Source organism: Protomyctophum bolini, assembly GCF_963924005.1.
Source record: "Protomyctophum bolini genome assembly, chromosome: 3".
NCBI classification, from domain to species: domain Eukaryota; kingdom Metazoa; phylum Chordata; class Actinopteri; order Myctophiformes; family Myctophidae; genus Protomyctophum; species Protomyctophum bolini.
In genome coordinates this window covers 9042956-9105720 of record NC_137864.1, presented here as the reverse complement: position 1 = coordinate 9105720, position 62765 = coordinate 9042956, and the positions used below count along the sequence as shown (strand labels likewise).

Genomic DNA, 62765 nt, shown 5'->3' with positions numbered 1-62765 from the left:
AGCTCACAACTTCAACCGCTGTGAGCTTGTAGATCGGCTATTTTCAATTAGCCAAAGTATGGCTAAAGTGGTTAATGCATGTCTTGAAATAATAATCAAATAAATAACGGTAGTGGGTCGCACACACCAAGACATTTTTGAACAGACAAACGTTTCGGCTATCGAGCCTTCTTCAGTGTTAAACAAGTGTTTTGAACTGAAGTCTTGGTGTGTGCGACCCACTACCGTCATTTATTATTTTATTGTAATAATAATAAAGATGTACAAATAACTAGTAAGTAAAGTTTAAAAAATAATAGTAAAAAGTACAATATTTGCCTCTGGGATAGTAGTCGAGTAGAAATAAATGTACAGAAAATTCGAGTAAAAAAAAAAAAAAAAACAATCCTCAAATTTGTACTTAGTTACTTTCCACCACTGACAAGCCCTCCCATAAGGTAGGCGCCATCCTGATAACATGGATTCACTCACATGTTGCTCCACAGTATCAGACTGGATTTATAGGCAGAGAGAAATAAGCTTTTCAATGTTGTACGGACAGCAGTTTGAAACGCAGTCACTGATTGGCCGCGATCATTTTCTGATTTATCATACTCTCTGCTTATAGGCCGAAGTCCAGACTGATACCGTGGAGCAACATGTGAGTGAATCCACCTTATCAGTCTAGCTAATGCCAGGCTACCCATAAGGAGGTAGCAAGAAAGGCAACGACAGATTCATTCTTCCCCGGCAGAATAACGATAGACTTGGGCCGGGCGATCTGTGAAAAATGTGGGTATTTTAAATCGGTCTGTTTTTTTATTTCTATTTTTATTTTATGTGACAATATTAAAGAACAGTACCTCAAATTGCCATGTATTGCTGTACTTTAATATATTTTGATGAGAAATATTTTTGATGGAATACATTACATCTGGTAAAATATACCCAGGTTTAGTGACGGTGTGACAAAAATTGGGTTTAGTATGTTCTGGGGTTAATGTACTACCACTGTATGAGAGAGAGAGAGAGAGAGAGAGAGAGAGAGAGAGAGAGAGAGAGAGAGAGAGAGAGAGAGAGAGAGAGAGAGAGAGAATGTGAGAGTGAGAATGTGTGTTTGAGTGTATACATTGGTGCATATGTCAAAAGCAGAATAAAAAGAGGAATTTGCATTGTGCACAGTGTCCCAGGTTCCAGGATTGTGATTCCATTCTCCGCTCTATGGTTTTCGCCTATAGAGACATAGACACGACGAGCATCTCCACAGAGATGGAATATGCATGAAAATATACTCTCTCATTCATTGTGTGTGTGCGTGCGTGCATGCACACGTGCGTGCACACGTGCGTGTGCGTGTTTGTACTTGGTGCAGTACCATTATCATGGTACTTGGAGGCTAGTCCAGACATCAGTACTAGAGTGTGAGCACATTATCTCCATAGCCACTCAACCAACCAATCAGCCAATTGCAGACACATGTGACGTGTGGATTGCTGGTGCTCCATTGCAGTGCAGTGTCGAGTGTGAAGTTTTTATTATTATTATTATTGCACCTGTAGGTCGCAGATTACTATGAATACCTGCAAAACGTCAGCCCGTTACGCCTCGTGACACGTACGTCACGCCACCATATGGTTGACGCTCCATATATGGCTGTCTACTCTCCATGTATGAAGATCACGACACTGACCTCATGGTCCAGTGAGGTAGCCTGGAATCCCTGGATAGCCATATATGGAGAAGATTGGATCATCACCTAGATCTGCATATATGGAGCCGGCCAGCAACTCTACATCTGACCTAAAAAAAACCCTTAGATCTCCATATATGGAGCTGACCAGTTCTGACATTCCATATGTTGATCTTCCCCATCCGTCCTTCGTCTTCGATGTCTCCCTTTTGACTGATACATGTCCATTCAAGAGGCCCGGAAATTAAGGCCTGGTCCTACCTGGGCCCTCATCAAACTCCCCTGTTTGTTCAGTTCCCTTGCTAGTTTGTCACTTTATGTCAGTAGTGTTCAGCTCCTCGTGTATCCATGATTTAACTCCTAGTGTATTCCTGATATATGTACTTCAACCCTTGCATTGAAGCTCATCTGCCTGTGCCTATCTGTCTGCAATTGGGTCCTAAAAGCTCCTGCCTTTGCACTGTCACACTGACACTCTTATGATTATAGTTGTAGTAAACCCTACCACAAGATGGCAGAATATACCGTGACACATCAGCAACAGGAAATTAAGCTTCCACAAACTGTAGCCTACATTGGTTAACAGTCTGGTCAAAGTGCCATTAAGTATAGGATTGATTGGTTAACAGGGCAGAAGCAGGGCTTGTCCTGTGTGTGTTTGCGTGCGTGCGCGTGTGCGTGTGTGTTTCCAAGTGGCCACACACATCTAAACTCATAGAAGTACATTTTCCAGTCAGACACGTTTGAGGGTCTGGTCTGTCTTTTGGAATTACATCATATGACAGACAAGTAGGCTATACAGTATGGGTTTGTTTGGCTTTCGCAATAACGCATGTGGCATCCAAGTCTAAACAAACATTAAAAGGGGCCCTCACACAAATGTGATTTTGCCGGGCAGTTTTCTGTGAATCTAATGCTGTTTGCGAGCGCGCGTGGCAGAGGAATCCATGTGGGCCGGTTAAAAAAAAAAGCCCCCAACCTTGGTGGGCATAGAAACGTCTCTGCTTTTGCATGTGATGTGACAAGACAATGCACTTTTCATTTCATTTTATTCCTCCTACAAAGATGCCATTCCCTGGCCTTGATCTCAAATGGTCAAATTAATATTTGATTAAGGAATATAATATGCCTTTTGTATAGGAGGGCATAGTGACGCGTTCGGTAGGATTTTGGCTTATTTGGGAGCCATCTTCATGCCTATACATGTAGGCTAGTAGGATGCTATGGTACTTGGCTGCCAGTCTGTAGTTCTCAAGTTTGCTTGTCAGTGACGCTGGTGTGTACACTGTCAGTACACCATCTTCCATCTCTCCTATCTTTGACTTGTCACAACTCTTCTACTCTACGGCTCTGGATTGACGGCGGTATTATTATTATAATTCGCTGTATAAAATGTTCCGGTGTTCTGATCCCCTCCCCTCACGTCAAAACACTTCTCAATGTTTACATCTTATACTTGATGAGAAGACATGTGGACAAATCCTTATGTGAGAGGGACGAGTGATGTGATCAGTCAAGTCATGTGTAAATAAATAATCTGTCTCTGTATGCGATCTGACCATTATTATTTTGATTACACTGTCATGCAGACAGACAGATGGCATACAGACAGATTATTTATTTATATATAGAGATGCACATACTGTATGGAATCAAATGGTCGGATCGGCAGTGTGAGGGCCGCAAATATACAACATATAAGAGATAATTTAAAAAAAAGTGAGTTGATCTTTATTCTCCTACTGGAAGGCAAGCTTATGGAAAGGAATTGTTGTTAGCATTGCCCTCAGCAGAGATCTGGAGATAACGGATTGTTCTGCTCGTATAAAAGAGACACAATCAATCATCAGATGGATTTTCCTGCAGCAAGTAAAGTACACATCACAACTCTGATATGAAATGGCAATAACAGTAGGAGAATGTGTTTGTAATCAATCATTAAATGAACCAACTCAAGTGCTCAAATAATGAACAACAACTGTGATAAAGCTGAAATGCAATTCCTGGTAGTGCTGTCTAATTACCTGAGCGTGGCATTTTAAGCAGCCCTAGGTAAACCATGCCATTTCCCAGCCAATTTCATTTGCACATTGCATAGGCCAAGGAAATGGAAATGAAGCATTGTGCACAATAAGCTATTGTTAACACTGGTGGACTAAACACAATAAAAGGGCATTGTGAGTCTTACAATGATAAAACAAAGGTCATCTTCTGAATATGAAGAAAGCAATGTCAACATGTGCCTGTTGCTCAGCCTCTTACCAGTTTGCACTTTCACATTCTAACAAGCAATTTCCACATGATATGATATGATATGATATGATATGATATGATATGATATGATATGATATGATATGATGTGATATGATATGATATGATATGATATGATATGATACTTTATTGTCAGTTCACACTGAAATGTGTCTTGCGACGCAGCAGCCAAGTATGCAGAACACATACATACATACATACACTGTATACACACATTTGACATAGCCTATAGCACAAAGGAAAAAAACAATATTACATACATAAAGACATGAAGACAAGAGCATGTCCACCGCCTATAGATTACCCCATGGCTATACTATATACAACTCCTGATTAAGCCACAATAATAATAATATACATTTATAATATACATTAATAGCAAGTGTGTGGTGAAAATACACGTTTCTGTACTCAATATTCTTTATGATCATTATGTATACATGTACAAGTATACTTTCCATCTTTTAGGTGAATGAGTAAATGTAACTACTATATGTCTATATATATATATCGTGGAGAGAGAGAGAGAGAGAGAGAGAGAGAGAGAGAGAGAGAGAGAGAGAGAGAGAGAGAGAAGCATGTCAGATAGGGCATAACTGACGGGCGGATGGACGGACGAACAGAACAGACAGACGGAGATAAAAGAGATAGACTGAATGATCAAATGCAAGCGGAGGAGTAAACAGAATAGAGTACAAGGCTGCTGCAGCAGCAGAGAGATCTCTCTGTCCCAAGGTGACTGATGTAATCGGTGAATAATCTGTAAAGGTTCGGTTTTGAACCAACTCTTTTTCTTTTATCTGCCTCACAATAGCGGACTTACAAAAGGAAGTTGATACTGCTGGACCTTCAATGTTTTGACGAAGACTCTCCCCAATTATGTTATAGCGCACACACACACACACACACACACGCACTCGCAGTTGCTACATAGTGGGGACGTATGACTAGAACCTCCCATGTGGGAACACCCCTTTCTAGACATGGTACGCCTGTGAAAAAAATCAGGCTTGATCAGAAAAAAATCAGGAACAAGAATCTGACATTAAATTAGTAATATTCAATACTTTTTCCCCCAGACATGACTGGGTCCTCCCATTTGGGGACTTGTCAGATATTGTTATTTTTGTGGGGACACCATAACACACTTTCAGAATTTAACATCTTGGTGGGGACACCATAACACACTTTCAGATCTTAACATCTTTGTGGGTACACCATAACACACTTTCAGATCTTAATTTTTGTGGGGACACCATAACACACTTTCGGATCTTAACATCTTTGTGGGTACACCATAGTGGGGACACCTTAACACACTATCAGATCTTAACATCTTTGTGGGTACACCATAACACACTTTCAGATCTTAACATCTTTGTGGGTACACCATAACAGTTTCAGATGTTACCAACGTTATGGATATTCAACTGTCATAGACCTCCCTCTATGGTTTGCGATATCTGGGGTCCCCTTGCCAACCAAGAACTTGAAAAATGGAACAAACACCAAACCGAAACTGCACACATAACTCTGCAAATCCATTCTCTGCACCCAAAGAAAAACAACAAACAGTTCTCTCTGCCTACAAAGCAACAAGGGTGCCAATATTTGGTTCTATTGTGAATCAGCAACCTTTCATAGGCGGAAATCCCTACCTTCCCAAGTTAATCCAGCTCCACTGTCTACCTACATTTTGGATTTCAATCATATTTGCACATATCAGGTCCTTGTGCTAAACCCCTTACTCCTTTTTTTTACTATTTTGAAAAACATGAAGATCAAGACACTGACCTCGGATAGCCATACATGGAGAAGACTAGATCTGCATATATGCCGGCCAGCAACTCTACATCTGACCTCAAACCCTTAGATCTCCATATATGGAGCTGACCTGTTCTGACATGTTTATTCATCCCCACTCATACTTCCTCTTCGATGTCTCCCTGTCCATTCAAACTCTAGATGGGAAGTTATTATACTCGATGCTTCGCTTTTGCTATTTTAGTCCTCTGGCTGTCATACACACGTGTGATGTGAGCAGCTGATTGAATGCTCAATGGCATCTTTATGTAATTACTAAGGTAATAAGTGATTGGTACTTACTTACGTGCCTTTGACACTTGACACTTATTCTGATTCTTATTCTGAATATGAAGTGGCTGGGTAAATAGTAAATACATGGTACTAAATTGTATTCCCTTATAGTCTCCACCAGGCCGGAATGCATGACCGAGACTGTTTTGCACCCTGTCCGCCCATCCAGGTTATATTCACTAAACAAAACGGGTCTTTCAGATTTGTCATATTCCATCCTCATTGGCTAAGATTGGCTTCCAGCCCACTATAACCTGTCATTGATCTGGCCTGTACTCAAGGATTCAAACCTGGGTCTCAAATCCAAATGGATTTCCCTGTGATTCAAGGGAGATAGTTACATTTTAAGGTATTAGGCTGAGGTTGTGAGACAACAGCTACACTTGGAGCATGCCTACTGGAAGAAATACAACAATGTGGGAACACAGCACCAAGATGTGTGTACTGTTGTGATAGAAGGCTAGAGAATGGATTACAACCACCCTATGGACCACTAGCACTGCGTATGTAAACAGATCTGCTACCTTTAAACACATTTCAAATCTACTTAAATCATTGAGGAAAGATGCAGCTTTGTCAAAAAGATTGCGGATGAGGACCCAAATGCAGGCGACAGTAGGCAGAGCAATAAACTTAGAAGGATTTATTAATCAAACTGAGGTTCTTCCATAAACAGGGCAAAGAAGGCATGACAAAACACAGAAACCATACAGGAACTCACACCACAGGGAACTACGAAACAACAAGAACAATATGCAAACACAGGACTTAAATACACACAGGATAACAGGTCACAGGTGGAACCAAAATACAATAAACATTAGGATAGGCTGGGGGACTAAAATGACACAGGTGGAAACACTGACAAATTACAAGGCAGGAACACTAGGCACAAATACTACAAAAAGAAACAAACCAACAGTCAGGAACACATGAGCAAATACATACAAAACATACTGAAATCAGTGAAATGACAGAAATACATCCAGAAGTCCAATATCAAATAAGGACAGTCAAAGTTCACAGTCCGAGGAGCGGACTGCGACATAAACTTAACGCAGGCACATAGGCAACAATTAAACTGAGGCTAAAGCGTAGCAGCATAGATATAGGGGTTCCAATTTAATGGAGCTAGATACTGAGAAGATACTACTAGACATGATACTGAGAAGATACTAGACAAGATACTACTGACATGATTCTGCTGACAAGATACTGACATGTTACTAGACATGATATATACAATGAATGTCAATGATACTGACATTATACTGACCATGATATTGACATGATACGAGACAACTGACAACCTGTTACAGCACAGTAGTGTTCCTCCCAACCTCTCCGTCAGTGGCTTCTCCTCTCCTCACGAGGTCAAGCACAGGTATCATGTTTTTTAACACTAGAAGGTCTGAAATAAAATCAGCTAAAGTTGCATGTGCTTAAATTCACATTTAGATTTTTTTTCAGATGTCAAGATTTTCTGAGATGATAGAATGGTGATGGATGATGATGCTCTTCTGAAAGCTTCATGGGCAAAGATAATCAACTTAAAAATAATTTAAAAAACGGTCAAAATTACCTCTCAGACCTTCTAGTGTTAAGGAATCTATACAGACTTGTAATGTCCCAGGCAAACGTGACTGTGACAGGTGTCTGGAATCAGAGCCAGCCCTTACAAAGAGAGATTGGAAAGCTATAAAATTTTATGTCCATAACAAAATTACATCCCTAAAGAAGAAGATGTAGAAAACTTTACGGCTGCATTCACACTGTTAAAGTGCCTCTCCACGGCTTCTTTCTCTTCTGGTTCCCATTTCCGAGCTAAAAGAGAAATGAATAACAGATTAGTGTATTATAAGGTAATCGTTTTAGCCTAAAAGCTACAATTATTTCTACCACTGACTATAGATCCGGATTTGGCCATTTTAGTCATGTTACTGTGTTTAACAACTGATTTTGTAATTAATCACCATGTTCCGATTAATAGCTGCCAAAATTAGTACAGTAGGAAAACTGAGCACCCAGTGCTAAGGAAGCTACCAGAGGACACGCACCTGTTGTACCTCTCAAATTGATAAATATGACAGCTGTAAAGTGGATAGTTTAACACGAGCACGAAAAGAACCTCCAGGATATAACATTAAACAAACTGACAAAATGTTAGCCTTTAAGAAACAAAGTAATGTTGAACAGGGATAACGAGCCCCCGCCAGTTAATCACAAAAAAACCCCAACCAAACGCTATTTTGTACTTTGACAGACAGACCCAGCCAGGGACCCAGGGACACAAAGCTGTTGCACCACTCAAAATATCCTTACCTCTTTTTGGCTCCTTCTGTCCGGCTCCTGCTGGTGCCGACCCACTCCGTTTAGCAACTGTGGAATGACAAGTAGAACATTCTGTTAAGTGCCACAGGTAGGCTAGGTAAAGCTACAGGCGTTGATTCTCCTAAGGTACTCTGGTGCAAAATGACACATGCCACAGACTGACCGACAAAGCCACTTGTACGCTAGGACCTGGCTGAGGGAAAATAAAAGTAAAACCCTGTCCAATATCCTTACCTCCTGTTGGCTCCGTCTCCCCATCTTGCGCGGATCCACTCAGGTCAGCAACTATAGAATGACAAGTCAAATATTATGTAACTAGATGTGCTAGAGATGATCGTGTCTGCTGTCTCTCCCTGTAATATCTGTGTGTCAATTACAAATGGCGACAGTTGTTAAAGGTTTGGCTGCCTCCAAGCTAATGACTGTGAGAACCAGACAACTGGCAGGAACAGTTTATAGTTTAAACAGTTTAGGATAGGCAGATAGAGTTGGGGTGCTGTAAAGGTGCAACAAGATGTGGAGATGTAATGATTAAAGCACATACCTTCCGTAATCTCCTCAAATGTGTCCTGACTGGCCTCAAGAGCGGCGTCCCCCTCAAGCGCGTCCTCCTCAGCATAGGCCTCTTCATTTTCGGATTTGGATGACAGAACGTACTCCCCCTCTGCCGATAAAAGTTAATGTGACGGTGATAGTGATTGGTTTGAGGATGTGGCCACAGAGTGTGACACCATAGAGAGACCTGTCCAACTTTCGAGAGACAGGGAAGTGGTAGTAACACCCAAAACGCTTGCGTGTAGTAACACCCAAAACGCTGTCCTTAAAGCCTCTGTGATTATTCCTGCTGTCGGAAAAAAAGCCGATGGATCTCGGAAATACAGTAAACGTCACTTCTGTGTCTTTTGTGAGATGCCAATGTTGAAATTGTCAAGGCATTTGGAGACTGTTCACCGCAAGGAGTTTGAGGTTGTAAAGGCATTCAGCTTTCCGAAGAATTCAAAAGAAAGGCGACTACATATAGATCTACTCCGAAACAGAGGCAACTTCGCACACAATATCGAAGTCTTAAAAACAGGCACAGCGACACTGGTCGCAAGCAAGCAGCCAAAACAAGATTTGACTGCCCAAGAGTACATGCATTGTGTCTACTGCCAAGGGTTGATGACCAGATCTGCACTGTGGAGACACATGAAGAACTGCAAATTTATCAAACCAGACGTAAAGCGACAACCTGGAAAAAAGAGAGTTCAAATGTTGTGTGCGTTTGCTGAACCCATCCCCGATGGGGTGTCCACTGATGTCTGGGATGTCTTGAGTAGAATGAAACAGGATCAAATCGCAGATGCAGCCAAAAAAGACTGGTGTATTCTCGAGTTGGCTAAGTCCCTCTACAAGAAGCACGGATCCGACCCCGCAAAATATGACTACATCCGGCAAAAGTTGAGGGAGCTGGGGAGACTTGTTGTTCATGGAAGTGACATCACACCACTGAAGAGTATCAAAGAGTACATCCTTCCAAAGAACTTTGAGCTCACAGTGAAGGCAGTGAAACACACTGCACAAAAAGAGACGAGAAAAGAGAAATCTATCAGTCTTCCAGTGAAACTTGGATTCAGCCTCAAGAAAATCGCTATGCTTCTGGAGAGTCGTGCTCTCATTCAAGGTGACAAAAAGGCAGCGGAAGAAGCACAAAACTTCCAAAGGATCTACCACGCAAAATGGAATGAGGAGATTTCCAATAAATGTCAGGAGACCCTGTTGGAGGGAAAGTTGAATAACCCTCTGGTCCTGCCTCTGACAGAAGATGTCAAAAAGTTACACGACTTCCTGCAGGAGAAGCAGCACCAGTACATTGAGGACCTCAAGTCTACGTCGTCGATGGAGAACTGGAAGAAACTGTCCAAGGTCACTCAAGCTCTGGTTCTGCTTTTCAACCGTCGCAGACAAGGGAAGACGAACAAAGTTCAGCTCACATCATTCTTGTCAAGAGACAAATCATCCACTCATGAGGACATCAACTACGCTCTCTCTGAGTTTGAGATAAAGCTGTGCAGTCACTTCTCCAGAATTGAAACTAGAGGAAAGAATGGCAGGATGGTGCCCATTCTCCTAAGTCCGTCAATGTTGGAATCACTTGTCTGTCTCTGTGAATGCAGAAAGGAATGTGGCGTCCTCGACGATAACCGCTATCTATTCGCCGTACCAGGCGCCATGTCTTTCTATCGCTCGAGTGCTCTTCTCCGAGAGTACAGCAATCTGTGTGGCCTCAAGAATCCACAGGCAATTACATCTACCAAACTGCGGAAACATTTGGCAACTCTGTCCACAGTTCTGAACCTTAGGGAAACTGAGATGGGGCAGCTAGCTGATTTCATGGGACACAGCATCAGAGTACATAGCAAGTTTTATAGGTTACCAGAGAAGACCCTTCAGCTCGCGAGGATCAGCAAGGTGCTGATTGCCATGGAGCAGGGACGAGTTGGTGATCTCCAAGGGAAGAACCTGGACGAAATCCACATTGATCCAAATGGTATGGAGTTTCTGCTGTATTAACCCCTTTTGGTGTTGTATCCATTATGCTATACTTTAGCTGTTGAAAAATAGCAGATGTACAAGCTCATAGTGCTGCTGTGAAAAGCTATGAGCTTGTGTGTGTGTGTATATATATATATATGCCATTTTATAAAATTCTTGAAAATGTGGCTCAAATCTTTGAATATATATTCTTTCAGAGCAAACGTTTAACCCTAGCGCTGTATTTTATACCCTCTTGTTTCCGACAGCAGGAATAATCACAGAGGCTCTAAGGACAGCGTTTTGGGTGTTACTACACCCAAGCGTTTTGGGTGTTACTACCACTTCCCTGTCTCTCGAAAGTTGGACGTTCTGTCATCCAAAGAAGACTGATCGGTGTCCAAATCTTCATCTGATAAATCTTGGGGCAGGCTGGGGGGAAGACTATTGTGCTGTAACAGGTTGTCAGTTGTCTCGTTGTCAAGGGAGACGGGCACAGGACTGGGCGGGCGCAGAGGAGGTGGAGGCCAGAGAGAAGAGGCTACTGGAGGGCATGGGGGCAGCGTCATCCAGCCAGTTGAGCGGCGACTTGCTGGTCGAATGATCTACAGGGAAGAGAGGACAAGAGCAAAGATTAGTATAGGAATAATGATATAATAATAATAATAATGATATCATAACACTATGAACACAATCCCTGTTACCTTCGTGAGGAGAGGAGAAGCCACTGACGGAGAGGTTGGGAGAACACTACTGTGCTGTAACAGGTTGTCAGTTGTCTCGTTGTCAAGGGAGACGGGCACAGGACTGGGCGGGCGCAGAGGAGGTGGAGGCCAGAGAGAAGAGGCTACTGGAGGGCATGGGGGCAGCGTCATCCAGCCAGTTGAGCGGCGACTTGCTGGTCGAATGATCTACAGGGAAGAGAGGACAAGAGCAAAGATTAGTATAGGAATAATGATATAATAATAATAATAATGATATCATAACACTATGAACACAATCCCTGTTACCTTCGTGAGGAGAGGAGAAGCCACTGACGGAGAGGTTGGGAGAACACTACTGTGCTGTAACAGGTTGTCAGTTGTCTCGTTGTCAAGGGAGACGGGCACAGGACTGGGCGGGCGCAGAGGAGGTGGAGGCCAGAGCCGCAGACATGGGTTTCACCTTCTGCAAGAGAGGACAAGAGATCCAGTATAAGTCATTTTACACTTGGTCGCATGCTGAAAATAGCAGATCTACAATCTCACAATACGTCACAGCGCGACACGTGAACTTGTAGATCTGCCATTTTCAGCAAGTATAAAATCAGCCATTATGACGCCACCAAGGCCTGCCAAAAAACATTTAGTCGACTAAATAAACTGTTGATATAGTAGACTAGAAATCGCATGACATTTAGTCGACTGCAATTAGACTAAACATTCCAGGTAACTAAAATGTGACTAAAACTAAATGAAAACTACTCAAGAGACTTTTCACATCCTACCCGGTTTGCATTTAACCACCTCCGCAACAGTCCGTCCATCTTGCTAGTACTTCTACTCCAACATTAAACTGAAAAACAAAACACACACAGTCACCCCCACATACTCCTACTCCACTTTATAAGACTTCTCCACTTCGTATAAACTTTATAAGAACAGGATTATTTGTTGGGCAGTAAACACTCCAAGGAGCTGTGTGTGACATCACCTTCATGCGGAAGCTAATTTAGCTAAGATAGGTATACGTCAGGGGTGGGCAATTATTTTTCCCAAGGGGCCAAATGAGAAACAGAAAATATTTTGGAGGGCCGGGCCAAAAGGCTGAACTTAATTATGCATAATATCAAATTTATTTCTATATAAATAGCAGTAAATGGCATTGTTTGGCAAAGCAATGGTAAACTAAATGTGAAACATTTGACCCAAATTATAGGCAGAGTGACTATTTTACATCATGATGATGTACAATAAGATCACCCCTCACTTCACATGGGTGTGATTTTTTTACTTTCTACTTTCTACGTTTCCTTTCCCAGTTGAAAACTATGTTTTTGTTTAAGTTACAAGTCCTGTAAATACTAGCATTTTCTTTTAACAATGAGAACATTAGAGGTAGCTCTCTTAATAGTTCCATTCAGAGGACACTGGAGGTGCCACTTTCACAACCCATGGTGCGCTGCTTACTATCGAGAGATGAGTGTTAAGTCACAACCATTAAACAATAACGTTCTGAAAACAATAATAAGCCAACCAGTAATGGTATTGTTGAGACTTGGCAGCCTGGCAGGCGCTGTATGTTGATGTGTGCACGTTCGTTCTGCCAGATTTACTTTGTGGTACAACGGTGTCGATCGACTCGTGTGCCGAAAACAGACGATCCACAAGCTCACGGCGCACCGCCCAAGCTTTCTGAACTTCAGAAGCATGCAACATTCTGGGCGCAACAACGCCATACGGCAGCATCTTAACTTTATTGGCGAGGCGGGTTAAATAAAGCAATGAAGCATAATGGGATTTAACTTGTCCTCCTGCAAGGGAGTTTGGTAATCAAAGCATGCGCCTAAATAAAAGCGATGCTTTTACCCATAAGGTAATTAGAAAGTATGTTTTATTTTCGGATTATCAAGTAATCTTTCACGGGCCGTACAATGCCCAGGCGTTCATATCCATTAGCACTGGTTAGCTGTAGGGATGTTGCACACATGCCTAAAATTGCTCTTATTTGCGCCGCCCAGCTTGTCACACTTCAGGCTGCATGAACAGCGCTCTGGCTCTGTTTTCTGCCCCCTCAATGTCCCCGTTCTCTGTTGTATTTCAATGGCTAGTTGGCGACAAGCCTACAACGGTAGCGTTGCAGTAGTCAAAACGTAAGCGAGTGACAGGCTGACAGCGAGACGAGATTAACACATGTCGATCGTATCAATGCAGAGACCTACATTATTAAATCCATTATTGGCCATTTGGCCTGGAGGGAGAACGTTTACAGCCGCTGTCGCTTCCTCCTCAACCTCCTCCTCGAGTCCCCACACTGGCACGGTAGTTACGGCTATCAAGTTAGCCATGTGCTATCGATGTTTGAGGGTTTTCTCGTCAGCGAAATGTCAACAAACAGAACACGTACGGTGACATGCATGCTGATCTTCCTTAATAATAAAAAAAGGCTTAGCCCATGCGTCCAGTGGCTTTATAGGTATAACTTGCTCAGATCTGGACTGGATTTATTTATGTTTTGGACTAGGTACTGTAGACGCGCAGATGCGATGCGTTGTTTATTGATGATTAAGCCTACAACAATTTATTTATATTGTTAAATGTTGCTTTTTAGTTTGTCTTTTAAAAAGGAGCATATATAAATGTATACCATTCGTCTACCAACTTTAATTATAAACAAGAAGGTGGCCGCACATTCTATAATGCGTTTTACAACATCTTACAAACAATTCAAAGCTATTGTGAAGCTGAATAAAAATCACTTTTACCTGGAAGCGGTTGTCACTGGCAGCATTCTCCAGGGCCATGACGGAGAATGAGCCTATGAAAAAAATAAAGGAAGTCAGTCACTGGAATAACAATTTTCTTCTCGTGCACCAAAGATGAAAGTTTGTCCTTTACTCCAAACGAAACGACGGCAACACAATTTGGGTGAGCGAGGCAGTATAGCTACTTACAACCAAGTGCAGTAAATTCACCCCCTCCCCCCACCTATCTGCTGGAGAGGTTTCCAATCGAGGTGCTCATTAGACGCAATTCAACACAGCTGCGCGAAATTGTCTAGCTCACACTAGTATTACTAGGCAAGAAAAGCCAAGAGTGCACTATGGACAGACCTGCACAACATCAAATTAAAAAAAATACAGTCAGTCCAAGAAAAAAAAAAACCCAGTCCACAGTGATTTAGGCTTGATGCCTGTATATATAAAATATAATACATTTAATAATATAATAAAATACTTATTTTATTTGGAACTTTATTGGTATTGTTTCTACTGTTTTACCACAGGCGAGTTGTGGACTAAAGCATTGTAATAGTTAGTTGAACTGTACAAAAACAATCCGATTCTTATGATAATTACAAAATAGTTCGAAAAGTTACCTTCTCTCTTCTCCTGCCTCCTGCCTCCTTCTTCCTGCTTCCTTGACGGTGACACCGTACGAGCCTTCAGGCTGGCGGGGGTGACGTGTGACTGGGGGGTGTCACCTTTTACCGGTACTGTAACCTGCTAAACTCGCGCTGATTGGCTAAAGTGACACGTGATAGGCAGACTGGGGGGTGTCACCTTTTACCGGTACGGTAACCTGCTAAACTCGCGCTGATTGGCTAAAGTGACACGTGATAGGCAGCACGGCATATTATTGGCTATAGGTGTGTGAAAATGCCTGAATTCACACACTTCTGCAGTTGCATAGTTTTGGTCAGTAGGGGGAGCATATTAACACACTTTTAACACACTTTTCATGATTTTCTATCTCTGTGGGCACTTTTTTAAAAACCAAATAAATTTGCCCTAGGAATACTAGAAACTGTTTTTCTATCAATTTAAATGATAATCCTTCTGGGGACCAGGATTTTGGTGCCCACAAGGATGCAGGTCCCCACGTCGTTGGTGTGTAGTCATAGTTCGATCCCCACAAGCTAGCAAAAGCGCACACACACACACACACACACACACACACACACACACACACACACACACACACACAGCTTTATTGCTTTATTTGAATCCACAAGTTAACTCACAGGGAAACACAACAGGGTTAAACAATTCATGAAGATCTAGGCGGGTGTGTGTCGTTGTCGATGTGTCCAGAGCTAATCTTGCAAAATCTGTCATACTTATATGGCTGGGATGAGGATCAGCATCTCCAAATCTGAGACCATGGTTCTCGGCAGGAAACCGATGGATTGTGCAATCCAAGTAGGGACATTACCCCAGGTGAGAAGTACCTTCTGGGTCTTGTTCACGAGTGAGGGGAGGACAGAGAAGGAGATCAGCAGGAGAATCGGAGTGGCAGGGGTGGTATTTCAGTCGCTGTACCGAACTGTTGTGACGAAAAGAGAGTTGAGCCAGAAGGCAAAGCTGTCTACCGAGCAATCTTCATTCCTACTCTCACCTATGGTGATTATTAAGTGTGGATCGTGACCAAAATAATAAGGTTGCGTATACAAGCGGCCGAAATGAGTATTCTCAGACAGGCTGGCGTCTCCCTTACAGGTGAGAAGTTCAGTCACCCGGGCACATTGATGTCATACCGTATGACATCAAATCATACGTCATAAGAAGTCCCTGCACTGTCCTCCTTGACAATTACATCTGATGTAATAATTAATGCATGTAAACACATTGCAGCCATATTAAATTGTTTGAACATGGACGGCTAAACATATATAGCTTAGGTTAGCGTGTGTGAGTGCATGCGTGCGTGCGTGCGTCCGTTTAGATGTTAAAAGCGTTCATGCCTTTAGTTGCGGTCGGCCATCTTGCCCAAGTGACAAATGCACACACACTCAAATGGCAAGCCACATTATGTCTGTTTAACACTCAGTAAACAGACAATGAGCGACCCTGCCAAGTAGAGCCATTATCACTGTGTGCATATTAAACATGGAATCATTAACATTCTTCAACCTCATGGTCCTTCGTTTGGCTTGGCCTATAACAGTTCCATCATAAAGCACTCACGTGTCAACTCAAACTCTGTCAGCGAGGCGCTGCTCGCCGTCTTGAAGGTGCTCTCGGCTGCAGGAGAGAGAGAGACACACAGGTGGAGGGAGAGAGAATCAATAGATTATGTTTAGCCCATTTAGACCTTTAGAGGCTGATTCTAAAAATGCCTTCTAAATCCTGAAAACTTCAAATATTTATTCAATAATGACAAAAACAAATATGTTGCTATACTGTACAATACAAAGCAACAACAACCCCAAAAGGGTTTCCCGGATTGAAAGCTATATTACGTATCTGGGTTCCCGGTGTAAAGTGGATTTCATCGCACGCACACACGCACGCACGCACGCACGCACGCACGCACACACGCACGCACACACACACACACACACACACACACACACACACACACACACACACACACACACACACACACACACACACACACACACACACACACACACACACACACACACACACACACACACACACACACACACACTGTTCCAGCAGCTCGCTGTCTGCCAGGATCTCCTGCTGTGTCCATTACCATTGTCTGTGTGTTGCTGTGGTGACTGACAGTCCATTTGGACAACCTGGCAGAACAGTCTTACATCACTGTAGCGCACACATGCACGCTGCACGCATGCATGTGCACAGACAAACACAACACCACAGTCACACAAAGGAAAGACGTGTTATTCCCATTCCTTCACTAGCCATCGATGTTCAGATCACTGTCATCAATGTGACACTCTTGGGGTGTAACTTGATACTTGATCTCACTGTATTGCACAGTGTAACTTCTGTCCTCTCCACAGCCTGCTGCTGCCTTCAGTTAGCCTGGCTAATATTAAGCCAGACTAATATCACCGGCGGCAGGCAATTCGGCTGATTCGGTCTGGCTTATTAGCCAGGCTAGCCTTCAGTGGCTTTGGCCGAGTGGAGGCTTGGCATAACAATTTCATGTGCAACGTTCATAATTGCGCTGACATTGATTTCATGTATACTCTGCATTTTTGCATTCACCCCAGTGACAGTTTTTAAGTTGCTTGATTCAATATTTCATGTTAATTTAACCAGACATGCTCCACTCTCCTATAGCCAACTTAACTTCAATCTTTTAACCACATTATGTTAGACTCATTGAAAACACGCGTCCCTGGTTCTGGCGGTCCTTCCAGCGCATAAAGGGATGTATGGCCAGTCATTTTTCAGTTATTTCATCATGTTACTATTTTGGTACTGTAATGTTACATCAAATCCATGCATAAAATCCATCAAATTCATGCATGAAATAAGAAATTGAAATGTGACGGTCCCCTCATGCATTAGAAGGCCAATACCAGTTAGCAGAATCAGAATGTGTTTTCAGTGAGTTTAACATGCATGGTTAGCCTGGAGTTGTATGGGCCTGTAGTAGGAGGGGGGCGTGTTTGAACACTCACTCCCTCATTGTGTTGTACAGTGGTTCCCAAACATTTTAGCCTGTGACCCAAAAGAGAAATTTGATGTCTCCCCGGGGACCCAAACTGGTGAACATACAGTAGTGTGCTTGACAGACACAGTCAGTAATCCTGGTCTCTAAACTGCCTCCCCCTGGCCAGCCGGGGCGCCCGATGGAGGGGAAAGGAACGGTTTGGAATAACGTGTTCCTTCCACACGCTACATCCAACCAGGGAAACTCCCCCCTGTCAGGTGTAAAGGAGCAACTTGGACACTCAGGCATGAAGGAAGCATGAGTTCAAGTCGGCGGCATTTGATGATGAAAGAAAGAAGGCATTTATAACTCTGATGGTGATGCGGGTGTAGAACAGATGATAGATGAAAAGGAATCCATGTAATGGTTTAAGGGAGACAAACAAGGAGCTTTTTCGCTTTACCTCTATTTTCCCCCCAGTTTTGTCGTTATGCCGATTGTTTCCTCTCCACATACATTTCTGCGTCACTGCTGTTATACCCTATAGGGCTAGAATGATGGGAGTCTTGCCAGAAGAGAAGTGGAGAAAGGATCTCATGTTTTGTGCGTGCGTGCATGCGTGGGTGGGTGATGGGCGTGCATGTGCGAGTGCGTGTGTGCATGCGTGCGTGCGTATGTGTGCATATGTGTATCGTGACAGGTTGCTCTCTTGTGCACGGACACACAAAAGGAAAGGTTTAAATAAATGATATAGTCGGGGAAAAGGCAATTTTCTCTTTACGGAGGATTGCGATTGATTCCTGGGTATCATCACAGAGTAATCTCTATTAGAGCCATTGGGTGAGGATGGACCATTACACTACTGAGGTGGAACAGAAAACCACAAACGGAACATTCCGATAACGATGATAACATAATGGGACATCCTATTTGGTTATACAGTGCAGGGTCGTAAGACTGTCAATTACACTATCACATTTGTATTTGTCCATTTTCTAACAATACATTATTACCCTCTTTTTATAAAGTAATATCCAGTGGAGATTGACAGGAACATGGTGAGAGACAGGGCAATATAACAAATGCCTGAATAATTGGAGACATTGAGAGGCTACTGAGAGACTGCATAATTCGTAACGCTACCTGACTCGCTGGGTCTGTGGCAATTTGCATATAGTCAAAACAGTTCCACCAGATGTCCTGTCGAGCAATGGATGACAAGAAGCTGAAGGACAATGCACGTTGTTTGTGGACTATACAGCTTGGCTTTAGACACCACATGCATTCCAGCAAGGCTTGACATATAATTCTCAGACACCTCGGAAATAAATCCAAAACCCACTATACCTAAATAAAATAAATAACTAACCCCTGCTCAGTATGCTATAGGGTGGAATGGCTCAGGGTTGAGGACAGAGTAAACAGCAACTTGCAATGGGCCTGGTTTGGTTTTCAAGATACTCAAGGGACCAGTGGCCATCAGGCCATGTACCTGTCTAACTACTTTAAAAGACTGAGAAACACCCACCAGTCATACAGTAACACCAGAGGGAGTTCCACTCATCTCATTCCCCCAGGTTCAGCACAAGCATGGGGATGACTTCATGCTGCTGTTATGCCTCCAAAATGTGGAATGCCCGACCACCACCAGCCATAGAAAAGTGTCCCTACCCTCCTTTGACCATTTTGACCTGGGAACGATTCTATAAATGTCTTCTAAATCCTGACAGTTGCTTGCAGAGCTTGTAGAGAGCTTGTAGATAGTATACTATAGTTTTGAAGGCCATTTGAAGGCCAATTACAGGCAAACACTCAGTTTATGTATAATGTATAATATTATAGTGTATAATAATATTATACATGCTGCATGCTGCTTAAAGAAGCAATGAGGGCATTCAAACAATTATCTAATACCAATATATGCTGAATCATCATAACAAAACATTGTCTTATGCAAGTTTAATGAAGAGTAATGCAACATGAAGCCGCTCGCGCAGGCACACGCACATGCGCACACACACACACACACACACACACACACACACACACACACACACACACACACACACACACACACACACACACACACACACACACACACACACACACACACACACACACACACACACACACACACACACCCAAATTAGTTTAAAGGCAGTGATTAAAACAAAAACACACCGCAGCAGTTACTGGAAATTACATCATATAGAGTATAGACCTTATGGTAGCTTCCTGTGCCTGTTTGTGCATGTTTACATTGTGAGCAATTCCGGATTGAAAGGTTTGGTGATGGAAGAGGAGAGGAGATAATGGGTTGAGGAGGTCAGACTGGAGGGAAGAGGAACATGTCAATGCCAGAGTGGTCTTTGTACAGACTGAGCCTTGTTATCACCAGGAGCCAATCACCTGCATCAAGGTGCAACAGTTCTCTGAGGGGAGTTTAGTTATGGAAGATGCACCTCCTACACAGCATTGGGCCTATTTGGCCCAAAGATCATTCAACTAGCGTACTTCGACACGCTCTGAGCTTGTAGATCAGTTATTTGAACTATTTAAAATAAAAATCTAAATATATAGGGCCCCCTATGTCTTCTGTCTTTAAAGAGAATATTATGCTGACATGCTGAGACTTACAAACAAACGAAAAGGAGAAAATGTATGAGACACAAGGCATGCACGCACATGCAAGTGCATGTGCATAGACACGACACAATTATGCCATACACCTGTGAGCGAGTGCACACACACACACACACACACACACACACACACACACACACACACACACACACACACACACAGTCACGGCAGACTTGTCCCTGATGATCTTCATCATGGGGGGACAGGATGTGGGTCAGATCCACACACACGAATACCCAGTCTCCTCGACACACACGCGCACGCACGCACGCACACATGCACGCATGCACGCACGCACACATGCACTATTTGCATTTCACAGAAATACTGTGTATTTATGTAATGTGTCAAACTCTGAAGCACCTCTTGAAACCGTACTGCTTCATCTGCTTTTGACATTCCGCTTCTCCCCTTTTCTTACACTCCCTCCTTCCCTTCCACACTGTATGGGTCCAATTGGTTCCATTTGTATATACACTCTTTTACTGTGAATGCATTCATTCTGCACTCCCATGCCCCCTTAAAAAAAGAAGCACACTTTAGTTGTAGCAGGTAAATAATCTCACTGCATGGGCTTTTGTTTTTTAACCAACGCTGTATGTGAATGTTCTGTACCAGCCAATCACAGCTGCTTTGAATGTTCCAATCATTGGGCCTCATTTAGCATCAGGGAGCCAGAATATACATACATTACACATTAGTCTTATTACACTTAATGTACAGCTTAGAATAATAGCCTTACCTAAAACCATTGTGATGGTTTCATTACTAAGAAAAAGAAAGAAAAAAAAGCCTGGGCGCTAACAGGCAGTTTTAAATAAGAAAAAAAAAATCCCATTAGCATGCAGCGCAGGTATAGCACACAGCGCCTCAGTCTCTGTGTCTGATTTGACAGGCTCTTTCTCATTCCAACTCGTAAATGGAAAATACTCTGTTTTCCATTTATGTTATAATAGAGGGAAGGGAAGGGATATGAGAGAGAGAGAGAGAGAGAGAGAGAGAGAGAGAGAGAGAGAGAGAGAGAGAGAGAGAGAGAGAGAGAGAGAGAGAGAGAGAGAGAGAATCGAGGAGAAAATGTACATTGCAGTTTGTGTTATCAGCACTGTGTTGTGAATGGGAAATGTGACAGATTAGCTTTAGCACTGCACTGCCAACAATTAAATACAATGATTATGGGCTTTCACCATACGTGAAACACATATAGAAACTTCATTGTCTGTGTGGCTAACAGCAATATCAGACTGGTGGGGTCTGGGGTGTGTTTCAGGGTCAGCCTGCAGGTCTGGATGAGTCTGAAACAACCAGCTCTGTGTCCAGTTAGCCAGTTATAGGCTCTGAAACTGTGGTAACTACGTGAGGCCAGATCATCCACATCATGTGTGTAATGTTGTGTCTTCATCTGTAATGTATTTTTGTTGTCATTGATGTTTTATGTGTGGCTGTAGCTGGGGTGAAAGCCCAAGACAAATTTCCCATGTGGACAATAAAGTTTACCTTGACCTAGAGACGTATACACTTTATGCTGGACTGAGCATCTGACACTAAACAGAGAGCATGCATGTGGTCTTGTAATTGAGGAGGACTTAGAAGTTTAAGAAGTGCATTACTTCATATTTGGTCCCCACGGCAGCGCCATGTAATAGGTTTGACCATGTAATATGGTTTGACGCGTGCACATCAATCAACACATGTATGTGTACACACACACACACACACACACACACACACACACACACACACACACACACACACACACACACACACAGTAACAATGCCGTTAAACATAAAGAGGAAGTGGAGAGTGTCAGAGAGAGAAAGAGGGAGGGAGAGTTGCTGTTCTGACTACCAATAGATCAAAGTCAGGAAACAGCGGGATGCCTGAGGCCCTATAGCAGCCTCTACATTCTCAACTCATCTGTTATCCTCTCCTCTCTCTTCTCTTCTCCTCTCCTCGTTGCAGAAGGGTAATAATTGACAAACAGAAACTCTCAGATGATCTCTGTACAGCGGTGCGATTTATCTCACTTCACCATGCAGTCTCACCACCACCACCACCACCACCACCGGACAGTGTGTGTGTGTGTGTGTGTGTGTGTGTGTGTGTGTGTGTGTGTGTGTGTGTGACTGTGTGTGTGTGTGTGTGTGTGTGTGTGTGTGTGTGTGTGTGTGTGTGCGCGCGCGCAAACTTGGAAACATCCCATCATACATTGCTATCTCCATGCAGTTTGCCTCCCAGTGTGACAAAACATTTTTAGTCATTCCACAAGAAGAGAATTATTTTTACCTTTTGATTATTTTACCTTAATTTTACCTTTATTTTACCTTTAAAAACAAGGTAATAAACAACCTGTGATTTTGTTATGACTCTATAGTCCTGGGTAAATGTTGTCCCTCTGTAGGGGTTCCATTTGTAATATTGCTGTCAGTCCATTTGTGTACCATTCAACCCCAAATGAGAGAAGATTGATACCATCTGGGCCAAAGTAGCACTAATTCCAGAGACCTTCCCTGATTGGCTACAGACAACAGGTGACAGGGTATAAAATGGTTTGGAAGAATGCAGATTGCTTTTGTCTGTTTTATCTCTCCGTGGAAACAAAGAACCAGTGTTTCCCAGAGGGTTAAATTTGGTCTCCTGCTATGCCACCAAAATCATAAGAGTGTGGACCAATACTCTCCTTCAAAACTGCTCTAAAAGAGCACTTACAGCCTTAAAGGTGGCTGCAATTCGGAACTGGCCCCTTAATAAGGGAAAATTAGCTAAATGTGTGGCGAATCTGCAAAGAAAAAGCTTACCACTAGCTTTCTTCACAGATGTGGTCATAAAGGTGTCTACAATCACATATAAATTTGTTCCAGCCCAACTCCCTCGGAAACTTTGTGACAGCTGCTGAAAGTTGGGGTACCATTATCAACCAATATAAGGCAAAAAAATCAAAATGTCATTGTTACGGGGCAGCCCGTGCCCTACACACACACACACACACACACACACACACACACACACACACACACACACACACACACACACACACACACACACACACTGATTAAGGACATTGCACGCACGCACGCACACACCACACAGACTGTGGGTAGTGGGGCAGACAGGTCCATATAATCATATCATATAATGTCAATACTGTTGATGTATGCATTTACAGGATGTACAAATGAAATGATACACAAAGGGAAAACATTCCGTTTATTAACCTGTGTTTATTGCAACCTCAGTGTTTGTATGGCCTTTCCAGTGCTGGCACTTTAAGAAGGGGGGGAGGTGCCAAGTACGGTTGAGGAGTAGGGGTGTTCCACAATGTCAAGTGTAAAGTATGTCTATTATCGGGGGAAATGAATGTAACCCCATATGATGTATAATCTAAAATAGAACATCTAGGTGTGGGGTTACCTATTCAGGTTCAGCTGATAGCTGTGAGCTTGTAGATCTACTGTTTATATTTAATTGCTTCGCTGTGGGTGGTAGGATCCTCTCCTATAAAGAGGAGACTGCAGGCAGAGCTAGTCAGTTATGCTCGGGCAGGCATCATGCTGACAGCCCTGTGAGAGAGCTGCTGGGGCCCATGTCATGGGCATAGCCTAGTGTAGTTTGTTATTTTTCCTTTTTCCTACGTTGTACATTAAGTATTTTTGAGTTATTTGTTTTGTATTTTGGCCAGTATTATTTTTGCTGTTTGATTTTTCTTTTGTGAATATCTACACTGGAGCTGGAGGTTTGGAGCAATAAAAGCCACCAAAAAGCATCGCTGACTGTTTTTGGAGCCTTGGCCCTCGGGCAACTTCACAGTCATTATACTTTAAGTAGCATGTGCCATGTCAAACTAGGGGGTTTTCATGATTCTGAATTATTATATACCTTTATTGAAAGGATAAGGCCCTTGAGATGTCACATCTCATTTTAGAGGGGGTCCTCAACACAGATACATTGTACAATACAGTTCACAAAACAATACAACAGTACAACCATACACACACACACACACACACACACACACACACACACACACACACACACACACACACACACACACACACACACACAGACAGGACAAAACAAAACAAAACAGAACAGAACAAAAGCTCTCCCAAAGATAGCTCCCACCCCACTGTTTCAACCCTAAATAGCAGCGTAACGGTAAATGGTAAACAATGGTAAAATGGTAAACGATAAATGGTAAATGGTAAAATGGTAAACAATGGTAAAATGGAAACGATAAATGGTAAAATGGTCAAATGGTAAATGGTAAAATGGTAAACAATGGTAAAATGGTAAACAATGGTAAACGGTAAAATGGTAAACGGAAAAACGGTAAAACGGTAAACTGGTAAACAGGTAAAATGGTAAACAATGGTAAACGGTTAAACGGTAAAATGGCAAACAATGGTAAACAGGTAAACAGGTAAAATGGTAAACAGTAAACGGTAAAATGGTAAAATGGTAAATTGGTCAAACGGTAAATGGTAAAATGGTAAAATGGTAAAATGGTAAAAATGGTAAACCAGTTCCTTTCCCCTCCATGGCTGGCCAGGGGGAGGTAGTTTAGAGACCAGGATTACTGCATGTTTTTTGTGGGGGCCTAGGGGACTCGGGGAGAACATGTAAACTTGTAAACGGTATAAGGTTAAATGGTAAAATGGTAAACGTAAAATGGTAAACTGTGGGGCACGGTGGCACAGTTGGTAGTGCTGTCGCCTCACAGCTAGAAGGTCCTGGGTTTGATTCCCGCTCGGGGCACTGTGGGTGCTGGCGGCGTGTTTCCTCCTCCGCGGTATCAGTGCCCATACCCGAATGCGGGGGTTGGCGAAAGGGCCTTTCTGTGTGGAGTTTGCATGTTCTCCCCATGTCCCCTAGGGTAGGTACCCTCACAAAAACATGCAGTAATCCTGGTTTCTAAACTGCCTCCCCCTGGACAGCCGGGGCGCCTGATGGAGGGGAAAGGAACTGGTTGGAATAACGTGTTCCTTTCACGCGCTACGTCCAACCAGGGAAACTCCCCCCTGTCAGGTGTAAAGGAGCAACTTGGACACTCAAGCATGAAGGAAGCATGAGTTAAGTCCGTTGCTCTCCCCAGGTTGGCGGAGGGTGTGTAGAGCCCAGGATCACAGTAGATGATTGACACAGGGGTGATAAATGGGTTACAAAATCGTGGGATAAAAAATATATATATTAAAAAAAAATGTAAACTGTAAAATGGTAAATGGTAAAATGGTAAAATGGTAAACGGTAAAACGGTAAAACGGTAAACGGTAAAATGGTAAACTGTAAAACGGTAAAATGGTAAATGGGATAAAAGGTAAAATGGTAAAATGGTAAACGGTAAAACGGTAGAACGGTAAACGGTAAACGGTAGAATGGTAAACGGTAGAACGGTAAACGGTAGAATGGTAAACTGTAAACGGTAGAACGGTAGAATGGTAAACTGTAAACGGTAGAATGGTAAACGGTAGAACGGTAGAACGGTAAACGGTAGAATGGTAAACTGTAAACGGTAGAACGGTAGAATGGTAAACTGTAAACGGTAAACGGTAGAATGGTAAACGGTAGAACGGTAGAATGGTAAACGGTAGAACGGTAGAACGGTAAACGGTAGAATGGTAAACGGTAAACGGTAGAATGGTAAACGGTAGAATGGTAAACGGTAGAATGGTAAACGGTAGAATGGTAAACGGTAAACGGTAGAACGGTAAACGGTAGAATGGTAAACGGTAGAATGGTAAACGGTAAACGGTAGAACGGTAAACGGTAGAATGGTAAACGGTAGAATGGTAAACGGTAAACGGTAGAATGGTAAACGGTAGAATGGTAAACTGTAAACGGTAGAACGGTAGAATGGTAAACTGTAAACGGTAGAATGGTAAACGGTAGACAGTAGAACGGTAAACGGTAGAATGGTAAACGGTAGACAGTAGAACGGTAAACGGTAGAATGCTAAACGGTAGAACGGTAAACGGTAAACGGTAGAATGGTAAACGGTAAACGGTAAACGGTAGAACGGTAAACGGTAGAATGATAAACGGTAAACGGTAGAATGGTAAACGGTAGAACGGTAAACGGTAGAACGGTAAACGGTAAACGGTAGAACGGTAAACGGTAGAATGGTAAACGGTAAACGGTAGAATGGTAAACGGTAGAACGGTAAACGGTAGAATGCTAAACGGTAAACGGTAGAACGGTAAACGGTAAACGGTAGAATGGTAAACGGTAAACGGTAAACGGTAGAACGGTAAACGGTAGAATGATAAACGGTAAACGGTAGAATGGTAAACGGTAGAACGGTAAACGGTAGAACGGTAAACGGTAAACGGTAGAACGGTAAACGGTAGAATGGTAAACGGTAAACGGTAGAATGGTAAACGGTAGAACGGTAAACGGTAGAATGCTAAACGGTAAACGGTAGAACGGTAAACGGTAAACGGTAGAATGGTAAACGGTAAACAGTAGAACTGTAAACGGTAGAATGGTAAACGGTAAATGGTAGAATGGTAAACGGTAGAATGGTAAACGGTAGAACGGTAAACGGTAGAACGGTAAACGGTAAACGGTAGAACGGTAAACGGTAGAATGGTAAACGGTAAACGGTAGAATGGTAAACGGTAGAACGGTAGAACGGTAAACGGTATAATGGTAAACGGTAGACAGTAGAACGGTAAACGGTAGAATGCTAAACGGTAAACGGTAGAACGGTAAACGGTAGAATGGTAAACGGTAGAATGGTAAACTGTAAACGGTAGAACGGTAGAATGGTAAACGTTAGAACGGTAGAATGGTAAACGGTAGAACGGTAGAACGGTAAACGGTAGAATGATAAACGGTAGACAGTAGAACGGTAAACGGTAGAATTCTAAACGGTAAACGGTAGAACGGTAAACGGTAAACGGTAGAATGGTAAACGGTAAACGGTAGAACGGTAAACGGTAGAATGGTAAACTGTAAACGGTAGAATGGTAAACGGTAGAATGGTAAACTGTAAACGGTAGAACGGTAGAATGGTAAACTGTAGAACGGTAGAATGGTAAACGGTAGAACGGTAGAACGGTAAACGGTAGAATGGTAAACGGTAGAACGGTAGAATGGTAAACGGTAAACGGTAGAACGGTAAACGGTAGAATGGTAAACGGTAGAATGGTAAACGGTAAACGGTAGAATGGTAAACGGTAGAATGGTAAACTGTAAACGGTAGAACGGTAGAATGGTAAACTGTAAACGGTAGAATGGTAAACGGTAGACAGTAGAACGGTAAACGGTAGAATGGTAAACGGTAGACAGTAGAACGGTAAACGGTAGAATGCTAAACGGTAGAACGGTAAACGGTAAACGGTAGAATGGTAAACGGTAAACGGTAAACGGTAGAACGGTAAACGGTAGAATGATAAACGGTAAACGGTAGAATGGTAAACGGTAGAACGGTAAACGGTAGAACGGTAAACGGTAAACGGTAGAACGGTAAACGGTAGAATGGTAAACGGTAAACGGTAGAATGGTAAACGGTAGAACGGTAAACGGTAGAATGCTAAACGGTAAACGGTAGAACGGTAAACGGTAAACGGTAGAATGGTAAACGGTAAACGGTAAACGGTAGAACGGTAAACGGTAGAATGATAAACGGTAAACGGTAGAATGGTAAACGGTAGAACGGTAAACGGTAGAACGGTAAACGGTAAACGGTAGAACGGTAAACGGTAGAATGGTAAACGGTAAACGGTAGAATGGTAAACGGTAGAACGGTAAACGGTAGAATGCTAAACGGTAAACGGTAGAACGGTAAACGGTAAACGGTAGAATGGTAAACGGTAAACAGTAGAACTGTAAACGGTAGAATGGTAAACGGTAAATGGTAGAATGGTAAACGGTAGAATGGTAAACGGTAGAACGGTAAACGGTAGAACGGTAAACGGTAAACGGTAGAACGGTAAACGGTAGAATGGTAAACGGTAAACGGTAGAATGGTAAACGGTAGAACGGTAGAACGGTAAACGGTATAATGGTAAACGGTAGACAGTAGAACGGTAAACGGTAGAATGCTAAACGGTAAACGGTAGAACGGTAAACGGTAGAATGGTAAACGGTAGAATGGTAAACTGTAAACGGTAGAACGGTAGAATGGTAAACGTTAGAACGGTAGAATGGTAAACGGTAGAACGGTAGAACGGTAAACGGTAGAATGATAAACGGTAGACAGTAGAACGGTAAACGGTAGAATTCTAAACGGTAAACGGTAGAACGGTAAACGGTAAACGGTAGAATGGTAAACGGTAAACGGTAGAACGGTAAACGGTAGAATGGTAAACTGTAAACGGTAGAATGGTAAACGGTAGAATGGTAAACTGTAAACGGTAGAACGGTAGAATGGTAAACTGTAGAACGGTAGAATGGTAAACGGTAGAACGGTAGAACGGTAAACGGTAGAATGGTAAACGGTAGAACGGTAGAATGGTAAACGGTAGAACGGTAGAACGGTAAACGGTAGAATGGTAAACGGTAGACAGTAGAACGGTAAACGGTAGAATGCTAAACGGTAAACGGTAGAACGGTAAACGGTAAACGGTATAATGGTAAACGGTAAACGGTAGAACGGTAAACGGTAGAATGGTAAACGGTAGAACGGTAAACGGTAAACGGTAGAACGGTAAACGGTAGAATGGTAAACGGTAAACGGTAGAATGGTAAACGGTAGAACGGTAGAACGGTAAACGGTAGAATGCTAAACGGTAAACGGTAGAACGGTAAACGGTAAACGGTAGAATGGTAAACGGTAAACGGTAGAATGCTAAACGGTAAACGGTAGAACGGTAGAACGGTAAACGGTAGAATGGTAAACGGTAAACGGTAGAATGGTAAACGGTAGAACGGTAAACGGTAGAACGGTAAACGGTAAACGGTAGAATGGTAAACGGTAGAACGGTAGAACGGTAAACGGTAGAATGGTAAACGGTAAAATGGTAAACAATGGTAAACAGTAAACGGTAAAATGGTAAACAATGGTAGAATGGTAAACGGTAGACAGTAGAACGGTAAACGGTAGAATGCTAAACGGTAAACGGTAGAACGGTAAACGGTAAACGGTAGAATGGTAAACGGTAAACGGTAGAACGGTAAACGGTAAACGGTAGAATGGTAAACGGTAAACGGTAGAATGGTAAACGGTAGAACGGTAAACGGTAGAATGGTAAACGGTAGAACGGTAAACAGTAGAACGGTAAACGGTAGAATGGTAAACGGTAGAATGGTAAACGGTAGAACGGTAGAACGGTAAACGGTAGAATGGTAAACAGTAGAACGGTAAACGGTAGAATGGTAAACGGTAGAACGGTAGAACGGTAAACGGTAGAATGGTAAACGGTAGAATGGTAAACGGTAGAATGGTAAACGGTAAACGGTAAACGGTAGAATGGTAAACGGTAGAATGGTAAACGGTAAACGGTAAACGGTAGAATGGTAAACGGTAGAATGGTAAACGGTAAACGGTAGAATGGTAAACGGTAAACGGTAGAATGGTAAACGGTAGAACGGTAGAACGGTAAACGGTAGAATGGTAAACGGTAGAACGGTAGAATGGTAAACGGTAAACGGTAGAACGGTAAACGGTAGAATGGTAAACGGTAGAATGGTAAACGGTAAACGGTAGAATGGTAAACGGTAGAATGGTAAACTGTAAACGGTAGAACGGTAGAATGGTAAACTGTAAACGGTAGAATGGTAAACGGTAGACAGTAGAACGGTAAACGGTAGAATGGTAAACGGTAGACAGTAGAACGGTAAACGGTAGAATGCTAAACGGTAGAACGGTAAACGGTAAACGGTAGAATGGTAAACGGTAAACGGTAAACGGTAGAACGGTAAACGGTAGAATGATAAACGGTAAACGGTAGAATGGTAAACGGTAGAACGGTAAACGGTAGAACGGTAAACGGTAAACGGTAGAACGGTAAACGGTAGAATGGTAAACGGTAAACGGTAGAATGGTAAACGGTAGAACGGTAAACGGTAGAATGCTAAACGGTAAACGGTAGAACGGTAAACGGTAAACGGTAGAATGGTAAACGGTAAACGGTAAACGGTAGAACGGTAAACGGTAGAATGATAAACGGTAAACGGTAGAATGGTAAACGGTAGAACGGTAAACGGTAGAACGGTAAACGGTAAACGGTAGAACGGTAAACGGTAGAATGGTAAACGGTAAACGGTAGAATGGTAAACGGTAGAACGGTAAACGGTAGAATGCTAAACGGTAAACGGTAGAACGGTAAACGGTAAACGGTAGAATGGTAAACGGTAAACAGTAGAACTGTAAACGGTAGAATGGTAAACGGTAAATGGTAGAATGGTAAACGGTAGAATGGTAAACGGTAGAACGGTAAACGGTAGAACGGTAAACGGTAAACGGTAGAACGGTAAACGGTAGAATGGTAAACGGTAAACGGTAGAATGGTAAACGGTAGAACGGTAGAACGGTAAACGGTATAATGGTAAACGGTAGACAGTAGAACGGTAAACGGTAGAATGCTAAACGGTAAACGGTAGAACGGTAAACGGTAGAATGGTAAACGGTAGAATGGTAAACTGTAAACGGTAGAACGGTAGAATGGTAAACGTTAGAACGGTAGAATGGTAAACGGTAGAACGGTAGAACGGTAAACGGTAGAATGATAAACGGTAGACAGTAGAACGGTAAACGGTAGAATTCTAAACGGTAAACGGTAGAACGGTAAACGGTAAACGGTAGAATGGTAAACGGTAAACGGTAGAACGGTAAACGGTAGAATGGTAAACTGTAAACGGTAGAATGGTAAACGGTAGAATGGTAAACTGTAAACGGTAGAACGGTAGAATGGTAAACTGTAGAACGGTAGAATGGTAAACGGTAGAACGGTAGAACGGTAAACGGTAGAATGGTAAACGGTAGAACGGTAGAATGGTAAACGGTAGAACGGTAGAACGGTAAACGGTAGAATGGTAAACGGTAGACAGTAGAACGGTAAACGGTAGAATGCTAAACGGTAAACGGTAGAACGGTAAACGGTAAACGGTATAATGGTAAACGGTAAACGGTAGAACGGTAAACGGTAGAATGGTAAACGGTAGAACGGTAAACGGTAAACGGTAGAACGGTAAACGGTAGAATGGTAAACGGTAAACGGTAGAATGGTAAACGGTAGAACGGTAGAACGGTAAACGGTAGAATGCTAAACGGTAAACGGTAGAACGGTAAACGGTAAACGGTAGAATGGTAAACGGTAAACGGTAGAATGCTAAACGGTAAACGGTAGAACGGTAGAACGGTAAACGGTAGAATGGTAAACGGTAAACGGTAGAATGGTAAACGGTAGAACGGTAAACGGTAGAACGGTAAACGGTAAACGGTAGAATGGTAAACGGTAGAACGGTAGAACGGTAAACGGTAGAATGGTAAACGGTAAAATGGTAAACAATGGTAAACAGTAAACGGTAAAATGGTAAACAATGGTAGAATGGTAAACGGTAGACAGTAGAACGGTAAACGGTAGAATGCTAAACGGTAAACGGTAGAACGGTAAACGGTAAACGGTAGAATGGTAAACGGTAAACGGTAGAACGGTAAACGGTAAACGGTAGAATGGTAAACGGTAAACGGTAGAATGGTAAACGGTAGAACGGTAAACGGTAGAATGGTAAACGGTAGAACGGTAAACAGTAGAACGGTAAACGGTAGAATGGTAAACGGTAGAATGCTAAACGGTAAACGGTAAACGGTAGAATGGTAAACGGTAAACGGTAGAACGGTAAACGGTAAACAGTAGAATGGTAAACGGTAGAATGGTAAACGGTAGAACGGTAAACGGTAGAATGGTAAACGGTAGAACGGTAAACAGTAGAACGGTAAACGGTAGAATGGTAAACGGTAGAACGGTAAACAGTAGAACGGTAAACGGTAGAATGGTAAACGGTAGAACGGTAGAACGGTAAACGGTAGAATGGTAAACGGTAAACGGTAGAATGGTAAACGGTAGAATGGTAAACTGTAAATGGTAAACGGTAAACGGTAGAATGGTAAACGGTAAACTGTAGAATGGTAAACGGTAAACGGTAGACGGTGAACGGTAGAACGAAACGGTAGATGGTAGAATGGTAAACGGTAGACGGTGAACGGTGAACGGTAAACGGTAAACGGTGGAACGAAACGGTAGATGGTAGAATGGTAAACGGTAAAACGGTAAACGGTAAATGGTAAACGGTAGAATGGTAAACTGTAAATGGTAAACGGTAAACGGTAAACGGTAGAATGGTAAACGGTAAACGGTAGAATGGTAAACGGTAAACGGTAGAACGGTAAACGGTAGAATAGTAAACGGTAAACGGTAAACGGTAAACGGTAGAATGGTAAACGGTAAAAGGTAAACGGTAGACAGTAGAACGGTAAACGGTAAAACGGTAAAACGGTAGAATGGTAAACGGTAAAACGGTAGACGGTAGACGGTAGAATGGTAAACTGTAGAATGGTAAACGGTAAACGGTAGAATGGTAAACGGTAGACGGTGAACGGTGAACGGTAAACGGTAGAACGAAACGGTAGATGGTAGAATGGTAAACGGTAAAACGGTAAACGGTAAACGGTAGAATGGTAAACGGTAGAACGGTAGAACGGTAGAATGGTAAACGGTTAAACGGTAAACGGTAGAATGGTAAACGGTAAACGGTAGACGGTAAAACGGTAAAACGGTAAACGGTAAACGGTAAGCGGTAAACGGTAAACGGTAAACCGGTACACCGGTACACCGGTAAACGGTAGACGGTAGAATGGTAAACGGTAAACGGTAGAATGCTAAACGGTAAACGGTAGAACGAAACGGTAGACGGTAAACGGTTAAACGGTAAACGGTAGACGGTAAACGGTAGAATGGTAAACGGTAGACGGTAAAACGGTAAAACGGTAAACGGTAGACGGTAGAATGGTAAACGGTAGACAGTAGACGGTAGACGGTAACCGGTAAAACGGTAAAACGGTAGAATGGTAAACGGTAAAACGGTAGACGGTAGAATGGTAAACGGTAAACGGTAGACGGTGAACGGTGAACGGTAAACGGTAGAACGAAACGGTAGATGGTAGAATGGTAAACAGTAAAACGGTAAACGGTAAACGGTAAACGGTAGAATGGTAAACGGTAGAACGGTAGAATGGTAAACGGTAAACGGTAGAATGGTAAACGGTAAACGGTAGAATGGTAAACGGTAAACGGTAAAACGGTAAACGGTAAACGGTAAAACGGTAAACGGTAAACGGTAGAATGGTAAACGGTAGAACGGTAGAACGGTAGAATGGTAAACGGTAAACGGTAGAATGGTAAACGGTAAACGGTAGAACGGTAAACGGTAAACGGTAAAACGGTAAACGGTAAACGGTAGAACGGTAAACGGTAAAATGGTAAAACGGTGAAACGGTAGAATGGTAAACGGTAAAACGGTAAATGGTAGACGGTAGACGGTAGAATGGTAAACGGTACAATGGTAAACGGTAAACGGTAAAACGGTAAACAGTAGACGGTAAACGGTAGAATGGTAAACGGTAAACGGTAAAACGGTAAACAGTAGACGGTAAACGGTAGACGGTAAACCGGTAAACGGTAAACGGTAAGCGGTAAACGGTAAACGGTAGACGGTAGAATGGTAAACGGTAGAATGGTAAACGGTAAAACGGTAGAACGGTAGAACGGTAAACGGTAGAATGGTAACGGTAAAACGGTAGAACGGTAAACGGTAGAATGGTAAACGGTAAACGGTAGAATGGTAAACGGTAAAACGGTAGAACGGTAGAACGGTAAACGGTAGAATGGTAACGGTAAAACGGTAGAACGGTAGAATGGTAAACGGTAAACGGTAGAATGGTAACGGTAAAACGGGAAACGGGAAACGGTAAATGGTAAACGGTAAAACGGTAGAACGGTAGAACGGTAGAATGGTAAATGGTAAACGGTAAAACGGTAAAACGGTACAACGGTAGAACGGTACAACGATAAAACTTTAAAACGGTAGAACGGTAGAATGGTAACGGTAAAACGGTAAAACGGTAAAACGGTAAACGGTAGGCGGTAGACGGTAGACGGTAGACGGTCAACGGTAAACGGTAGACGGTAGACGGTAAAAGGTAAATGGTAAAACGGTAAAACGGTAAAATGGTAAAATGGTTAAATTGGTAAAAGGTAAAAAGTAAGAGGGTAAAATTGTAAAATGGTAAACGGTAAAATGGTAAACAATGGTAAACAGTAAACGGTAAAATGGTAAACAATGGTAGAATGGTAAACGGTAGACAGTAGAACGGTAAACGGTAGAATGCTAAACGGTAAACGGTAAACGGTAGAATGGTAAACGGTAAACAGTAGAATGGTAAACGGTAGAATGGTAAACGGTAGAACGGTAAACGGTAGAATGGTAAACGGTAGAACGGTAAACAGTAGAACGGTAAACGGTAGAATGGTAAACGGTAGAACGGTAAACAGTAGAACGGTAAACGGTAGAATGGTAAACGGTAGAACGGTAGAACGGTAAACGGTAGAATGGTAAACGGTAGAACGGTAGAATGGTAAACGGTAGAATGGTAAACGGTAAACTGTAGAATGGTAAACGGTAAACGGTAGACGGTGAACGGTAGAACGAAACGGTAGATGGTAGAATGGTAAACGGTAAAACGGTAAACGGTAAATGGTAAACGGTAGAATGGTAAACTGTAAATGGTAAACGGTAAACGGTAAACGGTAGAATGGTAAACGGTAAACGGTAGAATGGTAAACGGTAAACGGTAGAACGGTAAACGGTAGAATAGTAAACGGTAAACGGTAAACGGTAAACGGTAGAATGGTAAACGGTAAAAGGTAAACGGTAGACAGTAGAACGGTAAACGGTAAAACGGTAAAACGGTAGAATGGTAAACGGTAAAACGGTAGACGGTAGACGGTAGAATGGTAAACTGTAGAATGGTAAACGGTAAACGGTAGAATGGTAAACGGTAGACGGTGAACGGTGAACGGTAAACGGTAGAACGAAACGGTAGATGGTAGAATGGTAAACGGTAAAACGGTAAACGGTAAACGGTAAACGGTAGAATGGTAAACGGTAGAACGGTAGAACGGTAGAATGGTAAACGGTAAACGGTTAAACGGTAAACGGTAGAATGGTAAACGGTAAACGGTAGACGGTAAAACGGTAAACGGTAAACGGTAAGCGGTAAACGGTAAACCGGTACACCGGTACACCGGTAAACGGTAGACGGTAGAATGGTAAACGGTAAACGGTAGAATGCTAAACGGTAAACGGTAGAACGAAACGGTAGACTGTAAACGGTTAAACGGTAAACGGTAGACGGTAAACGGTAGAATGGTAAACGGTAGACGGTAGAACGGTAGAATGGTAACGGTAAAACGGTAAAACGGTAAAACGGTAAACGGTAGGCGGTAGACGGTAGACGGTAGACGGTCAACGGTAAACGGTAGACGGTAGACGGTAAAAGGTAAATGGTAAAACGGTAAAACGGTAAAATGGTAAAATGGTTAAATTGGTAAAAGGTAAAAAGTAAGAGGGTAAAATTGTAAAATGGTAAACGGTAAAATGGTAAACAATGGTAAACAGTAAACGGTAAAATGGTAAACAATGGTAGAATGGTAAACGGTAGACAGTAGAACGGTAAACGGTAGAATGCTAAACGGTAAACGGTAAACGGTAAACGGTAGAATGGTAAACGGTAAACGGTAGAACGGTAAACGGTAAACAGTAGAATGGTAAACGGTAGAATGGTAAACGGTAGAACGGTAAACGGTAGAATGGTAAACGGTAGAACGGTAAACAGTAGAACGGTAAACGGTAGAATGGTAAACGGTAGAACGGTAAACAGTAGAATGGTAAACGGTAGAACGGTAGAACGGTAAACGGTAGAATGGTAAACGGTAGAACGGTAGAATGGTAAACGGTAGAATGGTAAACGGTAAACTGTAGAATGGTAAACGGTAAACGGTAGACGGTGAACGGTAGAACGAAACGGTAGATGGTAGAATGGTAAACGGTAAAACGGTAAACGGTAAATGGTAAACGGTAGAATGGTAAACTGTAAATGGTAAACGGTAAACGGTAAACGGTAGAATGGTAAACGGTAAACGGTAGAATGGTAAACGGTAAACGGTAGAACGGTAAACGGTAGAATAGTAAACGGTAAACGGTAAACGGTAAACGGTAGAATGGTAAACGGTAAAAGGTAAACGGTAGACAGTAGAACGGTAAACGGTAAAACGGTAAAACGGTAGAATGGTAAACGGTAAAACGGTAGACGGTAGACGGTAGAATGGTAAACTGTAGAATGGTAAACGGTAAACGGTAGAATGGTAAACGGTAGACGGTGAACGGTGAACGGTAAACGGTAGAACGAAACGGTAGATGGTAGAATGGTAAACGGTAAAACGGTAAACGGTAAACGGTAAACGGTAGAATGGTAAACGGTAGAACGGTAGAACGGTAGAATGGTAAACGGTAAACGGTTAAACGGTAAACGGTAGAATGGTAAACGGTAAACGGTAGACGGTAAAACGGTAAACGGTAAACGGTAAGCGGTAAACGGTAAACCGGTACACCGGTACACCGGTAAACGGTAGACGGTAGAATGGTAAACGGTAAACGGTAGAATGCTAAACGGTAAACGGTAGAACGAAACGGTAGACTGTAAACGGTTAAACGGTAAACGGTAGACGGTAAACGGTAGAATGGTAAACGGTAGACGGTAGAACGGTAGAATGGTAACGGTAAAACGGTAAAACGGTAAAACGGTAAACGGTAGGCGGTAGACGGTAGACGGTAGACGGTCAACGGTAAACGGTAGACGGTAGACGGTAAAAGGTAAATGGTAAAACGGTAAAACGGTAAAATGGTAAAATGGTTAAATTGGTAAAAGGTAAAAAGTAAGAGGGTAAAATTGTAAAATGGTAAACGGTAAAATGGTAAACAATGGTAAACAGTAAACGGTAAAATGGTAAACAATGGTAGAATGGTAAACGGTAGACAGTAGAACGGTAAACGGTAGAATGCTAAACGGTAAACGGTAAACGGTAGAATGGTAAACGGTAAACGGTAGAACGGTAAACGGTAAACAGTAGAATGGTAAACGGTAGAATGGTAAACGGTAGAACGGTAAACGGTAGAATGGTAAACGGTAGAACGGTAAACAGTAGAACGGTAAACGGTAGAATGGTAAACGGTAGAACGGTAAACAGTAGAACGGTAAACGGTAGAATGGTAAACGGTAGAACGGTAGAACGGTAAACGGTAGAATGGTAAACGGTAGAATGGTAAACGGTAGAATGGTAAACTGTAAATGGTAAACGGTAGAATGGTAAACGGTAAACTGTAGAATGGTAAACGGTAAACGGTAGACGGTGAACGGTGAACGGTAAACGGTAAACGGTAGAACGAAACGGTAGATGGTAGAATGGTAAACGGTAAAACGGTAAACGGTAAATGGTAAACGGTAGAATGGTAAACTGTAAATGGTAAACGGTAAACGGTAAACGGTAGAATGGTAAACGGTAAACGGTAGAATGGTAAACGGTAAACGGTAGAACGGTAAACGGTAGAATAGTAAACGGTAAACGGTAAACGGTAAACGGTAAACGGTAGAATGGTAAACGGTAAAAGGTAAACGGTAGACAGTAGAACGGTAAACGGTAAAACGGTAAAACGGTAGAATGGTAAACGGTAAAACGGTAGACGGTAGACGGTAGAATGGTAAACTGTAGAATGGTAAACGGTAAACGGTAGAATGGTAAACGGTAGACGGTGAACGGTGAACGGTAAACGGTAGAACGAAACGGTAGATGGTAGAATGGTAAACGGTAAAACGGTAAACGGTAAACGGTAAACGGTAGAATGGTAAACGGTAGAACGGTAGAACGGTAGAACGGTAGAATGGTAAACGGTAAACGGTTAAACGTTAAACGGTAGAATGGTAAACGGTAAACGGTAGACGGTAAAACGGTAAACGGTAAACGGTAAGCGGTAAACAGTAAACGGTAAACCGGTACACCGGTACACCGGTAAACGGTAGACGGTAGAATGGTAAACGGTAAACGGTAGAATGCTAAACGGTAAACGGTAGAACGAAACGGTAGACTGTAAACGGTTAAACGGTAAACGGTAGACGGTAAACGGTAGAATGGTAAACGGTAAAACGGTAGAATGGTAAACGGTAGAACGGTAGAACGGTAGAATGGTAAACGGTAAACGGTTAAACGGTAAACGGTAGAATGGTAAACGGTAAACGGTAGACGGTAAAACGGTAAAACGGTAAACGGTAAACGGTAAACGGTAAGCGGTAAACGGTAAACCGGTACACCGGTACACCGGTAAACGGTAGACGGTAGAATGGTAAACGGTAGAACGGTAAACGGTAAACGGTAGAATGGTAAACGGTAGAACGGTAAACGGTAGAATGGTAAACGGTAGAACGGTAAACAGTAGAACGGTAAACGGTAGAATGGTAAACGGTAGAACGGTAAACAGTAGAACGGTAAACGGTAGAATGGTAAACGGTAGAACGGTAAACAGTAGAACGGTAAACAGTAGAATGGTAAACGGTAGAACGGTAGAACGGTAAACGGTAGAATGGTAAACGGTAAACGGTAAACGGTAGAATGGTAAACGGTAAACGGTAAACGGTAGAATGGTAAACGGTAAACGGTAGAATGGTAAACGGTAAACGGTAGAACGGTAAACGGTAGAATAGTAAACGGTAAACGGTAAACGGTAAACGGTAGAATGGTAAACGGTAAAAGGTAAACGGTAGACAGTAGAACGGTAAACGGTAAAACGGTAGAATGGTAAACGGTAAAACGGTAGACGGTAGACGGTAGAATGGTAAACTGTAGAATGGTAAACGGTAAACGGTAGAATGGTAAACGGTAGACGGTGAACGGTGAACGGTAAACGGTAGAACGAAACGGTAGATGGTAGAATGGTAAACGGTAAAACGGTAAACGGTAAACGGTAGAATGGTAAACGGTAGAACGGTAGAACGGTAGAATGGTAAACGGTAAACGGTTAAACGGTAAACGGTAGAATGGTAAACGGTAAACGGTAGACGGTAAAACGGTAAAACGGTAAACGGTAAACGGTAAGCGGTAAACGGTAAACGGTAAACCGGTACACCGGTACACCGGTAAACGGTAGACGGTAGAATGGTAAACGGTAAACGGTAGAATGCTAAACGGTAAACGGTAGAACGAAACGGTAGACGGTAAACGGTTAAACGGTAAACGGTAGACGGTAAACGGTAGAATGGTAAACGGTAGACGGTAAAACGGTAAAACGGTAAACGGTAGACGGTAGAATGGTAAACGGTAGACAGTAGACGGTAGACGGTAACCGGTAAAACGGTAAAACGGTAGAATGGTAAACGGTAAAACGGTAGACGGTAGAATGGTAAACGGTAAACGGTAGACGGTGAACGGTGAACGGTGAACGGTAAACGGTAAACGGTAGAACGAAACGGTAGATGGTAGAATGGTAAACAGTAAAACGGTAAACGGTAAACGGTAAACGGTAGAATGGTAAACGGTAGAACGGTAGAATGGTAAACGGTAAACGGTAGAATGGTAAACGGTAAACGGTAGAATGGTAAACGGTAAAACGGTAAACGGTAAACGGTAAAACGGTAAACGGTAAACGGTAGAATGGTAAACGGTAGAACGGTAGAACGGTAGAATGGTAAACGGTAAACGGTAGAATGGTAAACGGTAAATGGTTAAATTGGTAAAAGGTAAAAAGTAAGAGGGTAAAATTGTAAAATGGTAAACGGTAAAATGGTAAACAATGGTAAACAGTAAACGGTAAAATGGTAAACAATGGTAGAATGGTAAACGGTAGACAGTAGAACGGTAAACGGTAGAATGCTAAACGGTAAACGGTAAACGGTAGAATGGTAAACGGTAAACGGTAGAACGGTAAACGGTAAACAGTAGAATGGTAAACGGTAGAATGGTAAACGGTAGAACGGTAAACGGTAGAATGGTAAACGGTAGAACGGTAAACAGTAGAACGGTAAACGGTAGAATGGTAAACGGTAGAACGGTAAACAGTAGAACGGTAAACGGTAGAATGGTAAACGGTAGAACGGTAGAACGGTAAACGGTAGAATGGTAAACGGTAAACGGTAGAATGGTAAACGGTAGAATGGTAAACTGTAAATGGTAAACGGTAGAATGGTAAACGGTAAACTGTAGAATGGTAAACGGTAAACGGTAGACGGTGAACGGTGAACGGTAAACGGTAAACGGTAGAACGAAACGGTAGATGGTAGAATGGTAAACGGTAAAACGGTAAACGGTAAATGGTAAACGGTAGAATGGTAAACTGTAAATGGTAAACGGTAAACGGTAAACGGTAGAATGGTAAACGGTAAACGGTAGAATGGTAAACGGTAAACGGTAGAACGGTAAACGGTAGAATAGTAAACGGTAAACGGTAAACGGTAAACGGTAAACGGTAAACGGTAGAATGGTAAACGGTAAAAGGTAAACGGTAGACAGTAGAACGGTAAACGGTAAAACGGTAAAACGGTAGAATGGTAAACGGTAAAACGGTAGACGGTAGACGGTAGAATGGTAAACTGTAGAATAGTAAACGGTAAACGGTAGAATGGTAAACGGTAGACGGTGAACGGTGAACGGTAAACGGTAGAACGAAACGGTAGATGGTAGAATGGTAAACGGTAAAACGGTAAACGGTAAACGGTAAACGGTAGAATGGTAAACGGTAGAACGGTAGAACGGTAGAATGGTAAACGGTAAACGGTTAAACGTTAAACGGTAGAATGGTAAACGGTAAACGGTAGACGGTAAAACGGTAAACGGTAAACGGTAAGCGGTAAACAGTAAACGGTAAACCGGTACACCGGTACACCGGTAAACGGTAGACGGTAGAATGGTAAACGGTAAACGGTAGAATGCTAAACGGTAAACGGTAGAACGAAACGGTAGACTGTAAACGGTTAAACGGTAAACGGTAGACGGTAAACGGTAGAATGGTAAACGGTAAAACGGTAGAATGGTAAACGGTAGAACGGTAGAACGGTAGAATGGTAAACGGTAAACGGTTAAACGGTAAACGGTAGAATGGTAAACGGTAAACGGTAGACGGTAAAACGGTAAAACGGTAAACGGTAAACGGTAAACGGTAAGCGGTAAACGGTAAACCGGTACACCGGTACACCGGTAAACGGTAGACGGTAGAATGGTAAACGGTAGAACGGTAAACGGTAAACGGTAGAATGGTAAACGGTAGAACGGTAAACGGTAGAATGGTAAACGGTAGAACGGTAAACAGTAGAACGGTAAACGGTAGAATGGTAAACGGTAGAACGGTAAACAGTAGAACGGTAAACGGTAGAATGGTAAACGGTAGAACGGTAAACAGTAGAACGGTAAACAGTAGAATGGTAAACGGTAGAACGGTAGAACGGTAAACGGTAGAATGGTAAACGGTAAACGGTAAACGGTAGAATGGTAAACGGTAAACGGTAAACGGTAGAATGGTAAACGGTAAACGGTAGAATGGTAAACGGTAAACGGTAGAACGGTAAACGGTAGAATAGTAAACGGTAAACGGTAAACGGTAAACGGTAGAATGGTAAACGGTAAAAGGTAAACGGTAGACAGTAGAACGGTAAACGGTAAAACGGTAGAATGGTAAACGGTAAAACGGTAGACGGTAGACGGTAGAATGGTAAACTGTAGAATGGTAAACGGTAAACGGTAGAATGGTAAACGGTAGACGGTGAACGGTGAACGGTAAACGGTAGAACGAAACGGTAGATGGTAGAATGGTAAACGGTAAAACGGTAAACGGTAAACGGTAGAATGGTAAACGGTAGAACGGTAGAACGGTAGAATGGTAAACGGTAAACGGTTAAACGGTAAACGGTAGAATGGTAAACGGTAAACGGTAGACGGTAAAACGGTAAAACGGTAAACGGTAAACGGTAAGCGGTAAACGGTAAACGGTAAACCGGTACACCGGTACACCGGTAAACGGTAGACGGTAGAATGGTAAACGGTAAACGGTAGAATGCTAAACGGTAAACGGTAGAACGAAACGGTAGACGGTAAACGGTTAAACGGTAAACGGTAGACGGTAAACGGTAGAATGGTAAACGGTAGACGGTAAAACGGTAAAACGGTAAACGGTAGACGGTAGAATGGTAAACGGTAGACAGTAGACGGTAGACGGTAACCGGTAAAACGGTAAAACGGTAGAATGGTAAACGGTAAAACGGTAGACGGTAGAATGGTAAACGGTAAACGGTAGACGGTGAACGGTGAACGGTGAACGGTAAACGGTAAACGGTAGAACGAAACGGTAGATGGTAGAATGGTAAACAGTAAAACGGTAAACGGTAAACGGTAAACGGTAGAATGGTAAACGGTAGAACGGTAGAATGGTAAACGGTAAACGGTAGAATGGTAAACGGTAAACGGTAGAATGGTAAACGGTAAAACGGTAAACGGTAAACGGTAAAACGGTAAACGGTAAACGGTAGAATGGTAAACGGTAGAACGGTAGAACGGTAGAATGGTAAACGGTAAACGGTAGAATGGTAAACGGTAAACGGTAGAATGGTAAACGGTAAACGGTAAAACGGTAAACGGTAAACGGTAAACGGTAGAACGGTAAACGGTAAAACGGTGAAACGGTAGAATGGTAAACGGTAAAACGGTAAATGGTAGACGGTAGACGGTAGAATGGTAAACGGTAGAATGGTAAACGGTAAACGGTAAAACGGTAAACAGTATACGGTAAACGGTAGAATGGTAAACGGTAAACAGTAAAACGGTAAACAGTAGACGGTAAACGGTAAACGGTAGAACGGTAAACGGTAAAATGGTAAAACGGTGAAACGGTAGAATGGTAAACGGTAAAACGGTAAATGGTAGACGGTAGACGGTAGAATGGTAGACGGTAGAATGGTAAACGGTAAACGGTAAACGGTAAACGGTAGAACGGTAAACGGTAAAATGGTAAAACGGTGAAACGGTAGAATGGTAAACGGTAAAACGGTAAATGGTAGACGGTAGACGGTAGAATGGTAAACGGTAGAATGGTAAACGGTAAACGGTAAACGGTAAAACGGTAAACAGTAGACGGTAAACGGTAGAATGGTAAACGGTAAACGGTAAAACGGTAAACAGTAGACGGTAAACGGTAGAATGGTAAACGGTAAACGGTAGACGGTAAACCGGTAAACGGTAAGCGGTAAACGGTAAACGGTAGACGGTAGAATGGTAAACGGTAGAATGGTAAACGGTAAAACGGTAGAACGGTAGAACGGTAAACGGTAGAATGGTAACGGTAAAACGGTAGAACGGTAAACGGTAGAATGGTAAACGGTAAACGGTAGAATGGTAAACGGTAAAACGGTAGAACGGTAGAACGGTAGAACGGTAAACGGTAGAATGGTAACGGTAAAACGGTAGAACGGTAGAATGGTAAACGGTAAACGGTAGAATGGTAACGGTAAAACGGGAAACGGGAAACGGTAAATGGTAAACGGTAAAACGGTAGAACGGTAGAACGGTAGAATGGTAAATGGTAAACGGTAAAACGGTAAAACGGTACAACGGTAGAACGGTACAACGATAAAACTTTAAAACGGTAGAACGGTAGAATGGTAACGGTAAAACGGTAAAACGGTAAAACGGTAAACGGTAGGCGGTAGACGGTAGACGGTAGACGGTCAACGGTAAACGGTAGACGGTAGACGGTAAAAGGTAAATGGTAAAACGGTAAAACGGTAAAATGGTAAAATGGTTAAATTGGTAAAAGGTAAAAAGTAAGAGGGTAAAATTGTAAAATGGTAAACGGTAAAATGGTAAACAATGGTAAACAGTAAACGGTAAAATGGTAAACAATGGTAGAATGGTAAACGGTAGACAGTAGAACGGTAAACGGTAGAATGCTAAACGGTAAACGGTAGACGGTAGAATGGTAAACGGTAAACGGTAGAACGGTAAACGGTAAACAGTAGAATGGTAAACGGTAGAATGGTAAACGGTAGAACGGTAAACGGTAGAACGAAACGGTAGATGGTAGAATGGTAAACGGTAAAACGGTAAACGGTAAATGGTAAACGGTAGAATGGTAAACTGTAAACGGTAAACGGTAAACGGTAGAATGGTAAACGGTAAACGGTAGAATGGTAAACGGTAAACGGTAGAATAGTAAACGGTAAACGGTAAACGGTAAACGGTAGAATGGTAAACGGTAAAAGGTAAACGGTAGACAGTAGAACGGTAAACGGTAAAACGGTAAAACGGTAGAATGGTAAACGGTAAAACGGTAGACGGTAGACGGTAGAATGGTAAACTGTAGAATGGTAAACGGTAAACGGTAGAATGGTAAACGGTAGACGGTGAACGGTGAACGGTAAACGGTAGAACGAAACGGTAGATGGTAGAATGGTAAACGGTAAAACGGTAAACGGTAGAATGGTAAACGGTAGAACGGTAGAACGGTAGAATGGTAAACGGTAAACGGTTAAACGGTAAACGGTAGAATGGTAAACGGTAAACGGTAGACGGTAAAACGGTAAACGGTAAACGGTAAGCGGTAAACGGTAAACCGGTACACCGGTACACCGGTAAACGGTAGACGGTAGAATGGTAAACGGTAAACGGTAGAATGCTAAACGGTAAACGGTAGAACGAAACGGTAGACTGTAAACGGTTAAACGGTAAACGGTAGACGGTAAACGGTAGAATGGTAAACGGTAGACGGTAAAACGGTAAAACGGTAAACGGTAGACGGTAGAATGGTAAACGGTAGACAGTAGACGGTAGACGGTAACCGGTAAAACGGTAAAACGGTAGAATGGTAAACGGTAAGACGGTAGAATGGTAAACGGTAAACGGTAGACGGTGAACGGTGAACGGTGAACGGTAAACGGTAAACGGTAGAACGAAACGGTAGATGGTAGAATGGTAAACAGTAAAACGGTAAACGGTAAACGGTAAACGGTAGAATGGTAAACGGTAGAACGGTAGAACGGTAGAATGGTAAACGGTAAACGGTAGAATGGTAAACGGTAAACGGTAGAATGGTAAACGGTAAACGGTAAAACGGTAAACGGTAAACGGTAGAACGGTAAACGGTAAAATGGTAAAACGGTGAAACGGTAGAATGGTAAACGGTAAAACGGTAAATGGTAGACGGTAGACGGTAGAATGGTAAACGGTAGAATGGTAAACGGTAAACGGTAAAACGGTAAACAGTAGACGGTAAACGGTAGAATGGTAAACGGTAAACGGTAAAACGGTAAACAGTAGACGGTAAACGGTAGAATGGTAAACGGTAAACGGTAGACGGTAAACCGGTAAACGGTAAGCGGTAAACGGTAAACGGTAGACGGTAGAATGGTAAACGGTAGAACGGTAAACGGTAGAACGGTAGAACGGTAGAATGGTAAACGGTAAACGGTAGAATGGTAAACGGTAAACGGTAGAATGGTAAACGGTAGACGGTAAAACGGTAAACGGTAAACGGTAAAACGGTAAACGGTAAACGGTAGAATGGTAAACGGTAGAACGGTAGAACGGTAGAATGGTAAACGGTAAACGGTAGAATGGTAAACGGTAAACGGTAGAATGGTAAACGGTAAACGGTAAAACGGTAAACGGTAAACGGTAGAACGGTAAACGGTAACATGGTAAAACGGTGAAACGGTAGAATGGTAAACGGTAAAACGGTAAATGGTAGACGGTAGACGGTAGAATGGTAAACGGTAGAATGGTAAACGGTAAACGGTAAAACGGTAAACAGTAGACGGTAAACGGTAGAATGGTAAACGGTAAACGGTAAAACGGTAAACAGTAGACGGTAAACGGTAGAATGGTAAACGGTAAACGGTAGCCGGTAAACCGGTAAACGGTAAGCGGTAAACGGTAAACGGTAAACGGTAAACGGTAGACGGTAGAATGGTAAACGGTAGAATGGTAAACGTTAAAACGGTAGAACGGTAGAACGGTAAACGGTAGAATGGTAACGGTAAAACGGTAGAACGGTAAACGGTAGAATGGTAAACGGTAAACGGTAGAATGGTAAACGGTAAAACGGTAGAACGGTAGAACGGTAGAACGGTAGAATGGTAACGGTAAAACGGTAGAACGGTAGAATGGTAAACGGTAAACGGTAGAATGGTAACGGTAAAACGGGAAACGGGAAACGGTAAATGGTAAACGGTAAAACGGTAGAACGGTAGAACGGTAGAACGGTAGAATGGTAAATGGTAAACGGTAAAACGGTAAAACGGTACAACGGTGGAACGGTACAACGATAAAACTTTAAAACGGTAGAACGGTAGAACGGTAGAATGGTAACGGTAAAACGGTAAAACGGTAAACGGTAGGCGGTAGACGGTATACGGTAGACGGTCAACGGTAAACGGTAGACGGTAGACGGTAAAAGGTAAATGGTAAAACGGTAAAACGGTAAAATGGTAAAATGAAAAAAAAGAATGGTAAACGGTAGAACGGTAGAACGGTAGAATGGTAAACGGTAGAATGGTAAACGGTAAACGGTAGAATGGTAAACGGTAAACGGTAAAACGGTAAACGGTAAACGGTAGAACGGTAAACGGTAACATGGTAAAACGGTGAAACGGTAGAATGGTAAACGGTAAAACGGTAAATGGTAGACGGTAGACGGTAGAATGGTAAACGGTAGAATGGTAAACGGTAAACGGTAAAACGGTAAACAGTAGACGGTAAACGGTAGAATGGTAAACGGTAAACGGTAAAACGGTAAACAGTAGACGGTAAACGGTAGAATGGTAAACGGTAAACGGTAGACGGTAAACCGGTAAACGGTAAGCGGTAAACGGTAAACGGTAGACGGTAGAATGGTAAACGGTAGAATGGTAAACGGTAAAACGGTAGAACGGTAGAACGGTAAACGGTAGAATGGTAACGGTAAAACGGTAGAACGGTAAACGGTAGAATGGTAAACGGTAAACGGTAGAATGGTAAACGGTAAAACGGTAGAACGGTAGAACGGTAGAACGGTAGAATGGTAACGGTAAAACGGTAGAACGGTAGAATGGTAAACGGTAAACGGTAGAATGGTAACGGTAAAACGGGAAACGGGAAACGGTAAATGGTAAACGGTAAAACGGTAGAACGGTAGAACGGTAGAACGGTAGAATGGTAAATGGTAAACGGTAAAACGGTAAAACGGTACAACGGTAGAACGGTACAACGATAAAACTTTAAAACGGTAGAACGGTAGAACGGTAGAATGGTAACGGTAAAACGGTAAAACGGTAAACGGTAGGCGGTAGACGGTATACGGTAGACGGTCAACGGTAAACGGTAGACGGTAGACGGTAAAAGGTAAATGGTAAAACGGTAAAACGGTAAAATGGTAAAATGGTTAAATTGGTAAAAGGTAAAAAGTAAGAGGGTAAAATTGTAAAATGGTAAACGGTAAAATGGTAAACAATGGTAAACAGTAAACGGTAAAATGGTAAACAATGGTAGAATGGTAAACGGTAGACAGTAGAACGGTAAACGGTAGAATGCTAAACGGTAAACGGTAGAACGGTAAACGGTAAACGGTAGAATGGTAAACGGTAAACGGTAGAACGGTAAACGGTAAACGGTAGAATGGTAAACGGTAGAATGGTAAACGGTAGAACGGTAAACGGTAGAATGGTAAACGGTAGAACGGTAAACAGTAGAACGGTAAACGGTAGAATGGTAAACGGTAGAACGGTAAACAGTAGAACGGTAAACGGTAGAATGGTAAACGGTAGAATGGTAAACGGTAGAATGGTAAACTGTAAATGGTAAACGGTAAACGGTAGAATGGTAAACGGTAAACTGTAGAATGGTAAACGGTAAACGGTAGAATGGTAAACGGTAGACGGTGAACGGTGAACGGTGAACGGTAAACGGTAAACGGTAGAACGAAACGGTAGATGGTAGAATGGTAAACAGTAAAACGGTAAACGGTAAACGGTAAACGGTAGAATGGTAAACGGTAGAACGGTAGAACGGTAGAATGGTAAACGGTAAACGGTTAAACGGTAAACGGTAGAATGGTAAACGGTAAACGGTAGACGGTAAAACGGTAAACGGTAAACGGTAAACGGTAGAATGGTAAACGGTAGAACGGTAGAACGGTAGAATGGTAAACGGTAAACGGTTAAACGGTAAACGGTAAACGGTAGAATGGTAAACGGTAAACGGTAGACGGTAAAACGGTAAACGGTAAACGGTAGAATGCTAAACGGTAAACGGTAGAACGAAACGGTAGACGGTAAACGGTTAAACGGTAAACGGTAAACCGGTACACCGGTACACCGGTAAACGGTAGACGGTAGAATGGTAAACGGTAAACGGTAGAATGCTAAACGGTAAACGGTAGAACGAAACGGTAGACGGTAAACGGTTAAACGGTAAACGGTAGACGGTAAACGGTAGAATGGTAAACGGTAGACGGTAAAACGGTAAACGGTAGACGGTAGAATGGTAAACGGTAGACAGTAGACGGTAGACGGTAACCGGTAAAACGGTAAAACGGTAGAATGGTAAACGGTAAAACGGTAGACGGTAGAATGGTAAACGGTAAACGGTAGACGGTGAACGGTGAACGGTGAACGGTAAACGGTAAACGGTAGAACGAAACGGTAGATGGTAGAATGGTAAACAGTAAAACGGTAAACGGTAAACGGTAAACGGTAGAATGGTAAACGGTAGAACGGTAGAACGGTAGAATGGTAAACGGTAAACGGTAGAATGGTAAACGGTAAAACGGTAAACGGTAAAACGGTAAACGGTAAACGGTAGAATGGTAAACGGTAGAACGGTAGAACGGTAGAATGGTAAACGGTAGAATGGTAAACGGTAAACGGTAGAATGGTAAACGGTAAACGGTAAAACGGTAAACGGTAAACGGTAGAACGGTAAACGGTAAAATGGTAAAACGGTGAAACGGTAGAATGGTAAACGGTAAAACGGTAAATGGTAGACGGTAGACGGTAGAATGGTAAACGGTAGAATGGTAAACGGTAAACGGTAAAACGGTAAACAGTAGACGGTAAACGGTAGAATGGTAAACGGTAAACGGTAAAACGGTAAACAGTAGACGGTAAACGGTAGAATGGTAAACGGTAAACGGTAGACGGTAAACCGGTAAACGGTAAACGGTAAGCGGTAAACGGTAAACGGTAGACGGTAGAATGGTAAACGGTAGAATGGTAAACAGTAAAACGGTAGAACGGTAGAACGGTAAACGGTAGAATGGTAACGGTAAAACGGTAGAACGGTAAACGGTAGAATGGTAAACGGTAAACGGTAGAATGGTAAACGGTAAAACGGTAGAACGGTAGAACGGTAGAACGGTAAACGGTATAATGGTAACGGTAAAACGGTAGAACGGTAGAATGGTAAACGGTAAACGGTAGAATGGTAACGGTAAAACGGTAAAACGGGAAACGGGAAACGGTAAATGGTAAACGGTAAAACGGTAGAACGGTAGAACGGTAGAATGGTAAATGGTAAACGGTAAAACGGTAAAACGGTACAACGGTAGAACGGTACAACGATAAAACTTTAAAACGGTAGAACGGTAGAACGGTAGAATGGTAACGGTAAAACGGTAAAACGGTAAACGGTAGGCGGTAGACGGTAGACGGTCAACGGTAAACGGTAGACGGTAGACGGTAAAAGGTAAATGGTAAAACGGTAAAACGGTAAAATGGTAAAATGGTTAAATTGGTAAAAGGTAAAAAGTAAGAGGGTAAAATTGTAAAATGGTAAACGGTAAAATGGTAAACAATGGTAAACAGTAAACGGTAAAATGGTAAACAATGGTAGAATGGTAAACGGTAGACAGTAGAACGGTAAACGGTAGAATGCTAAACGGTAAACGGTAGAACGGTAAACGGTAAACGGTAGAATGGTAAACGGTAGAACGGTAAACGGTAAACGGTAGAATGGTAAACGGTAGAATGGTAAACGGTAGAACGGTAAACGGTAGAATGGTAAACGGTAGAACGGTAAACAGTAGAACGGTAAACGGTAGAATGGTAAACGGTAGAACGGTAAACAGTAGAACGGTAAACGGTAAAACGGTAGAATGGTAAACGGTAAAACGGTAGACGGTAGACGGTAGAATGGTAAACTGTAGAATGGTAAACGGTAAACGGTAGAATGGTAAACGGTGAACGGTGAACGGTGAACGGTAAACGGTAAACGGTAGAACGAAACGGTAGATGGTAGAATGGTAAACGGTAAAACGGTAAACGGTAAACGGTAAACGGTAGAATGGTAAACGGTAGAACGGTAGAATGGTAAACGGTAAACGGTTAAACGGTAAACGGTAGAATGGTAAACGGTAAACGGTAGACGGTAAAACGGTAAAACGGTAAACGGTAAACGGTAAACGGTAAGCGGTAAACGGTAAACGGTAAACCGGTACACCGGTACACCGGTAAACGGTAGACGGTAGAATGGTAAACGGTAAACGGTAGAATGCTAAACGGTAAACGGTAGAACGAAACGGTAGACGGTAAACGGTTAAACGGTAAACGGTAGACGGTAAACGGTAGAATGGTAAACGGTAGACGGTAAAACGGTAAAACGGTAAACGGTAGACGGTAGAATGGTAAACGGTAGACAGTAGACGGTAGACGGTAACCGGTAAAACGGTAAAACGGTAGAATGGTAAACGGTAAAACGGTAGACGGTAGAATGGTAAACGGTAAACGGTAGACGGTGAACGGTGAACGGTAAACGGTAAACGGTAGAACGAAACGGTAGATGGTAGAATGGTAAACAGTAAAACGGTAAACGGTAAACGGTAAACGGTAGAATGGTAAACGGTAGAATGGTAAACGGTAGAACGGTAGAACGGTAGAATGGTAAACGGTAAACGGTAGAATGGTAAACGGTAAACGGTAGAATGGTAAACGGTAAACGGTAAAACGGTAAACGGTAAACGGTAAAACGGTAAACGGTAAACGGTAAACGGTAGAATGGTAAACGGTAGAACGGTAGAACGGTAAACGGTAGAATGGTAAACGGTAAAAGGTAGAATGGTAAACGGTAAACGGTAAAACGGTAAACGGTAAACGGTAAACGGTAAACGGTAGAACGGTAAACGGTAAAATGGTAAAACGGTGAAACGGTAGAATGGTATACGGTAAAACGGTAAATGGTAGACGGTAGACGGTAGAATGGTAAACGGTAGAATGGTAAACGGTAAAACGGTAAACGGTAAACGGTAAACGGTAGAACGGTAAACGGTAAAATGGTAAAACGGTGAAACGGTAGAATGGTAAACGGTAAAACGGTAAATGGTAGACGGTAGACGGTAGAATGGTAAACGGTAGAATGGTAAACGGTAAACGGTAAAACGGTAAACAGTAGACGGTAAACGGTAGAATGGTAAACGGTAAACGGTAAAACGGTAAACAGTAGACGGTAAACGGTAGAATGGTAAACGGTAAACGGTAGACGGTAAACCGGTAAACGGTAAACGGTAAGCGGTAAACGGTAAACGGTAGACGGTAGAATGGTAAACGGTAGAATGGTAAACGGTAAAACGGTAGAACGGTAGAACGGTAAACGGTAGAATGGTAACGGTAAAACGGTAGAACGGTAAACGGTAGAATGGTAAACGGTAAACGGTAGAATGGTAAACGGTAAAACGGTAGAACGGTAGAACGGTAGAACGGTAAACGGTAGAATGGTAACGGTAAAACGGTAGAACGGTAGAATGGTAAACGGTAAACGGTAGAATGGTAACGGTAAAACGGTAAAACGGTAAACGGGAAACGGTAAATGGTAAACGGTAAAACGGTAGAACGGTAGAACGGTAGAATGGTAAATGGTAAATGGTAAACGGTAAAACGGTAAAACGGTACAACGGTAGAACGGTACAACGATAAAACTTTAAAACGGTAGAACGGTAGAATGGTAACGGTAAAACGGTAAAACGGTAAACGGTAGGCGGTAGACGGTAGACGGTAGACGGTCAACGGTAAACGGTAGACGGTAGACGGTAAAAGGTAAATGGTAAAACGGTAAAACGGTAAAATGGTAAAATGGTTAAATTGGTAAAAGGTAAAAAGTAAGAGGGTAAAATTGTAAAATGGTAAACGGTAAAATGGTAAACAATGGTAAACAGTAAACGGTAAAATGGTAAACAATGGTAGAATGGTAAACGGTAGAACGGTAAACGGTAGAATGCTAAACGGTAAACGGTAGAACGGTAAACGGTAGAATGGTAAACGGTAAACGGTAGAACGGTAAACGGTAAACAGTAGAATGGTAAACGGTAGAATGGTAAACGGTAGAACGGTAAACGGTAGAATGGTAAACGGTAGAACGGTAAACAGTAGAACGGTAAACGGTAGAATGGTAAACGGTAGAACGGTAAACAGTAGAACGGTAAACGGTAGAATGGTAAACGGTAGAACGGTAGAACGGTAAACGGTAGAATGGTAAACGGTAAACGGTAGAATGGTAAACGGTAGAATGGTAAACTGTAAATGGTAAACGGTAAACGGTAGAATGGTAAACGGTAAACTGTAGAATGGTAAACGGTAAACGGTAGAATGGTAAACGGTAAACGGTAGAACGAAACGGTAGATGGTAGAATGGTAAACGGTAAAAGGTAAACGGTAGAATGGTAAACTGTAAATGGTAAACGGTAAACGGTAGAATGGTAAACGGTAAACGGTAGAATGGTAAACGGTAAACGGTAGAACGGTAAACGGTAGAATAGTAAACGGTAAACGGTAAACGGTAAACGGTAGAATGGTAAACGGTAAACGGTAAACGGTAGACAGTAGAACGGTAAACGGTAAAACGGTAAAACGGTAGAATGGTAAACGGTAAAACGGTAGACGGTAGACGGTAGAATGGTAAACTGTAGAATGGTAAACGGTAGAATGGTAAACGGTAGACGGTGAACGGTGAACGGTAAACGGTAGAACGAAACGGTAGATGGTAGAATGGTAAACGGTAAAACGGTAAACGGTAAACGGTAAACGGTAGAATGGTAAACGGTAGAACGGTAGAACGGTAGAATGGTAAACGGTAAACGGTTAAACGGTAAACGGTAGAATGGTAAACGGTAAACGGTAGACGGTAAAACGGTAAAACGGTAAACGGTAAACGGTAAGCGGTAAACGGTAAACGGTAAACCGGTACACCGGTACACCGGTAAACGGTAGACGGTAGAATGGTAAACGGTAAACGGTAGAATGCTAAACGGTAAACGGTAGAACGAAACGGTAGACTGTAAACGGTTAAACGGTAAACGGTAGACGGTAAACGGTAGAATGGTAAACGGTAGACGGTAAAACGGTAAAACGGTAAACGGTAGACGGTAGAATGGTAAACGGTAGACAGACGGTAGACGGTAACCAGTAAAACGGTAAAACGGTAGAATGGTAAACGGTAAGACGGTAGAATGGTAAACGGTAAACGGTAGACGGTGAACGGTGAACGGTAAACGGTAAACGGTAGAACGAAACGGTAGATGGTAGAATGGTAAACAGTAAAACGGTAAACGGTAAACGGTAAACGGTAGAATGGTAAACGGTAGAACGGTAGAACGGTAGAATGGTAAACGGTAAACGGTAGAATGGTAAACGGTAAACGGTAGAACGAAACGGTAGATGGTAGAATGGTAAACGGTAAAACGGTAAACGGTAAACGGTAAACGGTAGAATGGTAAACGGTAGAACGGTAGAATGGTAAACGGTAAACGGTTAAACGGTAAACGGTAGAATGGTAAACGGTAAACGGTAGACGGTAAAACGGTAAAACGGTAAACGGTAAACGGTAAGCGGTAAACGGTAAACGGTAAACCGGTACACCGGTACACCGGTAAACGGTAGACGGTAGAATGGTAAACGGTAAACGGTAGAATGCTAAACGGTAAACGGTAGAACGAAACGGTAGACGGTAAACGGTTAAACAGTAAACGGTAGACGGTAAACGGTAGAATGGTAAACGGTAGACGGTAAAACGGTAAAACGGTAAACGGTAGACGGTAGAATGGTAAACGGTAGACAGTAGACGGTAGACGGTAACCGGTAAAACGGTAGAATGGTAAACGGTAAAACGGTAGACGGTAGAATGGTAAACGGTAGACGGTGAACGGTGAACGGTAAACGGTAAACGGTAGAACGAAACGGTAGATGGTAGAATGGTAAACAGTAAAACGGTAAACGGTAAACGGTAAACGGTAGAATGGTAAACGGTAGAACGGTAGAACGGTAGAATGGTAAACGGTAAACGGTAGAATGGTAAACGGTAGAATGGTAAACGGTAAACGGTAAACGGTAAAACGGTAAACGGTAAACGGTAAAACGGTAAACGGTAAACGGTAGAATGGTAAACGGTAGAACGGTAGAACGGTAAACGGTAGAATGGTAAACGGTAAACGGTAGAATGGTAAACGGTAAACGGTAAAACGGTAAACGGTAAACGGTAAACGGTAGAACGGTAAACGGTAAAATGGTAAAACGGTGAAACGGTAGAATGGTAAACGGTAAAACGGTAAATGGTAGACGGTAGACGGTAGAATGGTAAACGGTAGAATGGTAAACGGTAAAACGGTAAACGGTAAACGGTAGAACGGTAAACGGTAAAATGGTAAAACGGTGAAACGGTAGAATGGTAAACGGTAAAACGGTAAATGGTAGACGGTAGACGGTAGAATGGTAAACGGTAGAATGGTAAACGGTAAAACGGTAAACAGTAGACGGTAAACGGTAGAATGGTAAACGGTAAACGGTAAAACGGTAAACAGTAGACGGTAAACGGTAGAATGGTAAACGGTAAACGGTAGACGGTAAACCGGTAAACGGTAAACGGTAAGCGGTAAACGGTAAACGGTAGACGGTAGAATGGTAAACGGTAGAATGGTAAACGGTAAAACGGTAGAACGGTAGAACGGTAAACGGTAGAATGGTAACGGTAAAACGGTAGAACGGAAAACGGTAGAATGGTAAACGGTAAACGGTAGAATGGTAAACGGTAAAACGGTAGAACGGTAGAACGGTAGAACGGTAAACGGTAGAATGGTAACGGTAAAACGGTAGAACGGTAGAATGGTAAACGGTAAACGGTAGAATGGTAACGGTAAAACGGTAAAACGGTAAACGGGAAACGGTAAATGGTAAACGGTAAAACGGTAGAACGGTAGAACGGTAGAATGGTAAATGGTAAATGGTAAACGGTAAAACGGTAAAACGGTAAAACGGTAAACGGTAGGCGGTAGACGGTAGACGGTAGACGGTCAACGGTAAACGGTAGACGGTAGACGGTAAAAGGTAAATGGTAAAACGGTAAAACGGTAAAATGGTAAAATGGTTAAATTGGTAAAAGGTAAAAAGTAAGAGGGTAAAATTGTAAAATGGTAAACGGTAAAATGGTAAACAATGGTAAACAGTAAACGGTAAAATGGTAAACAATGGTAGAATGGTAAACGGTAGACAGTAGAACGGTAAACGGTAGAATGCTAAACGGTAAACGGTAGAACGGTAAACGGTAGAATGGTAAACGGTAAACGGTAGAACGGTAAACGGTAAACAGTAGAATGGTAAACGGTAGAATGGTAAACGGTAGAACGGTAAACGGTAGAATGGTAAACGGTAGAACGGTAAACAGTAGAACGGTAAACGGTAGAATGGTAAACGGTAGAACGGTAAACAGTAGAACGGTAAACGGTAGAATGGTAAACGGTAGAACGGTAGAACGGTAAACGGTAGAATGGTAAACGGTAAGCGGTAGAATGGTAAACGGTAGAATGGTAAACTGTAAATGGTAAACGGTAAACGGTAGAATGGTAAACGGTAAACTGTAGAATGGTAAACGGTAAACGGTAGAATGGTAAACGGTAAACGGTAGAACGAAACGGTAGATGGTAGAATGGTAAACGGTAAAACGGTAAACGGTAAACGGTAAACGGTAGAATGGTAAACTGTAAATGGTAAACGGTAAACGGTAGAATGGTAAACGGTAAACGGTAGAATGGTAAACGGTAAACGGTAAACGGTAGAACGGTAAACGGTAGAATAGTAAACGGTAAACGGTAAACGGTAAACGGTAGAATGGTAAACGGTAAAAGGTAAACGGTAGACAGTAGAACGGTAAACGGTAAAACGGTAAAACGGTAGAATGGTAAACGGTAAAACGGTAGACGGTAGACGGTAGAATGGTAAACTGTAGAATGGTAAACGGTAAACGGTAGAATGGTAAACGGTAGACGGTGAACGGTGAACGGTAAACGGTAGAACGAAACGGTAGATGGTAGAATGGTAAACGGTAAAACGGTAAACGGTAAACGGTAAACGGTAGAATGGTAAACGGTAGAACGGTAGAACGGTAGAATGGTAAACGGTAAACGGTTAAACGGTAAACGGTAGAATGGTAAACGGTAAACGGTAGACGGTAAAACGGTAAAACGGTAAACGGTAAACGGTAAGCGGTAAATGGTAAACGGTAAACCGGTACACCGGTACACCGGTAAACGGTAGACGGTAGAATGGTAAACGGTAAACGGTAGAATGCTAAACGGTAAACGGTAGAACGAAACGGTAGACTGTAAACGGTTAAACGGTAAACGGTAGACGGTAAACGGTAGAATGGTAAACGGTAGACGGTAAAACGGTAAACGGTAGACGGTAGAATGGTAAACGGTAGACAGACGGTAGACGGTAACCAGTAAAACGGTAAAACGGTAGAATGGTAAACGGTAAGACGGTAGAATGGTAAACGGTAAACGGTAGACGGTGAACGGTGAACGGTGAACGGTAAACGGTAAACGGTAGAACGAAACGGTAGATGGTAGAATGGTAAACAGTAAAACGGTAAACGGTAAACGGTAAACGGTAAACGGTAGAATGGTAAACGGTAGAACGGTAGAATGGTAAACGGTAAACGGTAGAATGGTAAACGGTAAACGGTAGAATGGTAAACGGTAAACGGTAAAACGGTAAACGGTAAACGGTAAACGGTAAACGGTAGAATGGTAAACGGTAGAACGGTAGAACGGTAGAATGGTAAACGGTAAACGGTAGAATGGTAAACGGTAAACGGTAGAATGGTAAACGGTAAACGGTAAAACGGTAAACGGTAAACGGTAGAACGGTAAACGGTAAAATGGTAAAACGGTGAAACGGTAGAATGGTAAACGGTAAAACGGTAAATGGTAGACGGTAGACGGTAGAATGGTAAACGGTAGAATGGTAAACGGTAAACGGTAAAACGGTAAACAGTAGACGGTAAACGGTAGAATGGTAAACGGTAAACGGTAAAACGGTAAACAGTAGACGGTAAACGGTAGAATGGTAAACGGTAAACGGTAGACGGTAAACCGGTAAACGGTAAGCGGTAAACGGTAAACGGTAGAATGGTAAACGGTAAAACGGTAGAACGGTAGAACGGTAAACGGTAGAATGGTAACGGTAAAACGGTAGAACGGTAAACGGTAGAATGGTAAACGGTAAACGGTAGAATGGTAAACAGTAAAACGGTAGAACGGTAGAACGGTAGAACGGTAGAATGGTAACGGTAAAACGGTAGAACGGTAGAATGGTAAACGGTAAACGGTAGAATGGTAACGGTAAAACGGGAAACGGGAAACGGTAAATGGTAAACGGTAGAACGGTAGAATGGTAAACGGTAAAACGGTAAAACGGTACAACGGTAGAACGGTACAACGATAAAACTTTAAAACGGTAGAACGGTAGAACGGTAGAATGGTAACGGTAAAACGGTAAAACGGTAAACGGTAGGCGGTAGACGGTAGACGGTAGACGGTCAACGGTAAACGGTAGACGGTAGACGGTAAAAGGTAAATGGTAAAACGGTAAAACGGTAAAATGGTAAAATGGTTAAATTGGTAAAAGGTAAAAAGTAAGAGGGTAAAATTGTAAAATGGTAAACGGTAAAATGGTAAACAATGGTAAACAGTAAACGGTAAAATGGTAAACAATGGTAGAATGGTAAACGGTAGACAGTAGAACGGTAAACGGTAGAATGCTAAACGGTAAACGGTAGAACGGTAAACGGTAAACGGTAGAATGGTAAACGGTAAACGGTAGAACGGTAAACGGTAAACGGTAGAATGGTAAACGGTAGAATGGTAAACGGTAGAACGGTAAACGGTAGAATGGTAAACGGTAGAACGGTAAACAGTAGAACGGTAAACGGTAGAATGGTAAACGGTAGAACGGTAAACAGTAGAACGGTAAACGGTAGAATGGTAAACGGTAAACGGTAGAATGGTAAACGGTAGAATGGTAAACTGTAAATGGTAAACGGTAAACGGTAGAATGGTAAACGGTAAACTGTAGAATGGTAAACGGTAAACGGTAGAATGGTAAACGGTAAAACGGTAAACGGTAGAACGAAACGGTAGATGGTAGAATGGTAAACGGTAAAACGGTAAACGGTAAACGGTAAACGGTAGAACGAAACGGTAGATGGTAGAATGGTAAACGGTAAAACGGTAAACGGTAAACGGTAAACGGTAGAATGGTAAACGGTAGAACGGTAGAACGGTAGAATGGTAAACGGTAAACGGTTAAACGGTAAACGGTAGAATGGTAAACGGTAAACGGTAGACGGTAAAACGGTAAACGGTAAACGGTAAACGGTTAAACGGTAGACGGTAGAAGGGTAAACGGTAAACGGTAGAATGCTAAACGGTAAACGGTAGAACGAAACGGTAGACGGTAAACGGTTAAACGGTAAACGGTAGACGGTAAACGGTAGAATGGTAATCGGTAGACGGTAAAACGGTAAACGGTAGACGGTAGAATGGTAAACGGTAGACAGTAGACGGTAACCGGTAAAACGGTAAAACGGTAGAATGGTAAACGGTAAAACGGTAGACGGTAGAATGGTAAACGGTAAACGGTAAACGGTAGACGGTGAACGGTGAACGGTGAACGGTAAACGGTAAACGGTAGAACGAAACGGTAGATGGTAGAATGGTAAACAGTAAAACGGTAAACGGTAAACGGTAAACGGTAGAATGGTAAACGGTAGAACGGTAGAACGGTAGAATGGTAAACGGTAAACGGTAGAATGGTAAACGGTAAAACGGTAAACGGTAAACGGTAGAATGGTAAACGGTAGAACGGTAGAACGGTAGAATGGTAAACGGTAAACGGTAGAATGGTAAACGGTAAACGGTAGAATGGTAAACGGTAAACGGTAAACGGTAAACGGTAGAACGGTAAACGGTAAAATGGTAAAACGGTGAAACGGTAGAATGGTAAACGGTAAAACGGTAAATGGTAGACGGTAGACGGTAGAATGGTAAACGGTAGAATGGTAAACGGTAAACGGTAAAACGGTAAACAGTAGACGGTAAACGGTAGAATGGTAAACGGTAAACGGTAAAACGGTAAACAGTAGACGGTAAACGGTAGAATGGTAAACGGTAAACGGTAGACGGTAAACCGGTAAACGGTAAACGGTAAGCGGTAAACGGTAAACGGTAGACGGTAGAATGGTAAACGGTAGAATGGTAAACGGTAAAACGGTAGAACGGTAGAACGGTAAACGGTAGAATGGTAACGGTAAAACGGTAGAACGGTAAACGGTAGAATGGTAAACGGTAAACGGTAGAATGGTAAACGGTAAAACGGTAGAACGGTAGAACGGTAGAACGGTAAACGGTAGAATGGTAACGGTAAAACGGTAGAACGGTAGAATGGTAAACGGTAAACGGTAGAATGGTAACGGTAAAACGGTAAAACGGGAAACGGGAAACGGTAAATGGTAAACGGTAAAACGGTAGAACGGTAGAACGGTAGAACGGTAGAATGGTAAATGGTAAACGGTAAAACGGTAAAACGGTACAACGGTAGAACGGTACAACGATAAAACTTTAAAACGGTAGAACGGTAGAACGGTAGAATGGTAACGGTAAAACGGTAAAACGGTAAACGGTAGGCGGTAGACGGTAGACGGTCAACGGTAAACGGTAGACGGTAGACGGTAAAAGGTAAATGGTAAAACGGTAAAACGGTAAAATGGTAAAATGGTTAAATTGGTAAAAGGTAAAAAGTAAGAGGGTAAAATTGTAAAATGGTAAACGGTAAAATGGTAAACAATGGTAAACAGTAAACGGTAAAATGGTAAACAATGGTAGAATGGTAAACGGTAGACAGTAGAACGGTAAACGGTAGAATGCTAAACGGTAAACGGTAGAACGGTAAACGGTAAACGGTAGAATGGTAAACGGTAGAACGGTAAACGGTAGAATGGTAAACGGTAGAATGGTAAACGGTAGAACGGTAAACGGTAGAATGGTAAACGGTAGAACGGTAAACAGTAGAACGGTAAACGGTAGAATGGTAAACGGTAGAACGGTAAACAGTAGAACGGTAAACGGTAAAACGGTAGAATGGTAAACGGTAAAACGGTAGACGGTAGACGGTAGAATGGTAAACTGTAGAATGGTAAACGGTAAACGGTAGAATGGTAAACGGTGAACGGTGAACGGTGAACGGTAAACGGTAGAACGAAACGGTAGATGGTAGAATGGTAAACGGTAAAACGGTAAACGGTAAACGGTAGAACGGTAGAACGGTAGAATGGTAAACGGTAAACGGTTAAACGGTAAACGGTAGAATGGTAAACGGTAAACGGTAGACGGTAAAACGGTAAAACGGTAAACGGTAAACGGTAAGCGGTAAACGGTAAACGGTAAACCGGTACACCGGTAAACGGTAGACGGTAAACGGTAGAATGCTAAACGGTAAACGGTAGAACGAAACGGTAGACGGTAAACGGTTAAACGGTAAACGGTAGACGGTAAACGGTAGAATGGTAAACGGTAGACGGTAAAACGGTAAAACGGTAGACGGTAGAATGGTAAACGGTAGACAGTAGACGGTAGACGGTAACCGGTAAAACGGTAAAACGGTAGACGGTAGAATGGTAAACGGTAAACGGTAGACGGTGAACGGTGAACGGTAAACAGTAAACGGTAGAACGAAACGGTAGATGGTAGAATGGTAAACAGTAAAACGGTAAACGGTAAACGGTAAACGGTAGAATGGTAAACGGTAGAACGGTAGAATGGTAAACGGTAAACGGTAGAATGGTAAACGGTAAACGGTAGAATGGTAAACGGTAAACGGTAAAACGGTAAACGGTAAACGGTAAAACGGTAAACGGTAAACGGTAGAATGGTAAACGGTAGAACGGTAGAACGGTAGAATGGTAAACGGTAAACGGTAGAATGGTAAACGGTAGAACGGTAAACGGTAGAATGGTAAACGGTAAACGGTAGAATGATAAACGGTAAACGGTAAAACGGTAAACGGTAGAACGGTAAACGGTAAACGGTAGAATGGTAAACGGTAGAACGGTAAACGGTAGAATGGTAAACGGTAAACGGTAGAATGATAAACGGTAAACGGTAAAACGGTAAACGGTAAACGGTAGAATGGTAAACGGTAGAACGGTAAACGGTAGAATGGTAAACGGTAGAACGGTAAACGGTAGAATGGTAAACGGTAAACGGTAGAATGATAAACGGTAAACGGTTAAACGGTAAACGGTAGAATGGTAAACGGTAGAACGGTAAACGGTAGAATGGTAAACGGTAAACGGTAGAATGATAAACGGTAAACGGTAAAACGGTAAACGGTAGAACGGTAAACGGTAAAATGGTAAAACGGTAAAACGGTAAATGGTAGACGGTAGACGGTAGAATTGTAAACGGTAGAATGGTAAATGGTAAAACGGTAAACGGTAAACGGTAAACGGTAGAACGGTAAACGGTAAAATGGTAAAACGGTGAAACGGTAGAATGGTAAACGGTAAAACGGTAAATGGTAGACGGTAGACGGTAGAATGGTAAACGGTAGAATGGTAAACGGTAAACGGTAAAACGGTAAACAGTAGACGGTAAACGGTAGAATGGTAAACGGTAAACGGTAGACGGTAAACCGGTAAACGGTAAACGGTAAGCGGTAAACGGTAGACGGTAGAATGGTAAACGGTAGAATGGTAAACGGTAAAACGGTAGAACGGTAGAACGGTAAACGGTAGAATGGTAACGGTAAAACGGTAGAACGGTAAACGGTAGAATGGTAAACGGTAAACGGTAG

General features: G+C 42.5%; 1 protein-coding gene and 1 long non-coding RNA gene across 2 annotated transcripts; both read right to left on the bottom strand.

The window, feature by feature from the left end:
• Positions 1-6760: 6760 nt before the first annotated feature.
• LOC308312682 lies at positions 6761-9397 on the bottom strand. The gene is made up of 4 exons (XR_013963800.1): positions 8913-9397; positions 8603-8653; positions 8360-8416; positions 6761-7861 (listed from the first exon to the last, which is right to left on the bottom strand). It is a non-coding gene; the product is annotated as an uncharacterized lncRNA (long non-coding RNA).
• Positions 9398-11220: 1823 nt separating this feature from the next.
• Positions 11221-12041, bottom strand: LOC308312076 (uncharacterized protein; the record flags this gene model as incomplete). Its single annotated transcript, XM_080758888.1, has 3 exons — positions 11893-12041; positions 11587-11793; positions 11221-11487 (listed from the first exon to the last, which is right to left on the bottom strand). Exons 2-3 carry the CDS (start codon positions 11755-11757, stop codon positions 11221-11223), a joined length of 438 nt encoding a protein of 145 aa, XP_080615014.1. The 5' UTR covers positions 11758-11793; positions 11893-12041.
• Between the last annotated feature and the right edge of the window lie 50724 nt (positions 12042-62765).